We start from the raw sequence: 72,089 nt of genomic DNA on the forward strand, positions 1-72,089 counted from the left end.
TGAAGAAAAAAAAATGTACAAATTTTAGTTAATTTGATTAAACGACTGAATTAATCAAAATTAATTTGATTTACTTAATAAATTTTAAAAAAAAATTCAGTTCGATTAAAAGTTAAAAGTTTCAAAATTTTGATTGATTCAATTAATGGTAGTTCAATTCAGATATTAACTAAACTGACTATTTGAACATCTTTAATTAAAATATGCTCCAAGTTCTTGTACTTTTTGTATATTTATTTAGTCCTGCTTTTATTTCTTACTAGTCTCTCCACTTTTCATATTTCAAAATTTATGTCTAATTGTTAATACCATTAAAATTCATGTGTTAAATTCACTAGTGTGAGACTTTAAATAAAAATACACACAGTTGATAGTCATGTAATAAAAAAAATTAATATTGTAATGAATCTAAATTTAACAGAAAAATTTTAATAAGGTTAACAATTGTACTTGCATTTTAAATCCTAACTTGCTATACTATTTGTAAATTTGAAATTTAGTCCCTCTACTTTTATTTTTAGGAATTTAGTTCTAGTTTGCAACTTTTAAAATTTAGATTTAATTATTAACATCGTTAAAATTCTTTTGTTAAATTTGTCAGTGCGACATTTTGAAATAAAAAATACTCACTCCATTGCCATTTAACAAAATCAAATGATATTGTAATGAACTTGAATTTGACGAAAGGACTTTAACGATGTTTACAACTTTTTCATTTTTATTTCTAATACTAACATTAGCAAGTGAAGAAAGTGAGATTTTTATAGTTGAAATAAAATGAGTTGTACTTTTAGTTGTTTTATTAATTCTTTCTTGATTTGCTTCATTAATAAATTTCTTAATATTTTTTTATTAATTCAAGAAAAAGTTGGGTATTAGTTTTTAGAATATTAATGATATATAGAAGAATATCTATGTATATATTTTAAATGGAAAATTTTATTAAAGGAAAAAGAATTTCCGGATTAATTGAATATTTCTTTTTCTTTTTTTTTTTTACTATTTGTCAATTTTTTTTGATGATTCTAATATTACATTTTTTAAATTAAAAAAAAATAGAGGATTGAAATCGTAGAATGATTAAAATTGAAATGTAAACTTGGAATCATATTTTAACTTTTATTCTACTATTACATGTTTTCAATCCATTTCGTATGCATATCATTGGTATCGAATTGATGTTTTCCATCTATACGCTAATGAAAAGCATGCAATCGCTTTATTCTTGCATGTGCATCATTTCATGCCCTGAAAAGTGATTTAAAGCACATTTCACAGTTAAGGCACAGGCAGTAGAATACTTGAGAAAGAGAGCGAGTGAGGAATGCAACTCACAGCCTCCAAGTTGTAAGCCAGCACCTTGTGCTGCCAGCACTCTGTACAGAGATGGCATTAAAAAGCGCAATGACCGGAAACTGAACGCAAGTCGAAGGACGGTATCGAGTTCAAGTCAACTGTGAATTAAAGGCTTCTATACCCGATTTCCCTGCACCAGCTACAATGAGTAAGCATTGAAGGTCCCTTTCTTTTTTATGCTGTGTCATTTTACTCTTTTACATTCACATGATAGGAGTTTTATGAAAAATAATTTGATAACTAGCATATCTCCTAAAGCCCAGTTTTGAGAATGTCTTTCACACACTCATTCTCTCCAGCTGAAAACCAGTCTATTGCCTTTCATTTTTAAGCGGCCTAGAAATTATAGATTTTATACATTTAAGCTAGAAAGATTCAGAAACAATATCCATATAGGTCCTTGCCCTGGGCTTTAGCTAACCAAAAGGTTGGACTTTAGCTAACCCATTTTGCCAGTGCATTACATATTGGTTGCTAATTATACTCCTAGTTGTTATATTTCTTTTTACTCATAAGCCATAAAAGTAACATATTTTTAATTCCATTATTGATACGTTTTTGGATGATTAATTATGTAAATTAGTGAATTTGATGTTCTTAATCCTTTAAATTCATGTTTTTATACTTAGAACAGCATTTGGGAGCAAAAGGAGCGAAAAATGAGCCAAAATCGGACAAATAGAGTTGTTTTCAGGATCCATAAGGCCTATGCATTTCCACAAAGGCTAGTCACACGCCCATGTGCTAGTTCGTGTTGATATTGCACCCTACTTCCCAGATACGCAGAAAAACCCAATTTTTAGGCTTCCTGAACGTTCTAAAGTCTATAAAATATACCAATTAGAAGAAGACCTAAGGGGGCACTCAGAGAAGGTTGAAGAGAACACTCGAAGAACGTCATCGGAATCAACTCGGAAGCGGATCTCCTTCAAGATCGAATTTCTCCATTTGATTTCCTTCGAAGTTTTATTGAGTTTCTTTATGCCTTATTGTTATCCTAATTTTGAGATATTTCTATTCAGGATTATGAACTAAATTCCCTAGATATCTAAGGAAGATGAAACCTATGATGAATCTTATTATTTGATTTCTGATTTACGCGATAAACACTTGATTCTTTTTCTCAATTATTTATGCTTATTTCTTGTTCTTATTATTTGATTTTTGATTTACGCGATAAATACTTGATTCTTGTTCTCAAGTATGTATGCTTATTTCTTGTTTTAATATTTTTGAGATATTAATTCAAATTTAATGTGCTTATTTCAGTGGAGCAAAAGTCCCTATTTAAGAGTAGATTTAGCATAATTTAGTGGAGTTGCATGCAATCCTACACTACACCAGAACAGGCTTTTAGCGGCATATTTTGTGGCGTTTTGATAACAAACGCCGCTAAAAATCGACCATTAGCGGCGCAAAGAAAAAAACGCCACTAAAGATTTAGCATTAGCGGCGATTCTAACAAAACGCCGCTAAATAACATAATTAGCGGCGTTTACCACGCAGCGCCGCAAAATATCAAGACCAACACGCAGCGTTCTGGTCTTGATGTATATTGGCATTAGTGGCGCTTATGAACAAACGCCGGTAATGTATAGTATTAGCGGCGCTTAGCGGAAGCGCCGCAAAAGATGTTAACCAAAACGCAGAGTTTGGTCTTGATGTATATTGCAATTAGTGGCGCTTATAAAGAAAACGCCGCTAATGTATAGTATTAGCGGCGTATAGCGTTAAACGCCGCAAGATATCTTAATCAAAACGCACCGTTTTGGTCTTGATGTATACTATAATTAGTGGCGTTTAAGGAAAACGCCAGTAAAGGATAGTTATAGAAGCGTTTGGTGGTAAGCGCCTCCAAATATCTTAACCAAAACGCAGAGTTTGGTCTTGAGGAGTATTAGAATTAGTGGCGCTTGATGAAAAACGCCGCTAAAGTATATCATTAGTGGCGTTTGTGTAACGCGCCGCAAAGTATCTTAACCAAAACACAGCGTTTAGTTCTTGATGTATACTGGAATTAGTGGCGCACATGGGAAAACGCCGCTGAAGCATAATATTAGCGGCGCTTTTACCGAAACGCCACAAAAAACCAAAGCCAGACAGCATCGTTTCGGAACTTTTTAGTGCTTTAGCGGCGTTTTTCCTTAAAGCGCCACAAAATTATTTTATATGTTTTTTATATTTAATTTGTTTATTTATATTAATTAAAATTCAATTTATTTTTAATTGAATATGTGTTAAAAATGGAAATATTGAAATAGTATTATTTAAAATAATTTTAAAAAATTTTAGGTACATGACTGATTGATTTGTAATTTATATATATATTAAATAATTTCATATATAATTATAAAAGATACGATAGTATTAATTTTAAAATATTTAATTATTTATCATTATAGTTTAGGGTTTAATATATATGCAGTTTAGGGTATACGGTTAATTTAGGATTTAAGGTCGGTTTAAGAGTTACAAATTTAACGTTTATATAGATTATGGAATTATGGATTCTGGTTAATTTAAGGGTTGTAATTTAAGGGTTATAGATTAAGAAGTTAGGGATTAAGGTTTATGGATTCGGTGTCAGGTTAGGCTTTAAGGTTTAGATTAATTAGTGTGTTTTAATTTTTATAAAATATGGTTTAAGGATTAGGGGTTAGGGATTTGGGTTACGATTTAGGGTTTTGATTAATTAATATTTTTTAATTTATGTATTAAACAAGGTTTAGGGTTAGTACAAGTTAGGGTTAGGGTTTAGGGTTTAAGGGTTAGAAGATAAGAGTTAGTGATTTAGGGTTTAAAAATTCGGGGTCAGGTTAGGCCTATTGGGTTTGCGTTATAGAATATATGATTTAATGTCCATGGTTTAGAGTTTTAGGGATTACAGTTTACTGTTTATTATTTTGGGTTAATAGTTTATGTGTTAGAGTTTGTATTTAGGGTTTAAGGATACTGTTTAAAAATTGAAGAACATTTAGATTTTACTAAAGATTCATGCAGTTTAATTTATGAATATGGTTTAGGAAAATTACGGTTTGGGACTTTTGGTTTTGACTTTTACTGTTTGGAGTTTTGGGGTTTAAGGTTTATGGTTTAGGGTTTGAGGGTTGGGGTTTGGGGTTTGATTTTTGAGGTTTAAGGATTACAAATTATAATTTAAGCAGGTTTAAAACGCGAATTTTTTTTAAATGTATTACTCTCTCATTTTTTATTATTAATTTTTCCATTTTATAACTTTGGTTTTAATTTTGGATCAATTTAACTTCAATCTTGGATGACACTATTTTGACAACTCACGTGCTAGTATATTTGTATTCTATTCTTAGGGTATATATAATTTAAAATAAATTATAAATATTTTTAAATTTTGTAGAAATTTTAAATTTTTTTTTGCAATGAAAGCCGTTAGAGGCGTTTATCTCAAAACGCCGGAAAGAGTATTTAACGTTAAGTAAAACTGCGTCGTTTCCTGTCACTGGGAAGGGGAACAGCGCCGTTTTGTTCATCTGTATTAGCGGCGCTTTGAAAAACGCCGGCAAGTTGGATTAGGAGTTACTGAAACTGCGTCGTTTTACGTTGCTATTAGTGGCGCTTTCAATGAAACGCCGCAAAATTATAATTATGTTTATTGAAATGTTGTCGTTTTTGTCTATTGTATTAGTGGCGTTTGTCGGAAACGCCACAACATTGGCTAAACTATTGGGGAAACGGGTTCGTTTTGAGTTATAGTTAGTGGCGCTTTACTTAAAACGCCGCAAAATTGTTCAAACATTTGCTGAAACGTTGCCGTTTTGTTAATGTTATTAGTGGCGTTTTATCGAAAACGCCACAGGTTTAAGGTAAGTATTGATGAAGCGACCGCGTTTTGAGTTATAGTTAATGGCGCTTAGTTTAAAACGCCGCAAATTTTTGACCTATATTTTATGGCGCTTTGCTTAAAACGCCGTAAAAATGTATTTCAATGTTTGATACGATGCCGTTTATCTATATTATTAGTGGCGTTTATTGGGAAACGCCACATGTTTCACCTGTTTGTTGATAAAACGACCGCATTTCAATTAAATTTAGTGGAGCTTTGCTGTAAACGCCGCAAATGGATATGTTTTTAGATGAGAACGGCGTCGTATTTTTTCCATCAGTCTGACCAAATATTACACCCAAAATTTGGTAAATATTTTGCCCCCAAATACTCATTCTCCCCCAAATCCCTAAAATTTCCCCTAATCCCTAACAGCCCCCCAAACCCGACCACATGCTACTCTGCCGTCTCCTGTGCTGCATCACTCCGTCCGTCCGTTTCCGGCGCCGCAACCATCGGTAAGTTCGAGTACTTACCCTTCCTACGTTAATGTCTTTCTGTTGCTTCTTCTCTGTGCCTCAACCGTCTTTTTCTTCATGCGTTAATGTCTCTCTGTTGCTTCTTCATTGCTGTTGTTTTGACTCCTTCCTCGTAGCAACCCACGCTTTCAATCTTCCAACTTCCCCAGAAGCTCAAAGGCTGAAACCGAGGAGAAGTCGCCGCAATTAGTAATTTCGAATTCCATCTGCAGTTTTGGGCAATACCCTTTCCAAGGTATAAAGCTCTCGGTATTAATTTATTTTTTTAAAATTAGTGGCTTTAGGTCCTTAGTTCTGATATGGTTACTTTTATTGGACTCCTTGATGCTCAAAAATCGGTCCTTTATACACGAAATTGGTCGATGCTTTTGATTAGTTCGATAGTGGGTTTAGGGTACGACGTGTTTCTTTTATGTGAAATGCCTTTAGTCTGCTACTTAGAGAGTTATGGCGTGGAAAAGTTATTGGCATTTTACGTTTTATCTAATGAATTTGTTTTAAAAACTTTTCAATGGGAAACTTTTTTGTTAAAGAAAAACCATTCTTCTGTTTGATTATATTGAATATATATAGGCTTCCTTTTATCTTTTCTGATTTGGTTTGATTTTGTTGTAACATGTTATAACCAAACTGAAATCCGAATTGAATTGCTATAGGTGCCTAACTGTTATTTTGCAGTAATGGATTTAGATTTAAAGTGTTTTATTTTTTTCCTGTTTATTTGGGTGTAATTTACATATGTTTTCCTTCTTTTTTTTGCAGTATTTACTCCTAATTTAAAATTATTTTCCATGCATTCCAATTTTAGATGAAGTGGTTGTATGTTTGATATCGAAGTCAATATTTACTTTCATATTTCTTTCATGCCATTCCCATAAATCATTTCAGCACTAGGCATGAATTCAAAAATTTTCAGGTATCCTGCAAATGGCATTGTTAATAAGGATGCAAAATTTGTTTTCTGATGTTAATATAGCCTTGATTTTTCTCATATATAGTTGTTAGTTGTTATGGGTAAATTTTAAATAATTTTATTTAATTTTATAATTATTCGAATATATATTCATAATTATATTGTATTTATAATTATCGATTTGCAATTTTATCGATTGACAATTTATCCGGTTAATTAATAAATGTTTAATAATCTAAGATGATTCAATAAATTGATCGATTAATTGATTGAATGTCAATGAATTATCAATTTTGGTTATCTAATTGATTGAATGTTTTATAAATTCATTATATAATGAATGTCAATGAATTATCAATTTTGGTTAGTTAATTGATTGAATGTTTAATAAATTCATTATATAATGAATTCTCAACAAATTATTACTTGATTGCATGTTTAATATAAATAACTTATTAATATATATATTTTAAAGTTAATATATAATTTCAATATTTATTATATTTTTAAATATATTTTTACAATTTAATTTGACTTATTAATATATATATTTTAAAATTGATATCTTACATTACTTAAATATATATTTTTAAGTATATTTTACATGACTTATTAATATATATATATATTTTAAAATTGATATCTTACATTACTTAAATATATATTTTTAAGTATATTTTACATGACTTACATTACTTACTAAAACATATTTTTTACTAAAATTAACTTGAATATATTACTTAAATAATTTACTTAAATACATTACTTACTAAAATGTGTTTAAATTTTAAATACATTACTAAAATATATATTACTTACTAAAATTTAAGTATATATTACATTACTTACATAACTTGTTAAAATATATTATAATTTCAATATTTATTATAAATAAGATACATAAAAGTGACTAACTATTAATATTTACTTACATAATCAAATTTTGTATTTACAAGAACTTACATAACTTATTAATATTCAATAAACTTATATAACTATCACACATACACTTATAAAACTTACATAATACATAACTTACATGTTAACTTACATAATACATGACTTATATAAAATTCTCAAATAAACTTACATAATACATTAGTTACATAATAACTTATATAAGCTTACATAATACACATTACTTACATAGCATACATAACTTACACAACTTAAATAATACAAAACTTACATAACTTACATAACCTACATAATACATAATAACTTACAACTTACATAACATACATTACTTTGATAACTTACATAACTTACATACTACACAACTTAAATAGCTTACTTAATACATAACTTATACGCGTACATAACTTACATAATTGACTTAATACATAAATATATATCATATGATATATATTTAAAAAAACTCATTTGTAGTTACCACTAAACAACTTACCATTGTAGTTTCTGGTGCAAATCAGACATCAAGAAATAAGAAATGGACTGGTCTTGGATGAATTTGTCAAGGGTAAGCGACGGTTATCGAAATGGAGTTCAGACTTTTCTAAATTTTGCATTTCAATATGCAAGCCAGGAGAACATGATTCTTTGCTCGTGTAAGAAGTGTGTCAACATAAACTGGCATTATCGTGAAGTTATATACGAGCATCTAATTGTTGATGGGTTTGTTCGGGGTTATAAACAATGGCTTTTTCATGGAGAATGCCCGCCTAGTACTTCCTCTTCAAGGATGGATGTATCTTATGACAGTACTACTTACCAGTAGTTTGATAGAGGGGATGACATGGAAGGTATGTTGTGGGATGCATTTAATATGCACAATCATGGTGTCCAGTCGTTCCCAGCGAACTTTGTGGCTTCTAATGATTGTAATATTGGGAGAAATGCTTTTACCGAACCGGGAAGTAGTGTACGTCATGAAGAGCCGAACGAAGAAGTGGCGAAGTTCTACGCGCTACTTAATGACATGAACGACGAACTGTATGAGGGATCAAAATATTCAAAAATGTCTTTCTGTGTTCGTCTTTTTCAATTAAAATTTTTGGGAGGGTGGACCGGAAACTCTTTGACAATGCTGTTAGAGTTCTTGAGAGAAATGTTTCCTTTTGTAAAAATCCCTCAGTCATGCAAAGATATGAAGAAATTGATAAAAGATTTAGGCCTTGGGTACAACAAAATCCATAGGTGCCCAAATGACTGCATGTTGTATTGGGGCGATCGGAGAAATCAACATTGCTGTCATGTATGCGGCCACTCCCGTTGGATAAGTAAAAACGCAGAAGGTGGGAACTACGATGAAAATGATGCACAGTCAAGAAAGAAGCCAGTCAAGATTTTATGGTATTTTTCGCTGATACCGAGGTTTCAAAGGCTTTTCATGTCGTCGAAGACAGTGGAGTCTATGACGTGGCACCATGATGGACGAACGGATAATGGATTATTAAGGCATCCGGCAGATTCTTTAGCTTGGAAATCATTTGACAATAAATTTCCAGGCTTTGCAAGCGATCCTAGGAGTGTGAGCCTTGGGCTAGCATCTGATGGATTTAATCCTTTCAAGATCATGAGCACTGCGTACAGTACTTGGCCAGTAGTGTTTGTTCCTTACAATCTACCTCCGTGGATTTGCATGAAGTAATCTTCCCTTATCTTATCTATGATTATCCCTGGAGAGAAAGGGCCTGGGAATGATATCGACATTTATTTACAGCTACTTATTGAAGAGTTAAAACAATTGTGGGCTGGTGTCGAGACATACGATGTGCTGAGAAAGGAGAACTTTAATCTACGTGCAGCTTTGATGTGGACAGTTAATGACTTTCCCGCTTATGCCAATTTATCCGGTTGGAGTACCAAGGGTCGTTATGCGTGTCCTTGTTGTGCTGCACAAACATGTTCGCAATGGTTGTACAATGGGAAGAAGTTTTCTTACATGGGGCATCGTCGGTGGTTACCGAAAAATCATAGATTTAGATTTCAGAGTTCTGTATTTGATGGTACTGAAGAGTTTAGAGAAGCTCCTTCGCAGACCAGTGGCTCTGAAATCTTGGGCATGTCGGAAGATATGAATTTTATTTATGGGAAGATGAACCAAACGCCAAACACGCAAAGAAATAGAAGATCAAATGATGAAGCTGATGATGACTCTGATGAAGAGGACGATCCTAATGAGGCGGACTTGTGGAAAAAAATAAGTATTTTTTTCGAGTTGCCTTATTGGGAGCATCATATTTTACGACACAATCTTGATGTTATGCACATTGAGAAAAATGTCTGTGAGAACATTGTGGGTACAATTTTGAATGTCGACGGAAAATCAAAAGACAATCTTCAGAGTCAACTTGATTTAGTCCAAATGGGAATCCGACCTGATCTTCATCCCAATCCACTCCCGAATAGGAAATATCGGTTGCCGCCTTCTATTTTTTCAATGTCCAAGACGGAGAAAGAAGTGTTCTGCACGGTGTTGAAGGATATGAAGGTTCTAGATGCGTATGCATCAAATATATCGCGATGTGTTAGTGTTAAAGATCGAAGATTATATTCGCTAAAATCACATGACTATCACATCTTGATGCAAGATTTACTACCAGTGGCTCTACGATGTTGTATGTCCAAGAAGGTGACGTCTTGTATAATTGAACTATCCAACATAATGAAAGTCATTTGTGGCAAAGTTTTGGATGTTCAAGAACTTCAGAAGGTACAGGATCGAGCCACTTTGACTTTATGCAACATGGAGAAAATCTTCCCACCTTCCTTCTTCACCATTATGGTTCACTTGATAATCCATCTCCCGCACGAAGCAATTCTTGGCAGACCCGTTTTCCATCGATGGATGTATCCCATAGAAAGGTGTTAATTAAAATTTTTAAAATTTTCCTTCATTCACCTCTATGCCTTTAGTTTCAATAATTAAGAAATGTTGTATATTGTGTTTAGGTTCCTATCCAAATTAAAGTCTTACTGCCGCAACAAGCGATATCCAGAAGGATCGATTGCTGAAGGCTACTTGGCAGAGGAATGTATGACCTTCTGCTCAAGATATTTAGAAGATGTTGAAACAAGGTTAAACAGACCAAATAGGCATGTTGGACTCACGGACCATAACTTAGCCGATACTTATTTGTTCCAAAGTTTTGGAGAACCAATCGGCAAAGTTGAAATTGCAGAATTAGATCATTTATCGTGGGTACAAGCACATCGATATGTTCTGTTTCACCACGAATCATTGGAACCTTTACGGAAGTAAGTTCTACAACTTTGGTAAATATTTATCAAACTAATAACTATTTATCTTCTAACAAGGTGAACATTTTTTGAAAATAGTGAGTACAAACAAATATTGAGATCTCGTTCGCACTCCTGAAGAACACATCGAGATATCAATAAGATGTTTACAGGATCTTTTTATGAATGGTTAAGCCAAACGGTATGCAGTTGGAGCTTCCGCTTACAAATAATAATGTTTTCCCATAACATTTTTAATTACTCAGTTTACTTTCCGTTCAATAGGTTTGGAGTGGGAAGAACGTAAACGACGAAGTTAAATGGCTCTCCCAAGGTCCAAATTGAGTGGTTAAAAGATATAATGCGTTCCTCATCAACGGATTCAGATTTCATACAAAATATCGCGAGAGGTTGAGAAGAACGCAAAATTGTGGAATAGTTGTCAATTCTGCAATTACAAGTTATGCTAGTGCTAGGGACAATAATCTTGTCGAGGGAAATGTGGAATATTTCAGACATTTTACTAACATAATTGAGTTGGATTACTACGGCAAATGGAAAGTTGTCTTATTTCGAGGTGATTGGGTCGATGTTAATATAGCTCGTGGAATTAAGCAAGATCAATTTGGTTTTACAATGGTGAATTTTGACCGATTGATTCACACAGGACAACAACTATTAGATGAGCCGTATGTATTCTCATCTCAAGTCAAACAAGTTTTTTACTCAAAAGATCCAACTGATGAGGGTTGGTACGTTGTACTCCGTAACATCCCTAGAGACTTGTTTGACATGGGCAGTGGAAGTAGAGATAACATCGACGACAGATCAGAAACTTTGCCCTTTCCAGAACAAAACTTAAAGGACAATATCCCTAGTACTAGTACATACTTTCAATGGGTTCGTCAGGATACCGATGAAGATATTTACGAATAATGATGTAGTAAGATTTTACGATTGTTTATTTATATGTAATATATTATAATTTAAATCTTGGTCTTATTATATATTTCAACTGTTTTATATGTGCTGATATTGTTGTAATTAGTTATTAAGTTGTCAACTATTTTATGTGTATTGCAGATAAAATGTCTAGAAGAAAAATTCTAAGGGGAAGCATTACGAGGAATGAGCCTAACTCGACAGAGACAAATAGTACTGAACAGCAGACAGCAATTGGATCTTCGAATGTTCCGATTACATCTGAGGATCCTACAGAAGTTCAAAGTAATTTTACGTTTAATTTACATGCGTGTTTCTGTTATAGTTGATTTATTTTTCAAATTCTTATATTATAATATACCATTTGTAGCTGAAAATGGTGGGACATGCAGAGGTCGAGGACGTACGCTACTTAGAGAGTTGTACGAGTTAGATCCAGTCGAGCGTGTCAAAGTTGGACGAAACAGTTTTGGTCAGCCTGTTGGATCAGAAGCTCGACTTTTAGCAGGATACATGGGCATTTTAGCATGAAATTCGAATATGTTGCCTATCAACTACGAGTCATGGCGTAAAATGCCCGATAGCAACAAAAACCAAGCTCTCGATAATATTAAGGTAACAAAATGTTAATGCCATCTGTAGTTCTTGGGAAATTGTTTCATTTATATTTACTTTATTAACTTGTGTTTTTTTTTTTGTAGGCGAGGTTTGCTTTAGAGGTCTCCGATGCTTACGTAAAGAAGGCATTGGGAAAAAGATGGAGAGACAATAAAAGTACTTTGAAGAAAAATTATTATAAAACAAAAATAACCCTCGATGAGAAATTGCAAAATGTCCCGCCGGGTATGTTGAGGTACCAATGGGAAGATGCGGTTAGATTTTGGCATTCGAAGAAAGGCAAGGTATGACGTACTTCCAAACTATTGTAATTATTTTGGTTTATAGTATTTTCTATTTACTTACTAAAAATTTCATAACGTAGGATCGTGAACAAGTTGGAAAAACCAGCAGGCAGAAACAAAAATTCACCCACACAGCCGGGTCGAGAAGTTTTGCATGTGTAGCTGAGGCGGAGGTATTTTTAATTTTTTTAATATTGTCGAATATGTATAACTTTCTGTTAAATAATATTTATACTACCATATTGTAGGAACTGTCGTCCGGTCAAAAAGTTGGACGCCTACAACTTTTTGAAATTACACATAGGAAGAAAGATGGATCTCCCATGACTCCTGAAGCTGGTGAAATAATGGTACGTTTACTTAATACGATTTGACTTATTTTAGTTATATTTAGTGTTTATTTTATAATGGTTTAATTCATTACTTGTAATGAGACTATTGTTATGTTGCATATGTTTTTTAATATATAATATTGCGTTCCTAACTATGTGATTTATTTATTAGGAAAAACTAAAGGATAAAAAGGCGGAGTACGAAGCGATTGCTTCTAGTGATAGTTCTGTTCATCTTGAAGACATTGATAACCGGATTATTATTGAAGTTTTGGGTCCTGAAAGGTATGGTTGGGTTCGATTTCAAGGATCTTTTGTTAGCCCAACCCAATATTTTGGGTCCAGCTCCTACCAATACATGGCTTCGGGGAGTCAGGCTCAAGCTGAAGTTCAGAGGTTGAAAGACCAGATGGCTGAGATGCAAGCGACCACAGTTGAGGTTCAAAGGAAATATGAAGAACTCCAGCTACAACTTAAAGCAGAGGCGGCAGCGAGGGAAGCAGAAGCTGCAGCGAGAGAAGTAGAGCAGACCAAAAAGTACGACGAACTTCAGCAACAGCTTCAGGCTGTGATGAAGATGTTTCAGTCGCAACTTCCGCTTTCATAGTGTATGACATAAATATTTTTATCATTTTAACATTTAATATTTTTGCAAAAATACTATGAATTCACTTTTATTTATTGATATTAATATTATTTTTTTCGTTTAATTTGAAATATTATATAAATTTATTGTTTTTGGCTGGTTTAAATCTGGTTGCTTTTGATTTGTTGCTACAGGAAGGCTGAAAAAATGATAAATTTAATATAAAAATACCAAAAATAGTGGCGTTTTTGTATAAAAGCGCCGCTAAAGAACATGTTCTTTAGCGGCGCTTAAGAATAAACGCCGCTGAAGAACATTCTCTTTAGCGGCGTTTTTTTCTAAGCGCGGCTAAAGAATTCTTCTAAGCACCGCTAAAGAACATGGTCTTTAGCGGCATTTTTTTTCTAAGCGTTGCTAAAGAACATGTTCTTTAGAGGCGTTTCTTTCTAAGAGCCGCTAAAGACCTAAGCGCCGCTAAAGAACATGGTCTTTAGCGGCGTTTTTTTCCTAAGCGCCGCTAAAGAACATGGTTTTTAGCGGCGTTTTTGTTTGAAAACACTACAAACGTTTGCGACGTTTTCGTTAGCGGCCTTTTTTGCGGCACTTCTGAAAGCGCCGCAAATACCTTTAGTGGCGTTAAAAAGCGTCGCTAAAGGCCTTAAAAAACGCCGCTAAAGACCTGTTTTGGTGTAGTGCTAGAAATAGGACGACATAAATCTACCAGATTAGAGTCAAATCTAATAGGGAAATCCATAGTTCGAGTTAATGCAACGATAGGGGTTTTAATTAGAAAGGGATTTCAATTAATCAACCTAGAGCCAGTTGTTCTTACTCTCGAAAGAGATATTAACATAATTTAGGGATTTCTACGGATCAAGACACAAGTGAATAAATCGTTTAATTCAGACTCATAATAATAGGTGAAGTCTAGATGGATTTTTCCCTGGGTATTGTCTTTCTCATTGGTTATTTTTGATTATTTTCCTATTTCATTCTCTGTTGCGTTCTTAGATAAATTAATTTAATAAATTTAGATTAAAAACAATCACTCCAATTTATCGGCTTAATAATAGAAAAACAGTAATTACTAGTACTTTTAGTCCTCGTGAATACGATATTCCCTACTCACCATAGCTATACTATTGTTCGATAGGTGCGCTTACCTTTGCCGTAATTATAGTTAGTTCAGTGACCATCATTTACATTTAAAATGTAGTTTCTCTACTTTTCCAGATTTAAAAATATTAATTTAATTGTTAACATGGTTAAAATTTTTATCGTAAATTTAAGTTTATTACATGATTATCAAGTGATATATATATATATATTAAAATATTATGAAAATTTTAATGATGTTAGGATCTAAGCTTTTAAATTATAATGATTCAAATCGTTTTCTTACTTAAAAGAACACAGTTATTTCCCAAATGAGAATGCGTAATTGTATAGAGTTGCTTAAGGACACTTATTCTAATTCGTTGGTTGGACTTTGGACAATATTACTTTTGTAGGCATCAATACTCAACAGTCAACGCTACTACCAAGGTTAGAACGGAACATGTTTGAGGAATTATTGACATTAGTTTTCCTTTTTTAAGTTTTCTCATGAAGTAGGTTAAAAGAAATGGGTGGTATTTTTGTTGGTTTTGACTTTCGACCTTTAATTTGGAAGAAAACGCCAATTGCTTCTGCAATATTTTAAAAGTCATTATTGCTAAAGAAATTAAGGGATGGCTATCTTAGAAAACATGTATTCTGAGCCTTAATGCTTTAGCTTCCTCTGAAACAAGCTCCTAACCTTTAATTTCATACTACTCTGATTATAATTACATTTCTTATCTACGATTACATCTGTACATGTAGTCCTAAACTCTACCATTTCAAAGGTAAAGACCAGACTTAGCACTGCAGCAAAGAATCCAAATTGCGTGCTCATTCATGTGCGTAATTACTGCTTATTAATTCCATGGCATCGAGTTTGATTATTACACTCTTATTAATTACTATGCACACTTCATTTTGAATGGGTCAGATGTATGTATCTGTGCTCGCCTTGGAAATCCAACACCACACACTGTTCAAGCAATTGAAAAATTTGCAGGTCAGTTGCGCTTTGAGATGTTCCCATTCTTAAAAAAGATTGCTTCTAATCCCCACCGTTTTCTAGAATATTGAAAAATCATGCATAATACAAGAACCGAATCTTCCAAATCACCATCTTCATTTCATGTCCCGCATCGGAGCTTGCATGTTTTATAGGCCTCTAAAATTGTGAAAAAAGATGTCTGTTTCTCCTTTTTATGTTTTCCTTCATAAAATACTACAGTAAAAGATGTTTTTACGAGTTTTTTTATATTTATCTCTTTTAAAGTTCAACCTATTTATTTTAATTTGATATAATTCGATATTTTGTTTTTATAATATCGTCAGTCAGTTCAATTTGTTAGAGTTAGTTTATGATTAAGGTTAAAAAGTATTTTTTTAAAGTCTAACAGTATTTACTATTGCTGTTAAAAAGTGTTGTGTATAACGAAGAGATAAAAAGATAACTTTATTGAAAAAAAAATTTAATTCAAGTTAAAATCCTGATATAAAATCAAATTTATTTTACTAAATTATTTATTTGAAATCAAAATTTAAGTTGAAAATTGGTTTTAAAATCAATTCATTGTGGTGACGTGATATTTATTTTTGGAAAGGATGAATTTAGAACTAAAATAGCATTTCTAAAAGTAGTAGGGGTTTGGAACTTGGAAGGAAGGCAGGCAAGAGCCGAATGCAGTGAATACGCGCTTCGAGGTGCTGCAAATAAAAAGGAATTTGTTGAAACAAAAGACATAGACTTTGTTTATAAGAAAAGGTTCATACGGTATGACAACTAGGGAAGTAGGAGAACATTAAAAAGGAGCTTGGTATCATGTGCAACACATTTAATGCAACATTAATCGTAGATAGGTTTTAGGGTTTCTCCTACAAATCTCTTTTCACTTTTAATTGTTCTTCAATCTTAGCTTCATGTCAGATCTCATTCATTGCTTCTAGGTGTTGTGGCTGCTATTCATAATTATATATTCCCTTTTTTCCCCTTGAACTTGAATTTTCATTAGGAAAATAATGCATCAATCATCACAACGACACATTCATATATAAATATATATATATAACATGTTAAGTAGTGTAAAGCAAGACAAGTTATAATTTTCTACAACAAGAAAAAGAAAACCTAAAAGATAAGGTATGTACTATATGGTCCCATTAGCATCAATTGTTTTCTTTTTTAAATCTTGTTATTAGTCATCAATCTTGAATGAAAAATTAAGTGCAGTCAAATTCACACGATTCGTTAAAAGTGTTACAGGAGTCTAAATATTAAGAGTTATATTGCATTCTGTCTCTTTGATTTAAAAAATGAGTAAATTAGTCCTTATGTTTTCTGTTCAAAATTCCATCTACTTCTATCCTTAAAAATTGACTTGGCTGTCAGAATAATAAAATAGTGATGTGTGGCGTGCTACATGTACTTTATGTTGACATACATGAGTCAATTTTTAATAGTAGAAATTAATAAAAATTTTAACATAAGGACTAGTTTGCTCTTTAATCTAATATATAGAGACTAATTTACTTAGTTTTTGATTAGAGGGGTAAAATGTTATCTGACTCCTAATAGATAAGTCCACATGATACTTTTTTTTATTAGTTTTCTTATAATAAATATACTTTTTTGTCTTAATTTTAAATGTCACAAAGAGGTGGTTATTATATGCTTACAACCACCTTTATATTTAAATCTTTTAAAATTTCAAATTAAAAAAGCTATAATATGGGAGGAAAATATTTGACTCTACAAGCAGGGTTAACAGGTTGACAAGTGTTCTATAAAGGTATTGTAAAACATTAAAAATAAATATTTAAGAAAAAAGAGAGAGATACATGTCAATTTTTTAATGATGCTTGTCGAATTAAAAAAATACACTGCTGGTGTACCAAATACTAACCCTAATATTAATAACATTATTAATTAGTGAGACTTTAATTATATCTTCAATGAAATTTATGAATATAATTTCATTGATTAAAAATTAGCTTTATTTAATAAAAAGTTAGTCACTGTTCTTATATATAAAAAGTTGTTATAAAAGGTAAAGATAAAATATAAAAAAATTAATTTTACAAGAAAAATGATTGTTATAATGAATTATTGTTATAGAGGGGGTAATTGTATAATCTTTAGAGTTGTTTGACGAGCACAATATCAACAATTATGAGCTCGACATAATTTATATATAATCTTTAGAGTTGTTTTAAATATAAAAAATTATTGTATAAGCAATAGTTATAATGAAGTGAGGTCAAAAACGGGCCGGGCCTTGGACACCACTTTTTTGGCCCAGCCCGGCTCGAATATAATAAATATTTTTTTATTTTTTTATTTTAAAATACTTTTAAAATATTTTTATATTTATTTTTTTATTTTTAAAATAAATTTTTAATGTTTATTAAAAATGGGCCGGGCCGGGCCGGGCTCGGACTTATGATATTTTTCTAGGGCCGGGTCTGGACAAAATTTCAGGCCTATATTTTTAGCCGGACCGAAAATTTTTTCTAGGCCCGGCCCGCCCGGCCAAAGGATAGGTCTACTAGAGGCTACCCGAAGAGAGAACTTTCCACACAAAATCAAAAAACAATACCTCAACCGGAGACAACACTGACCTATTAATTAACCCTTAAAATACTTCTTAAAAAAAAAAGAAATCAAACTAGATAGTAAACTCACCTAAACTCTAAAACTCTTAATTCAAATAAGATAAATAATATAATATGTTGGAATTGAATATTAAGTATAGGGGTGAGGTGCTAAACGCTCATTAATGGCAGCCAACATCGAGATTCGCAGGGTGAATGAAACGATGAGGGTGTGCGTATGAGAGAGAAGGAGAAATGCTGTGTATGTTTCCATGCATGTGAATGTACGCCAACAAACATTCATATGTAGCCCATTTCTCATAGCCTCGATCCGGTTTAAGATTTATATATTATTTTTAATTTGTTTTTAAGTTTAGAATTAAAAGTGATAATGTCAAATTCTTCTTCATTCTTTTTTAAAATATTATTATTATTTTTCAATTCCCAGTCTACACTAAAATTGCCCAAAACCAGGCACTCTTAAGAATGATTCTCTTCAACTCCATCATTATAATTATTTATAATTATATTTCCGTATCTGTTAATCTATATTTCTCCTTGGGCATAATTTATTTCTATAAATTTTGCTGTCTTACTGGTTCGAGTATAAAATTGTAGAAGAGTCAAACATCAAGAACGTGGGAACTACACAACTGCACCTGCATGGATGACAACCTATCACGCGCCAAGGCGGTGGTCAACTCACACCCGTTTGTTCCCCCCATAAGACCTCACTACCCTTGTTAATATCATGAATATTTGTGCTATACAGGGACATGAGTGTAAATACAACACAGATATCTAGTGTTTTTTTTTTCTTCACTTATATTAAAACTAGCCTCCCTTTCATCAAATTCGATCCCAAGACTTCAAAAATATTTTTAAAACCATTAAACATGTGGATTCATATTGCACATTAGGTGTGCAGTGATGGTGAAAGCACCCCCCATTCAACCATTATAAATAACCCCCCATTTTATTCTCCTGTCTCTTCAAAACTAAGCTTTTGAAGTTTCAAGTTTCTTCCTTCTTCATCAAAAGAAACCCTTTTTTTGGGGGGGGGGATTTTGGTTTTTGGTTTTGGAGTATAAGAAAATAATAAAAAAAAACAGAAAATGGGGAGTGGTTCATCACCATGTGCGTCCTGCAAACTGCTAAGGCGGCGATGCGCAAAAGACTGCATCTTTGCGCCTTACTTCCCTTCGGATGATCCTCACAAGTTCGCCATTGTTCACAAAGTCTTCGGTGCCAGCAATGTTAGCAAAATGTTGCAGGTTTCTTTAACCTTCTCTTCCTTTCCCTCTTTCTTATGCATGCATGTTGTTGGAAGTTTTGCTTGTTGTTTATTTCCAATGTTTTAGGTCGTATTAGTCATGAAAACCTGATTTGATTAACCTAATTTAAAACTGAATCAATCACAAAATTAGATAGTTTTATCTCTTTTAATTCAAGATTTCAACTCAAAATAATTTAGGTTAACCTAAATGAATGAAAAACAGTACAATGAAATCAAGGGCAAGAGAGATCTTGACCTCAAAATTTCTTTTAAAAAAAAGTCCCTTTAGAAAATGAAAAAAATTCAATCAATACAATGATTTTAGCTTCTTAAAAAATTATAATTCAATTTTTTGACTTTCAAAAAAATAAAAAAAATTATAATTTCATATTTTGGAAATTAATTTTAAGTTAATATAATTTTAGAAAACTAAAAAAAATTATTACTTAAATTTGATCCCAAAATTTCAATTGAGATGAACAAAAATAACCTAATCTCGAAATAACCCATAGTCAAATTGACCTGAAGTTGATTAGCAGATGGAAAAGTTTTTTTTCTTTTTTTTCTTTTTAAGTTAATGTGTATCTTCATTGTAAATCTGATATAGGAGCTGCCGGTTCAGCAGAGAGCAGATGCGGTAAGTAGTTTAGTATACGAAGCAAATGCAAGAGTGAGGGACCCTGTATACGGATGCGTTGGGGCCATATCCTACCTTCAAAACCAAGTGTCGCAATTGCAGATGCAGCTGGCGGTGGCTCAGACCGAGATACTTTGCATTCAAATGCAGCACAACCAGGAGGACTCGGCCTTGGCCTTGCCCACTCAAATGCAACACCATGATGATGATGATTACAAGCCTTTCCTTTTACCCACTACTCATAACTTAGATAACATCTCCCAATACATCAATTTCGCTTCTTCTAGCAATGTAATTCAAGACCCTGCTGCAACTGTCAAGAGAGAGTCTCTTTGGACTTAAATAAATAAAGTTAGCTCCTTTTGCCTTTCTAAAATGAAACCTTAATCCACGTTTTTTTAATTTCTCTCCCATTTTTCTTTTTTGGTGGGAATATGTATGGTTTTTGTTTTGGGGCTTGCCCAAAATCATCCTCCAATCCCTGCTTAATTAAAAGCATTGAGTTGGTATTATCATTAAATTAGATACTAATTTAAATAGAAAATTATTAAAAATTCAATTCTCTTTAATCTTTATATATTATTTTGATTTTTAGAGTTTTTTTATATAAAAATAAATTTAAAATCTATTTATAAATATATGTTTTACATCGATAAAAGTTGGGACTAACAATAAGGTATATTATCCTTCTCTAAGGAGAGAATATAAGTTTGAACCTTGGAGTTGAAATGAACCGTTATAAATCTCGAAACTATTAATTAGTTCTTACAAAACCCTATTATCAAAAATATTTTTATTTTTACTATTTTATATAAAATCTTCAAAAAATACTCAAATTCATTGTTTGAAGTTTAATATTTCACCACAACTACATTTAATTTTTGATTTTTTATAAATTATTATATACATAATTTTCACCAACGATGTGGCATAACATAGATATATAATGTTATTGGGATGTGGAAAGGGGAGATTAATTATGATGGAAGGGGTCAAACTTGCATGTGAGGCAACGAGAATATTAGGGTTTTAATTAGACTTTAGAAAGCTTCTCTTTCGTCACAAACACGCCATTAACTTATAATGAATGGTTTGTAATTTTGTTTGGTCTAAACCTATGGTTAATCCTTTTTTACTTTGACATTCATCGAAAACTATTGTGTATATTTGATTCAATCGATGTTTCACTAAAAGGTAAGACCACAACCACTCATCGCTAATATATTTTTGTCATTCTATTACACTGAGTCCCATAATTAATCACAAGAACAATATTTATAAAACTGAAATTAATGTCACCCAAATCATGCAACCCTAACCTCAACAGGTTTGGATTTACTATCCCTTGCACAAAAGAGAAAATAGTAGTTTAGCTGTTTAAATATAACTATTAAGTTGGTTCATATATATATAAACATATTTCACTTTTGATATCTAATTAATGTGGGACTAAACTTTCTATTTTCCTCAACATTATTCACAAGTGGTTTACTTTGAGCATCAATTTCTCATTCATCGCTCAATCATTTTGAGCATATGATATACCGTTTTAAAGATCTCATGGAGAGAAATATGAGCATATGATATACCGTTTTAAAGATCTCATGGAGAGAAATACAAAACCATAGTTTTACGATTCAAATCTTCATTTTTACTAATCAAGAATATGCCTCAAAACTTCCAACATATACATTTTTGAGACACTTGTATCAATATTGACCATTAAATATACTTGTTAAGTCCCATAATGATTTGCTTTTGAATGACTAACTTCAATCAAATATAGAGATTTAACTACATGTTTTAACCATCTTCTCTCCTGATGGGTTCTTTAAATAAAACTAACCAAGTTGGGTCAATTATAATTATTGTTTAATAAAATTCAAATTAGATTAAGATCAGTGATCTATATTAGAATCAAGAAATGGATTAGTATGTTTGGAGGAACACAGCTAGTGGAATCCAAACTCAAGCTAAAATTTTATATTAGAGTTCGAGGAAAAATTTTAATTGTAATTTTTGAGAAAAATTAAATTACTTATTTTTTTAAAAAAATTATTATAGTTTTAATAGAATCAATAATTCCAAGCATTAAACTGGATATTTAAGTCAAAAATTAATTTAATTGAAATTGACTAATAATTAGAACAAATATATAGAAGAATTCACATGTTTATACAGGTGGTATTCAGAGTTACTGTTTTATGTAATACTTTCACACTATATATGTATATGTATGTACTTTTTTATATACAATATATATGGTAAGAGATGGGGCCACACGGTTTGAATCCGTCGTAAACGAGTGTCTAACAAGAGTTTTAATCATCACTTCATTCAAGTGCATATGTATATACTTTGGCACCATATATATATATATATGCTAAAACTTTCATTAACCTACTGTTACTGACATGGGGAGATATAATTATGAAGTACTCTCTTTATAAAGAAAGCTTAGATATATTTAATACTATTTGATATATAAATATTTGAGTATATGCTTAACTGTTTGCTAGTGCATTGGATTAGGATTTACCTGATATCGACTCATCAACCTTATTGCAAAATAGATTTTTGGACGTGTGGATAACATAACATGCATGAGGCTGTTGGGAAATGTGCTTATATTGCAGTAAACATGTAATTATTTTCTATGTATTTGAGCGATGAATAAATAAATAAAGTTAATTTTCTCATTTCACTATTATATCTTTTGTGTTTCTATCTTTCATGTTTTGCATACATAGTGAAATTGTGACAAGTAAATATTAGTTCATTGATTGTCTGAGTTCAAACTGATGATAAGTGGCATTGAAAGAATGTTTACATTGCGAGAAAGACAACTTATTTCAGTAGATAATATAAACGAGTCCATAATCCCATAAAAGAATCAAAGTGAGCATTTGATTCAAATACTCGGAAAGCTTTTATGCCATCTACAATTCCAATTAGGGAGATGACTAGTCTTGTGTAACATCCCAAAAATTTTTGGAGTCTTGAACAGTGATAAATATACAATAAATTTGTCAAAATTTTGAGAAAAGTCAGAAATTGGAAATTTAAAGAGCTATGAGACATAAAAGATAGCTGCCTAAGATATTTGGAAAAGTATAAATATTGATATAAATTTATTTGGGGAAACGATTAAATTAATGGAAAGTATTGGGACAAGGTAAGAAAATTGGGTGTTGAAGGATTAAATTAAATTGATGAAAAATGAAGAGAGACTAGAGGTGAAAATATACCAAAGGAAATAGGACACATGGGTGTTATTATAGACAAAGTGAAAGGGTAAAATGATAAAAGAATTAAAAAGATAATTATGAAAAAGTAATGATTTAATTGTAATTAAGTGGAAAGGGCAAGATAGTAAATAATATAAAAAGATATTTTTGTATAGATAAATTGATGGAAGAAACTAGAGAAATTGAGAAAAGAAAGGATGAAATGATTATAAAAGGCCATTAGCCATGGTACTTCATGTTTGCCACCATTTTCCCACCATTTCAACTTTTATTTTTCTTTTAATTTAGTCCCTTTCACCAAATACAAATCAATTAAGCTGGTTTCTTCTAAATTTCTTCAAGATTAGTGAGTAAAATTAGTAGAGCAGTGTAGTAATTACCCAATTGTTAAAAGAAATGCATCCATACTTGTCTCGGAGGAGAGAGAAAATAACAATTAGTGTTGAATACAAGTGATTAAGAAAAAGTGAAGGGAAGTGAGAAACAAGTAGAGAAAAAAGGCAAATGAGGAGCTAAAGGAGGAAGAAGAGGAAGAAAGCTTGATTCCATATTTTGAGTTGTAAGTACAACTAGATTCTTACTTGTTCTGAATATGAAGTTAATTGTTAGAATGAATATAATTTTAATATGGTATTTAATTACAAATTTATAAGTTGAATAAGTGAAGAATAAGGCTTGATAATGATTAAATATAATAAAAAATGAATTGATTGTATTTATTAAGTAATATATGATAAAAAAATTGAAAGAGATGTGAGAAAAGATTTAGAGTGCAGAAAAAAAAACTAAATTATAGAGGATGTAAAAGTTGATGGAACTATATATTTATGTAAGTAAATGTGAAGAGAAATATCTGAAATAATGATATGTGAAATAATGTACAGATATTTGATAAAAAAAAATTGAAAGACAAGGATTAGTGTGTTAAAAGCGTAAAATAACATGAAAAAGAAAGAATTAATAAAGATTAGTGATGAATTATGGAAATTATATTAATTGGTGAAACATGTTACATGTATTAAAAGAATTATGAATTCTATTTGTGGATTTGATGCCTCAAGGACAAAATTTAGAAGAAAAAAAAATGAAATTGACATGTGAATGTGATAAGAAATTATGGTGGAATATGGAAGTTAAATAGATAAATGAAATATGTTATATACGAAATTGAAAGAAAAAGATATTGTTACATGAAATGTCATGATGAGGTATAAATTGTAAAATAAGTAAAAGTGATAGGTGAAATGTATAATAAGAATTATTAGTGGAATTATGGAAGATTATTCAATATCGAGACAAGTTACATGTGTTAATGAAAAAGGAATATATAATTATACGAAGTATTGTTATAATGATTAAATGGTAAAAAGTGTAAAAGTGACATGTGCATATTATGACTTGCCCAAGTAGACTATATAAGAACTATTGGGATATTAGTGGCATGCCATTAAGGAACCTTAGCGCGCTCTCTGATTATTAGCACAATAGTGTTCATCGATAATTAGCACATTTGAGTTCTCTGTTCATCCGTTTCAGCAATGTTCTATTATGTTCTGTATATCCTGTGTGTTCTATTAAGTCTATTGGGCATCTGAAAAAGGTACAAAACGATTTAGCGATTACTGAATTATATAGATTATATGTGTTGAAAAGTTTTGAAATTGAGAAAAAAATGATTGAAATAAGTAAAGTAAATTATTAGAAATTTTAGCTTAATGGAGTAAATGAGAATTTAAAGCAAATCATGTGATTCTAGTATTATATAGATGTTAATTAAATCAATATGTTTAGTTGGTGTTTAATGAGTAAATAATAAATGTGGACCTAATTGTAAGAATAAGTGAATTGGTATGTATGATGAATACAAACAAGTCATTTAAATGTTTCTATGTAGTAAAAATAAATAAGTTATAAGTTATAATATAGATTATGATTTAAATATTAGTTGTACTTGCTAAGCTAACAATAGCTTAACCCGTGCTCATACGGTTAGGTTAAAAGTAGAGGAAAATGATTTTTGAAGATTGAAGACACCTCATCTCATCACATCAGTGGATCCGAGAAAGGGCAAATTATCCCTTGAATTTCAAAATTAAACATGATTATTGAAATCCACACAGTCACGTTCCCTATTTTTCACAATGGCCCTTCTTTCACTTTAGTATATTGTTTTAAATGTAAGAATGGTAAAAAAATTTATTTCGGCTTATCTCGAACATCAATAATTAATATATTAGAACAACGAAACTAATATGTACAAATTATAATGTTATTTTTATTTAGAAATTATTATTAGAGTTTCTGAAAACCAATGTAGCACTTCTATACTTGATCCGGTAATCAGGTTGGGTTTAGGGGTGTTACATCTTGGCTATCAGAGCAGTTGGCTCCACGAGTAGGGGTGTGCAAAATTCGAGTAAAATCAAAAAAATTAATAAATAAAATTATAATATATAAATAGGCCCACTATTCACCTAAACCCAATCCAAACCCAAGTATCCAACTCAATCATAAAAATTACAAATAATTTAATAAATAAAAATAATTTAATTTCAAGACTTATGTAATGTTAGTGATTCAAAGACTTATGTAATGTTTTTAATTATGTAGTGATTCAATTCGGTTAATTCGGTTAATTTTTAACCAAAAATAAAAAAACATATAATTTTCGGTTAATTCGGTTAACGGACCAAATTAACCGAAAAAATTTCGGTTCGATTAACGGTTAAAAATTTTGAAAGTTCGGTTAATGTTATTTCGGGTCGTTTAACCAATTGAACACCCCTATCCACGAGTAGAGACATAGATGTACTCATTGGAAGAAGATATATTGGATTGGACCCAAGTTGAATTAATTTTGAATCTGTTTGTGAATTGATTCACTTGTGACGTTCATGGTGTGACTTACCTAAATCCTGAGTTAGCTACTAACCATGCGTATATAACTCATGTGCTTTGATATAAGTGGAGACTTATGCTTGAGTTGATAGTCAGTATGTTGGGTACATGACTTGTGTATGGCATGACTTTATTAGCAACAATGAAATTCAAACTTCAAAATCGAAAAATTCAAACTTAAAACAATTCAGAATTCAACTTAGTGGCTTAATTAAGTCCCAGTTTAAGAATACTTTTCAAAAATACTTTTAGAAAAAGAAGTTACTTTTGAAACAAAAATATTTCTAAACAAACTATTTTTTTTTAGAGAAAAGTGCTAACATCAAACCAAAAATTAACCTAAAAACACCTTTTGTGATCCTAAAAAATACCCTTTTTTCCAAAAGCATTTTTAAGAAGTATTCTTAAACTAGCTAACAACAAAAAGAAGCAAAGGGAGGGACATCCTCAAACCTCGTGTCTCTGCCCAATGAATTTTCTGGTCAAAGTTATTACACGATGGATCTAAAATGTTTTGGTCAAAATTAACTGCTAAATTATCAATTTTATCTTGTTTTACTTTAAAAAAATTTGAGGTCCAATAAAAAGGTATGAAGTGTTATGTTTTCATTAGAAACTATCCTGTTTTGAGAAAAAATTGAAAATTTTCCCAATTTTGACTTAGAAAAAAGAAAAGAAAAAAGAAGAGGACTAATTGAGAAAAAGGATGTAATTAGAGGACTAATTTTGGATTTAAGCCAAAACAAAATCAAATCTTTTATTCAAATCGCTCTGCTTTGACAAAAACGTTAAAATTGAAAAGGAACCCCAAATTCTTGGAACCCTAAGGCGACTTGTCCAACTTCATCTCTGACTTTTAGAGCTTCAAATTATCCCCCAGTAATAATAAGGACCTTTAAAAACAAAGCCCTTTTTCTATCTTTTCTTTCTATTCCCCCATCTCTTAGAATTATTCCATTAAGTCTTAATCTTTCAATTTAGAAGAATAAATCTTTGAATGATTCCTTCATTCCAATAAAAAAAAACCCAAATCTTTGTTTTTGATGTCAACAGAAGCTGCCACAACAAATTTCCAAAGTTCAGATTTCCAGCCGGTGGCACAGCCGCCGGATTTCCGGCCGGAGGTGACTGTCAGTCCCCATGACGGGCTCCGCTTTTGGCAGTTCATGATTGCTGGCTCCATAGCCGGCTGCGTTGAGCATATGGCTATGTTCCCAGTTGACACCGTTAAAACCCATATGCAAGCTCTCGGGTCTTGCCCCATAAAATCAGTGGGTGTACATCACGCGCTCCGTTCCATCCTCAAATCGGAAGGCCTACCGGGGTTATACCGGGGAATAGGGGCAATGGGTCTCGGGGCGGGTCCGGCCCATGCCGTTTATTTCTCCGTGTACGAAGTTTGCAAGAAGTATTTCTCGGGTGGGGACCCGAATAACTCCGCTGCTCATGCGGTTTCCGGCGTTTTCGCGACTGTCGCGAGCGACGCCGTTTTCACCCCTATGGATATGGTGAAGCAACGATTACAGTTGGGCAACAGTGCTACTTACAGAGGGGTTTTGGATTGCGTTAGGAGAGTGTTGAAAGAGGAAGGTTTTGGGGCGTTTTATGCTTCCTACAGGACGACGGTGGTCATGAATGCGCCGTTCACGGCGGTTCATTTCGCCACTTACGAGGCGGCGAAAAGGGGTTTGATTGAGATTTCACCGGAGAGTGCGAGTGACGAGCGGGTCATTGTGCATGCTACGGCTGGTGCCCTTGCCGGAGCTTCAGCTGCCGTTGTCACTACGCCGCTTGATGTAGTTAAAACTCAGCTGCAATGTCAGGTAAGTCAAGGCCCATTTTTCTTACTTGCTGGATTTTTGCTAAAGCTTTAATCTGTTTATGCAATGCTTTTAGGTTTAAAACTTTTTGAGGATTCAATTAGAAGGATTTAAAGTTTGGGATCAATTTAAAGCATGGTTCTTAGTTTGAGGACATTTTCTGTAATTAACCCATTTGAAGATTGTTAATGCTTTTGTTATCTTGATTTAAACCTTACAAATCCTTCATTTTTAATCCCTCTAAATTTAGAAACATGCATTTCAATCCCGATGCCAACTTTTTTACATTAATTCTGTTGTATAAGATGTGATGATGTGGCATATAGACATTTGCAATTTTCTTCTGAAAAAAGAATTACATGAAACTGGGATTACCCTTCGTCCCTATCTCTCTCTAATAGTAGAATGACAATCAAGAGGAAAAATGTTATTTGTCGTTCTCTTGTTAGAAAGGGATGAAGATACCTGAAATCACAGTTTATTTCACATTTTAGAAAGATAGAAAAGTATAACATTTGTCAAACTATACCTTTCGAAAAGTATACGATGAAATTAGAATAGAGGATTCAAATCGGCCTATAGGGACCTTGTATGCAATTTTAAGTATCTAGCGTTGCTTCTATACAATTTACTAAAGCATGCTTTTCCTTGTATACAATACATGTACATTTAAGTGCTTGCTCCATCTTGTTTCACGTTAACATCCATGAATGTGTATTGTTGATTCAATTATGCAAAATGTATTACGGCAGGGTGTATGCGGATGCGATCGGTTCAAGAGTAGTTCTATCAGCGACGTGATTAAAACGATAGTGAAAAAGGACGGATACAAAGGCCTCATGAGAGGATGGATTCCTCGAATGTTTTTCCACGCACCTGCCGCCGCGATCTGCTGGTCTACATACGAGGCCGCTAAAACGTTCTTCCAAGAACTCAATGCTAGCAGAGAGAGTGGCAGTGTCACCTGAAATACCTTACGACTTTATGGCCAATGTATTATGCAGTTGCGTGACCGGCATCGTAAGGTACGGCGGAAAGGTGTCGGGTTCACACAGTGGTGGTGGAGGCCTGGAGAGGTGAGGAGGCATTGTCAATGGTGGCACCCAAAGGGTGTATACTCTGCAATTTATTGTAATTAATTGAATGATAATAAAGGTTTGGAGTCATTTCCTAGCCAGTTATTTTTGTTAAATCATCATCTGAGATCTTGTTTTTTCTTTTGTTTTTGGTTTCATGAAATGCAAGGCTTTGATTTTTATACCCAAAAGATTAAAAACATTATGATGTTTTTGCTTTTAGTTTTACATATGTGGTTTTTTATTTTAGTATTTCTTGTCTATTTTTGTAAAGTAAAAATTATAAATTAAATCTAAATTTTACATCTTAAGTATTTAATATAAGTTATTTATAAAACCATGTTATCGTAATTTATAGAATCTAAATTCATATATCAAAAGAGATTTAGTAATCAAATTTAAGGAATAAAAATAATTAGTGCAGATTTTGTAGCAACTAATTTTTAGCAACACATACGTTGCATGTGATTTTACATAATCAATTTTTAAATAAATATTTTTTAATTCGGCTATATGTACACTCCATGAGAATTGATTTCCTCCATTATCCACCATCAAAGTAATCGACTTTTCATCCCGTTTTAAATGGGGTGAATTGATCAACACCGTCATAAATTTCACCTTATTCAAGCTTTACATCAAAAGATGTAAAGGCACCATTTTAAATATCTTAATGGAACAAAACTTTCTCAAACTATTTTTTCCTTATTTACAAATTTCAGGAGGCGTTAAAAGTGTTACATATACTATTGCTCTAATTTATTTTGGATTTAGAACAATTTCAATTAGGTCGTTTTGTAATTTAAAATTAATCTAGTAATGGCTAATCAAACATCTTAAACAAGCAGCACCAGTGGTCTAGTGGTAGAATAGTACCCTGCCACGGTACAGACCCGGGTTCGATTCCCGGCTGGTGCAACCTTTTATGGTTTCCTTTAAATCCAATGTTTACTGCATTTATTTGACGAATCCTTTTTATTCAGAGGGCCTGTCTTTCTGGTTCCGGATCTCTCTGCATTTGCTTCCCAGCCTACAATGAACGCCATCTCCACCTCTCCTGTCGATTTCATTCAAGGTATTATTTATTTTAAGTTTTTTTTTTTACAATTTTAAAAAATTTTGTCTAAATTTCCCCATTTTCAAAACTGTTGCTTGCCTATGCACGCGAAAATTTTTGTGCAGAGAGTAACAATGGCAATGGCAGCGACTCCGATACCAGTCACGATGACGCGCCTGAATACTACCAGCCGATCTCAGCCGTGGATGGTGATGATGACGACGACGACGATGAGGATCGAGAAAGTTTCGATGATCAAGTCAATTCAGATGAAGAACACCACCATCGTAACCTAACGAGTGGTTACGTCAATCGAGTGGAGAACGGGATCTCGTTTCTTCACGTAGGCAGCGTCGCTACGGAGCAAGAAGAAGAGGAAGAGAGGAGGAGAGAGGCGTCTGATACGGCGATAAGGAGGGCGTTTAGGGAAGATGAGAGGCGGAGAAACGCGCCGTTAACGGCGGAGAATGCTATGAGAGTGAGGGAAGCGATGCGTGGGGTTGCGTTCGCTGGATTGACTCCTGATTGGGCCAATCAAATTCCCGAGGACCGGTGGATCGATCAGCTTCGGCGGTTGAGGCAACCGCAACGCCCTTCCAGTACGGTTTAAAACCATCTTTCCTAGATTTTGGGTCAATTTCAATGCTTTTTTTTCTTTTTGAAATTTGGACAAATCTCTGGCAAGTTATAGATCTTTATCTGTCCTTTTGGCAAAACATCAGCGTTAAAGAACAATTGCTCAGTTGGATCAATTCTGTTCTAAAAGAAATTTCAAAAATCGATTGCATGATCAGTTCAAACTTTAACCTACTAAACCATTAAGTTAGGTCTTAAATCAATCTAATTAAACCGTCCATTAAATATGTTGAATTGAAATTTTTTTCCCCTTTTTTTCTCTTGTTTATTCGGCTTGTGATTAAAATTTTATATTATATATTTAAAAAGAACAATTATTATGTCTATTATTGTTTCAAAATTTTACCATCAAGTATCTTTAAATAAGGGTGTAAATGAGATGATGCCTGTAAGCTATTTTAATCAAGTTTATTCAGACTGATAGCGCGGAGGTTGTCCAAGTTATTTAGGTCATCTAATTCAGTACTTATGAGACGAATTCAATAAATATTGTCGACAATGGTGTTATGGGAAATAATATATACGGCTCAAAAAAAGAGTTTAGAAGTTGATTGCATTGCTAAATTGACTTTTAACAAGAGTGTTAATTGTTGATAGTTTAATATAACTGTTGTTATTATTTATCCTTTTCACCAAAAAATAAACAAAAAAATTTATAATTATTGAGTTGAGTTTAAGCAACTCATGCCATCAATTAAGTCATATTCGATTCACACAATTTACATGTCTAATCAATTGTTTCATTTTAATATATTTTTACTTTATTATATAAAAAAGAGTTTAAGTAAAAATGATTTAAATTTGAGTACAAAAATTAATAAATAAATTTAAGTAGTTTGATTAAGAGTTGAGCAAAGCTTAAATTTTGAAATTGTTTGGATCAAACTCGAGTTTTTCACCATTCAGATTTAGCTTTGCTCAATTACACTCGTATCTTTAAATTACATTAAAAATAAAAATTAATAAATAAAATTAGACTCGTTTGTTTTAGGGTATAACAGATCCAGTTAAACTATTTTAACAGTCATAATTAACCATTCTAACCAACTTAACCGACAACTATAAGTTGAACCATTTTGTTCACTCCTCGAAAAACATAATATCCCCCAAAAATTATATTTATACAGTGAATGAGTCGTGGCTTAAGAGATGGATTGGGAAATTGAATAGTAGAATGTAGGCACTGCAGTTGAAACGATGAATGACACCGGAGTGTTGTTTACTTGGCCTATTTCTTTCTAATGAAACAATGCTGACAAAAACACACACATAGAGACAACTGACACCATCATTACAAGCTAGATTTGCAATATGTCTGGCCATAAAACCTCAAAACTTCCAAGTTGCATTAACACATCATTCAATATGAATGGTGGAGTAGCCACAACTAATAAAAAAACACTCCTCAAGCACCAATGTTCTCAATCTCAGCACTTTTATCCATTCTCTTCACAATGCCAGCTATGACCTGATACATGACCCCAAAACAAAACTCAGACCAATGAGAATGAATGCCTCGAGAGAGAGAAGAAGAAGCTTGTACTAAAGCAGTCTATAAGATTTTTTTTTTTTTACCTTTCCAGGCCCCAATTCATAACTCTTTTTCAGCCCTTTGGTCAGCAAAGTTTTCACTGTGGTTTCCCACTGAACAGGAGAAGTCACCTGCAATTCCAACCATAAGCTTAAATAGCTATTCCTAGCCCATGTGATGCAGGAACATATTATGGACTGCTAAAATTATAAGATATATTTACGATTTAAATTTAGGGCTAGATTTATCAGGTTTTCTTTTTGCAAGAAAGCCTGGGTTTTTAATAGAGAGAAACTATAGGTCTTGCACAATCCTACGGATTAGTAGAGTTCCAACTTCTTTCTATTCATTTTCAGGCCAACAACATTAGCATTTTTTTTTTCAATTGATAGAGAGAAACTATAGGTTTTTCACAACCCTACAATTTCTAGAGTTCCAACTTCTTTCTACTTATTTTCAGCTTTAATTCTATTGTTTCACGGCTTTTTTTCTCCCTAAACACACCACCAAGGAGGAGTAGAAAAAAATGGGTATGAAGCAAGCTTACTTGACGTGCTAGTATTTTCTTTATAGTCTCAGGATCTGCATGAGGCTGAACATCGACATTTGATATGACAGGTATTCTTGGAGTTCTAATCTGGGTTGCTGCCAATGCAGCCTCCAATCTTGAGACTGCTGGGTCCATGAAACTAGTGTGAAAAGCACCAGCAACAGCTAAACGAACCTACAAAAGGGGAGAACTATGTTATCACTAGCAGTCAGATTGTAGCTTAGATGTCCACATTAGCACAAAAAGGAAATGTATCAATTTACAATCAATCAAGGTAAATGCTGAAGGACCACATTTTTAGATAGAAAATGACAAAGAGAACTACCGTCAGCCGAGCCTTGAATGACTTTGCTTTAGCTTCCACTGCTTGCACTCCTTTGAGACCCCCAGATACTGCATAATTTCCCTGCCAAAGAAAACACATTTTCAGTACCAAAGTCAACGCATATCTGGTCTCCTAATTAGCATTATACCAAGCACGACACAGTTCATTTGATCAATGAGACATAAATGAATCTTATATCCTTACAGGACACAAGTAATTCGCAATCTGCACTTTATCAGCTACATCAACTTCTTGGTTGGCAGCATCACACAATTGCTGAACCTTCTCCGAATCAAGTCCTATGATACTGACCATAGCACTTTTAGCAGCATCTGCGGCTTCCTAAAATTAGAAAGAATGATGATTACCAGCAGGAATCATAAAATCATCCACACTACAAAGCACTATTAAACAGAAACAGATCATTACCTGCATCGCTTCTCCTCTTAGTTTGACAAGCTTGAGTCCATCCTCAAAGCTTTATACATGAAATCAAATTCACAGGGAAAAGAGCATCAATCATATGTTTCTTCTAGTTTTACATACTAACTAAAAAATTAGCAGACAGGTGATGGTAACTTCTATATGCTTTAAACATGGAAATACAATTTTGGACATTGACTTAGTCATTACAGTATACATAAACACTCACCTAAAAGCCCCAGCAAAAGCTAGTGCAGTATATTCACCCAAGCTGAGACCACAAGTGACATCAACAGAATCAATAATCTGCGGGCCTCCATCACGGGCACGAAGCAGCTCCACAGCAGCTAGACTTGTGACATAAATAGCAGGCTGCAAATATGAAGATAACACTAATTTATTACTCTCTCTTGACAGAGTAAATTGTAGTAATACAACATTGGTAACAGAACATTTATAAGGGCGGATGGCAACCAAATGAGAATGCAAGGTACCTGGCTTATGACAGTTGAATCTAACTTTTCCTTGGGACCATTGATGCAAAGATCTAGAAGATCAAAACTGCATGCAGATGGAACATGGTTAAACTATAAAGACGATTTTAAAATAAGGGGATAGCAAATTAAGGATTAAATTTTGGTCTTTTCATCCCTATTCCATAAACAATTTTAAAATTCACTCTCTGTACTTTTAACTTGGCATAATTTTATCTCCTACTATTATTAATGTTTTGCTTTAGTCCAAATCACTAATTCCCTTAAATATACCATTAGTAGGCTAATATGAAATTTTAAAAAAATTTGAAAATTGAAAATCGAAATTTGTAAAATTATAGTCATCAGAATAGTTATTTTCTACTAATTTATCATTTAAAAAAGAAAAATCAATCTCAACCTCATAATTTGATTCCTTTTTTTCGATTTCACATCAATCAATAGATTTTAGTGATTTGGACGGGAGCATGACATTAGTAATAAGTAAGAGAACCAAATTATTCCAAGTTAAAATATAGGGACTAAATCTCCAAAATTGAGTATAGTACAAGGACGAAAACCATAAATTGACCACTAAATTTCTGTGTACCCTAATATATTATTTGCCTTCTTATACAATTCTGCAGCAGCAGGCACAGCCTGAGCTTCTTTTCCCATTCCAACGGCTTGAGCGCCCTGAAATTCTCATGGTGTACATCGGAACTAATAAGAAGGCAACGAAACAGATTCATCCAGGTAAAATCCAAAAAAAAAATGGAAAGTAAAAGCCTTTAACATGCGAATGAATAAATTTAGCTTAGCTGAGCCTGCACAGTCCAAAATTGATGGAATAAGGAACTAACCTGACCGGGAAAGAGGAAGGCGGAGGTGGGCTTGTAATCAGCGAACAAGGCATCATTGACGACAGTTTGGGATTCAACGGAGACACTCATGAAAACCCTAGATCTTGAGGGGTTGTTGAGGCGGAGGAAGCATCTAGAAGGAAGAGGTCCATTGGAGCGAAACGAAGAAAGGGGAGAAGGGAGAGCGAGGGAAGCGGAGGCGGCGGACATTGTGAAGAGCGACTGGGAATGAGCGGAAGAAGCAAGGCGGAGACTGTGCATGCCAATTGTTTGATATTTTTTCTATGTTAAATAAATACGTTTTGTGTTAATGTTGGCGGAGATAACGAAGGTAGACGTTGGAGATTGGCTTAAAAATCAAAGAAACCACCCATCTGCCACTGCGTACTCACCAACATAATTACTACCCAAGTAGAAATATCTATTAATAAATTTTAACAAATAACTTCAAAATGGACTCATGTTTTAGATGTCGAGCTTGCTAGATTGTTATAAAGGGAATTATTAGGAAGGACCTTGGGCAATCAAGGCAGATTAAGCAAAATAATTATTGAGTATTTTTCCGTATGTCCTTCAGATGGTGTGATCTGTCTATTTATATGATAGGATATTGTTTATCGATAAGACAAATTAGGAAGACTCTATGCATGTAAGCACGTTCCTTGCTCTAGTTTAGACACATGTCTTCATAGTTCTAAGTTCATGCAACCTCGCAATACAATGACCAAGTTTGATTCGTCAACTTGCGAACTTACCCTGTGAGCTTAACACTTAGGTCAAGCTTACGAGCTCCTTAAGGTCCAGCCAAGGCCCAAACCTACTCCGTGAGCTTAGTGCTTGGATCAAGCCTGCGAACTCCGATCCAAGCCCAAACTTAAGACAAATTTGGGCCAATAATAATAATCATCCTAACAACAACAAATTAGTATAGTCAGATAGGTAATCAATGGTCATGTACCAAGTAGCCCTTTCAACAATCTAAACATTGAATATAAATACTTAGGTACAATTTCATCCCTAGCAACTAGATTCTTTATCCTCTCACCTCTTGAAACTAGTAGATTTAAGCATCGAATCACACCCTATAATATAAACTCTGATACTCTCAAACCTTGCATCAGTATTGTAAGAATTTGTTACCATTCAAATTCGATATGATATCCTCCACAATAGACTCTCGAGCCTAATTCATCACACATACAAATAATAATAATAATAATAAAATCAACAATCCATTTTATCTTATAAGATTTTAGTTTAATGATGAAGTTGATGTTTTAAAAATTTTGTGATTTTATGTTTGTGTGGTTTTCCTTCAAATATATTTTAATTACAATTAGTTAAACTTTAATTGTCGAATTAAATATATTTTAATTACAATTAGCTATATTTAACTGTAGAATTAATTTTTTAGATAAATGCTTGTAATGATATAATTCTTGGACAAAATTAATTCAATATTCAAGAAGTGGACGAATATTTTATTTGCCTTGCTCGGAAAGCTCTCACGGTTAATTATGCCATTATTGGGTTACAATGTAGGCACCCCATGTGGATGCGTGTTGAAAATTCAACCAACCCAAATTTGCACCCATTGGGCAAGCTTTTTGAGAAGCCCTTCCAAGATTGCGCCCATGGCTGTTCAACTTGCCCATCACTTCATCACCATTCATCAAAAATCCATTCTCCACCATGAAAGTTGAAGAGACAGAGAAAAAAAAATCATTTTGGTTTTTCTTTCCTTTTAGATAGAAACCACATGCCAGTGCCTCCCACCCAAATCAATTTCATAATTGGATCAGTAATTTGTGACTAACCACCTACCTTTTGTTGCTGTATCCAATACGAAAATTTTAGAATATACATATAAAATAATATTATTTAAATAAAAAGTTAAATTAAAATATGCTTATGATTCCTATAATTGTATTTTTAGGAATTTAATTTCTTAATTATTTAAATTTTAAAATTTAGGTCTAATTGTTAATATTGTTATTTTTATTTGTTAAATTTAAATAATTAATAATATTTAGCCTAGAGAGTTGAGATGGTAAGGGACAAGAAAGAGAGCCCCCAAATAAGAGAGAGAGCTGAGAGAGAGTCTATTGGCCATGCAAGGGCAATGGTTTATATATCCCGGGTTAGGATTCCGAGATATCATGTGTCACCATGCTATAGGAGACTAAGGGTGGATAAGTCAATCAATTTTGCCACTGCAGACTTAAGTAGAGTGATCGAGGTGGCAATTGGACAGATTGTTAACCATTTCAAATGGGATGTGACAATTGGTGTCATAAATAGCGGTTACATAAGACCCTTGTACAATCTAAGATTCAATGATTTCTCCTGGGAAGAGTTTCCTCGAGAAGTTATGCTAAGAGGTTGACATTGAAGAGCGATTCTTGGGTTTGGTCATGAGTAGAGGCTCGAGGAGTCTTCTCAAGGTGTAGGGGTATAACAAGACACGTTATTTATCAATAGACATCCAAGGAAGAGTATTATGAATATTTATTGTAACTTAGATGTTCGTTGAAATAAGAAGTTTGATATACTTTTAAGACTCTAATGTCCATTAGAAGTAGAATTCTTTATCATTTATATTTTTAGACTTATAAATATGGAGTTTAGGGACTTATTGTATATATCCTATTGACTTTATTTTCTTATTTTTCTTTGTTTTATAACATGATTTTTTTATAAGTTTATTGAGTGTTAATGTGTTAATTTGAGCGAAATAAATTATTGAATCAATTAGATCAACGACTTTCAATTCAATCAACTATTGATTTAATTATAATTAAATAAATTATAAAAATTAAAAAAGTATTCAACCGTCAATTTTTATCCTTATTTTTTTATTAATTTTGAATGATTCATTTAAAGATCGATTTAACTTTTATGTTCAATTTAATATAATGACCGATTCGATTTAGTTCAAATAATAACATATTTAAAAATCCAACTTAACTTAGAAAAGTTAAGTCTTTTTGGATGGACGCTATCTTAAATATGGTGTGTTTAATTGTTTTTATTTTACACTATAATATTATTATAATTTATTATCATTAATTTTACATTAACTATAAATAAATACACTGTTCATCCAAAAAGAGTTAGGAAACTTCTAGAAGTTCCTCAACATTCCATAAAAAGTGAGGCTGACACTAACCACGACAAGAATCTATCTTGTATTATATGTAGAATAATTTTTATTTAATAAAAGAAAGGCATAGGTATAGGCTCAATTAACAATGACTTAAAGTTGAAGCGAAAGTGTTGAAAATAGGCTAGAGTAATTGTACTGAGAGCGCTTAACAGAGGCTGCAATGCTATCATGTCAAGGCCCAGAAAGAGATGTACTGCAAGTCTTCAATACATTATATTTTTATTTAAGGGTATAAAAGATTTTCATATATCTTTTAAAAAATTAATTAAGTTGTTATTTTTTTTACTTAATTTGGTATTTAAATTGTTAAAATGCATCAAAAAGATAATTTGATTGCTATCTTTAATTATTTTCAATTAAAACCACCACGTATCATAATCACGGCGTGATATGTGATAAAAAAAATAAAAATCAATAAAAGTTATAAAAATCGTTAAATTTTAATAAAAATATAAGAAATTGTAAAATTTTATGTTAAAAATTATAAATATATATAGAAAGAAATATAAATTATACAATAATATAATTAGAGGTGAGTATTTGATCGAGTCGAGTCGAATCGAATAAAAAAATTTTGAGTTAGTCCAGTGGACAAATCCTATTTTAGCAACGAAACTCAATTTGAATTTTTTTCGAATCGAATCGAATCGAGTCAAAAAATTTCAAGTCAAGTAAAGTCGAGTCGAGTTAACGAATAATATTATTTATACTTAATGTTACGTTTACATGGACCGATTATTTAACTAGTAGACAAAGCACACGATTATTTGCCTTTTAACTTAATGGATAAACATTTATCAAGACGACATGATTTTGCCTATTAAATTAATGGTTTTGACTTTTAACTTTTAAAAAAGTAAGCATTTATCAAAACGACTCAGTTTTACTTTTTCTTATTCAGATTTTCGGATAATTCGAATTGTATAGTTCATATTCGAGTTCAAAACTTAATTTTTTATTCGAGTTTATCCGAATAACTTGATTAACTTAAATAACTCGAACTATTTAATTCAAATTTTAAATTTTTTTTGTTGAATTTTTTGAATCGAATCGAATCGAATTTTGATCGCCCCTAAATATAATATAACATTTCGGATATAAAAATGATAATTACAATTAAATATTTTATAGTCGATCGAATATCAAATTTTAAGTTTGAATTCGAATTCGATTAAATTTGTTAGTCATATTTGTACGTTATTTAAACAAAAAATTTAATTAAGTTTGTAAATTATTTAAATCTATCGATTCAAATTCGAATTTATTTTAAATTAAACATGAATAAATTGTAAATATCAGTACTCCAAATGCACCAAACCTTGAAGGCTTATCACTGGGCCTACTTTTAACTTGCCCATTGGGCTTTGCTCTTCTCCTACCCTGCACCCGTACCTACTCCATTATAAAATATAAAAGAATTATTATATTATAATATATTTAAATATTGTACCAAAAATATATTTGCAGTGTATTTTTTATTCCACAAGTTTAATTAAGGTTTGACAAATATTTTACAAGAGTACTAAAGGATAAACTATACCCATCGTCGTCACTTTTATTTATCTTAGGTTACCTTTTATACACTTATGTCTAAAATATTATGTTTTAGTCATTTACGTTATCGTGTCATAAAATTTTAGTCACTGAGCCGTTAACGGTGTAACAGTAAGCTGATCTGTTAAATAATCATTTCAAACAAAAATTTTAGTTTAAATTATATAATTGGTCCCCATATATTTTTCGTTTTGAGTAATTTAATTTTTTCTTTTATGTTCTTTAAACTTTTTTTTTCTTTTTTTCATTCTCTTCTGCTTCTCCTTCTATTTTTCCACATTCTCCATTTCTTTTAACACATCAAAAAGTTGAATTGACAATGAAAAAAGAAGCAATAAGTAGAAAGCCATAATTGCCTATAACCAAAACCCATAAACCCATACCATTTGCTAACTATCAAAACCCTCCACCACCACTCATCATTTTCATTTCATCCACTAACACCTTCACCGCTATCTAGAACTCCTTTCAAAAATATCTAAAAAAATCCTTAACTTTTGGACTACCCAAGACGGAATCTCCGTCACTGACCATTAGGATCAACTCTATTTTTTCATATGTGCTCCTCTTTCACCGGACATTATCTAATCTTTGGCTCGTTGTGATTTTTTAGGGCTTATTAATTGTTTTTTACTTGGATTCTTAATTGATTTGAACGTGGGTTTATTTAGTAAGGGGATGATATTGTTGGGTTTGTCATGAATGAGGTCATGGCATTGGTGAGGGTGTTAGTGGATGAAATGAAGATGATGGGTGGTAGTGGAGGATTTTGATAGTTAGCAGATGGTATGAGTTTATGGGTTTTGATGGTTTTGACTTCTTGTTTCCTTTTTCATTGTCGATTTGACTTATTGATACGTTAAAAGAAATGGAGAATATAGGAAAACAAAGTGAGAAGCAGAAGAGGATGAAAAATATAAAAAAGAAGAAGTTAAAATATCATAAAAGAAAAAAATTAAATTCCTTAAACGAAAAAATATGGGGACTCATTATATAATTTAAACTAAATTTTATTTAGTCACTTAATTAAAAAAATACAATTTAGTTATTGAATTATTCAAATGTTTTCATTTAAGTTATTGGACTATTAGAATTGATGCTATATGATTTTCTCTGTACGCACTTTCTGCACCAATCGAACGTTCTCTTTCCTCTTTCCTTCTATAGCTCATTTTTTTTATAAAACAGTTTTGGATGTTGTGAGTATGTAAACCAAAATTCAAACAGTTTTTTTCCCAATCTCCAACATAGGCCATTAGATCGACTTAGATCTAAGGTATGTTATTCTACTTGTCGATGGGTACTAATCCACTGTATTGGTCGTTGAATCGCCGCTTGGAGCTCTCTGGTGAAATTTAAAAACAATAGAACTTAACAATCCAATGACTTAAATAAAAACTTTTAAATAGTTCAGTGACTTAAATGAAAATTTTTGAATATTTCAATAACCAATTTATAACTTTTTAGTTAAACGACCAAAATAAAAACTTACCCATAATTTAACGACTAATAATATAGTTTACCTTAAATTTCCTTTTTAAGTACACAAAGCAAAATCTTAACTCGCAAAGGGTTTTTTTTATTTCACTTATGTATAAGATAATAATTTTAAAATTTTGTAAAATAAAAAATAATTTAATATAAAATTTTAGATTGATCTAAAAAAATTTATCTAATTTGATTTTGAATTTAACTGAAAATTACTGTAATATGTGATTGGAGAGGTTTTTTTTTAAATAAAAGGAACCCATATGAAAGGTAGATTTCTCCTTTTCGTCAGATTCAGATTTCAGACTGAGGGAGGAAGGAAGAAGGAGAACACAAGTCTAAGCAAAGGAATAAATTAAAAGGAGAAGAAGCTTTGACCAGAAAATGGCCTGAAATTTGAAAAATTACCCTGATTTTTTTTTTCATTTTTTCTAAAACCAAAAAACAATATACAGTAGATAAGTGATGGAGAGAAGTGGAATTATGAGGTATTAATGGAGTTGTCCACAAAGGCAATGGGGGCAAAGTCCAATGGAACCCTCCCCCCTTTCCTTACCTCGAAATTGCAAAGGGGTGGGAGCTGAACCTAAGGGACCGGAGACTCTGTCACGTCATCTGCGCACAAAAGAAAAAGAGAAAATTAACAGAGGGGCATTAAATGAGTAGGGGGTCTACAAATACTGAAACTCTGAGCTATATGCAAATCTAGTGTTAAAAGAAAGAAAGAAGAGGGTGTTGTAGGAGGACTGATTATTTCAACAGGGTGCAAGTGCCGAGGTATCCCCTTCATCTGAGTCAGGGTCAGACCCCCCCCATGGCCCCATGGCTCCAATTTCCGTTCCTTTACCACTTTCTTTTTTAGATAAATTTTCTTATCAGTCGTTCTACATATAGATCACTCTTATTTTAGTCCCCAAAATTTTTTATTAATTTAATCACCTCAAAATAAAAATTATTAAATTGTTCCCTTCACCGTTAAACGAAAGCAGAATATTATCAGTGTATTTCTACATTAATCACTTTAAAATTAGGTAAATCACCTTCAACCACTCTAAATAGAGTTCATTTCTAATTTAATCACTCTCGAAAATTGTAAGAAATATTTTATTAGTATATGACATTATAATTTTTATACCAGATAAATCTTAAAATTATACATAAATTTTGATTTTGTGCAATTTTATACATGAAATTTTGAGTTGATTTAATTCTCACAAATTATTAACACAATTATTAATATAGTCTCATTTTATGTTTATATACTGCATACACAAATAATTATATTTATTCAATACAAAAATAAATTGATGTATTTATTTCTTTAAACGTATATGATTGAATCAAATTAAAGTTTCATGTATACATTTGAACCGTAATCAAAGTTTATGTGTATAATTACAACAAATCAAAGTTCACGCATCAAATTACATGTTGAATCAAAATTCATGTATAATTTTAAGATTTTGCCATAATTTATTGTCAATTGAGCATGCTATTCTTTTTATTAATAATTACAATTAAAACAAATGATTACAATTATTAAATTAGTAAAATTTTCAAAAAATTTATTGCCTTCCAGCAAAAGCCTCATCGGCCATTTTTTATAAAAAGAAATCAATTTGAATCAACCATTTTAAGTACAGAACTGAATAACTAACTTATTTAACTAATTATAATTAGAATAAATTTAAAAAAAAAATCCATGTATTTACATGAAGTGAGACTTGTACCTAAATGTAATAAAACAAAATTTAAAATCTCAACTTCATCATTAAACCGATGCTTTATTTACACTTAAGTATGCTTGTAATACTGTAAACAAAGAAGAAACATGCAAATTTGATTTTGCTCTTTTTAAGTCAACAATGTTTAAAGTAAAAACTTGTTTAGGATTAAAATATAGGACCTAAAGGTAAGGAAAATGAAAATGGAATGAAATTATCAATACTGTTTGTTGCTCTTTTTAGTGCATCATGTGGTTCATAGTCATACCAGATCCTTACTTTCTGCAATTTCTAGATTGATTAGCTTAAATTCAAATGCACATTATCATGAACCATAAGAAAAATGTTACATGTTTGGGGACATTCTTGACAACTGGTTTAAATATTAATTAAAAAACATTTTTCTTTAATAAATTTATAAACTAGTAGGAAATTTATCACACGTGTATATGTGTGGAAACCATATATTTAGAACACAAATATATTTTAAGATAATATAAATTAAAAATATATAATATAATTTATTTTAAATATGAAAAGACATCAAAGTAATTTTTCTAACCGATTTGGTGTCCGATTGACTTATTCCACTAATTTAGCTAGGGGCTTAAATAATAGTATAGATACAATTGATGGAGGTGGTAAAATTAAGATTTTATTAATGTAATTAGCATGGGTTCAAATCTCATTGTGATATCATGTGTGTCACTTTTTAGGTTTTTTAAAGAAAAAGATTAAAGTGTCATCGAACAATATAATTTATTTTAAATACAAAAGGACATCGAAATAATTTTTCTAATCGAGTTAATGTTCTGTTAATTCGTCACATCAACTTAGGACTTAAATAATAATAATATAAATAATTATAATTATTGAATTAGATTAAAATAAAAATTAATCACATAGTCAACACATAATTACAAGAATTTCAACGTGAAATTTGAATTTAAGACGTGAAAATTAATGGTCTTTTGAAAATGAAGGATGGGACGGTGGTTCACATTTGCCGACTGCTATTGGGATTATTTTTGTTGGAAGGACAAAAAGGAACGTAAAATTTATCATTAATCAAATGGTTAAAAAGATTTATATTAAATATTTTATTATTTAAATGGGTCCCTTCGGATGGGCGGTGGTGCGTTCAGTGTTTACGTACAGTTAGTATAAAAATAGCTGTAGCAATGAGATTATATATTGTAGTGACACTGTGGTGTTAGACAAAAAGAAAGTTAAATATACCACACTGAAAGCAAACGCTTCTCTAAAAGGGCCCTTAGTCAAGAAATGAAGCAATGTTATAAATACCGGACAAGTAATTGAATTGGTCAAGTAATCGATTTTTCGTTAAATTAATTAAATCGTTGCAAAATAAAATTTTATTAAAATTATAAAATTATAAAAAAAATAAAAAATAGGATTATAAAAAGAAAAGACAAGAAATCAATAAATACAAATAAGTAATAATAAAAATATAAAAAAATTTCTATAAATTCAAATAAAATTTTAACCAACTGTTTTACCTGATCTGAATTTTTAAAAAATGAGTTACAGTGTACGTAGCTTGATTCTGCTGCAATTTTCTATAAATTAGTTTTAAATAAAAGTAACAATACTTTCATTTTTTTAGACTAATTGATATTTTGTACTAAATTAACAAATAACATAGTTACTGGTTGATAAATCGAAAAATCAAAAAATCGAAAAATGTGTTAAAATTTAAATATTATGGTAAGTTTTCATGTTGGTCAGTTAACTAAAAAAGTTACAGTTTGGTCATTGAACTATTTGAAAATTTTTGTTTAAGTCACTGGGTAGTTAAGTTTTTTTTTAATAAAAAAGTTCCGTTAAGATTCGAGAGGCGATTCGACGATCAGTATGGTGAATCAGTATACCCATCAACGAGTAGAAGAACATTTCTTAGATCCAAGTTGATTTGACAGTCAGTGTCAGAGATCAAATAAAAAAATTGTTTGAATTTTGGCTCACAATGCTTGACGTCAAAGCCTTTTCATAAAAAAAAATTGAACTATAAAAGAGAATGGAAAGAGAGCTTTCGATTGGTGCATCGAAAGCTATATATTATCAATTTTAACAGTCCAATGACTTAAATGAAAACTTTTGAATAATTCAGTGATCAAAATAAAAACTTGCCCATATTTTAGTAACTAACGGTATAATTTACCCTAAAAATTTAAGTATTGGATTTAAGTTATAAAAATTATTTGATATATGTTACTTAAAATTAAATACAAAATTTAATTAAATTGTTTTATAAGTATAAATTTTAAATTATAAAAAATCCTATATTTTATTCTTAATATTTAAATATTTCACGTTATTGATCATGTTTTAAACATAAAGGCTTTGTAGGAAAATATAATGTTAAAATAAAACTGAATTAATTGAAAATACCTCTATTAAGTAATAAATAACTCTTATTTTCTTATATTTTCACTCTGTAAAAATAAATCAAAACTTATTACTTAAATAAAATGTACTAATTTAAGAAAATTTCTAATTTTTCTTTTAAAATTTACATCTTATAACTATATATAAATCGTTATCATCGAAATAAATCATTACAAGTATAAAATTGAATAACTAATTCAACTCATCTAAAACACCCTTTAAATATGTTAATTGAGTCTTAACTCGATTGGCATGAATATTGTTATCAATGCAGGAGGACGTGAGTTCAAATACGTTGAAGAAGCGCATTATTTTTATATTTATAAGTTGGGAGGAACTATAGATATTAAGACATAGGATCCTCAGTGAAGGTAACTTTTACCTTATCTTTTACCCCCATTTAATCTTCTCTATTATTGAAAAATCAACTTATGTATTCATATTTTTACTATTACTACGTTTGCATTCAAAAACATATATTTTATTATAAATTTTAATTTTACTTTTATATTAAGTAGTTTTAATCTTAACATCCATCTAAATAAATATTATAATTTACCTACACATAAACATAAATTATCCCGTGTTGGCTTGATGGCTAGAGTGCATATCGCATCAAATGTGACCTAAATTCGAATTGTGCTAACGTTGCGGTTAGGACTTTACCTTCGTCTTATAATTCACCAAAAATAAAATATAAAATTTCTAAATTTTCAAAGTTTGAACACCTCGTCAAATATATAATATGGTTTTGAAATTTTGATAAATCCAAATTCCAATAAAAAGTTGGAAGAGTCCGTAGGGGGAATGGCGTGGGGGTTTCCCTATGGTAACTTTCCTCCATAAAAAAAATAGAGAAATTAGGGTTTGCCCCCTAGTGAAGGTGCAATAGTGGTAGAAAATCGTGTTTAATTTAATTTAATTAGTCATTGGTTCATCTAGTCGACAACCTAATGGGTAATGCTGTAATGCATACGCATAACGTAGTCGGCGAGCGTATAAGCTAAGTAAAAATATTAATTAAATTATATTCATGGTGTTGAAAGAAAATATGTGTAAAAACCGTCCCTCCACCACCACACACACGACCCCCCTTCATTTTTACTCAGTCTTAATTAAAGATTATTAAATTTCATGCTCCAATAGAATGTGAGTGATGCCCCACGTCCCTCACCCTCTTATAAATACTGCCAAACCCACTTCTTTTCTTCTTCACACCATGCGAGCTGTGAGACATGTTTGCAGGTTTTTTTCATGGAGGTTGCGGGGGATTTTCTTTTTCCTTTGTAATAAAACCTCAAGTATGGGATAACCTGTAAAGCTCAGGAGGGATAGCGCCATCTCAAATAAAAACCTATATATGGCGCTATCTATCCTGAGTTTCATGGGTTCTTCCTGCTATATACTTCAAGAATGAGGCAACTTTGGTACACCCCATCTGCTAATTTTGGTGAGTTTCTTTAATTAAGCTTTTCCCTTTTAAGTTTATTTTGGTTCTTTTTTTTTGTTTTTTAATGTAAGCTGCAGGTTTTTACTTGGAATCTTCTGCAGAAGTTAAAAGCTGATGATGATGATTTTACACCAAAAAGAAAGAGAAAGAAAAAGGGTTGATCTTGGATTTTCTTATTGTAATATATATTTTCTCATCTCACTTAAAAAATTCTCGGATGGGGTTTAATTTAGCATCTTTTTCTGCAGATTCTTGTATCATATAGCTATATGTATTGTCTTTCTAGGTTACAGCCATGTCTATGGAGTCTTTTTAAAGACAAAAATCCAGTATTTTTCCCAATGGTCCGGTTGCCTTATTTGTCAGTATTTTATTGTAATTAATGCATTATATGATCCAAGTACTTGATAACGTTTAAAGGTTCTTGACAAGAAAACAAACAAACCCAGATTAGGTAATTCCTAGAGTTAATCTCTTTTAATGAAGAGAATGGGGTAGAGATTGTTGAATGATGGAATAAGAAACTGCTGTAATTTAACCTCTGATCCATATGGTTTTACAATTACTGCTGCTGCGATTCATCTTCATCCTCCTTCAAAGCTTAAACCAGTACTGTGAGGTAAGCTAGGGTTTTTTTTTTTATATTTTGACTTGAAAAACAAATGGTTTGCAGGCTTTTTTGACTCCTTTATGGCGTCGTTTCAAGTCACATCGTTACCTCCTTTTCAGTTATTTCTTCATCAGAATCATTTTCTGTCTAACAAAAGCAAAAAAATGTGATTCAATTAAGTAAACCAAATTCTAATTGTTTTCCATGCAAATGAAACATTAATAATTAATTAAATTTATTTTATTTTTTGCAATTCAGGTAGATGATGATGCTGAGGTTGACTAAAAAAAATGTAAATGTAGCTCTCTTTGGGTTCCCTGTTGAGAAGCTATAAAAATCATGTGGTTGGCCATTAATGAGCAAGTGTAGGGTTGGGATGGATTAAATTTGGGGTTGAGTGGGTGTGTTAAAAGATAATTGATCCAACTTTAGGGTACATGATATGAGAAACCAAAGGGAGCAAATCATATGTTATGATCCTCAACTATGTATATATTATTCACCTATCTTATTATATATAAATAAATAATGATCATCTTCGTGGAGAATGTGCTTCAACAGAAACCCCCACCTCTTCTACAGTTTATGGGGTTTAATCACTCGTTTCATTTCATTATTTTGTGTGTGTATATATATATTAGACACAATCATCATTACATTACTTATAATTCTATTTTCCTCCACTATTTTCTTTGAAAATCTACAAAATTCGATTCGGTTGGGATATTTTGAAGGTTTAATTGCACATGTCTTCACATGCTTGTTGATATTCTTAAATTGATTTGATTTCTTTTTGAGTTTTCATAACTACAAAGACAGATTTGAATAATGTTGAGGTAAGATATCAACGAAAGTAGAGAAAAAGAGAGATGGGAAGAAGTAAAGAAGAAGATAATCCAGTGATCTGTCTGGAGTCCCCCACCCCAGACACTCCACTAAGGGGACTCCAAACAGATCACTGGATTGTCTTCTTCTTCTCTACTTCTTCACTATCCCCTGCCTTCTTCACTTCCATTGATACCGTGTATGATAAGACTTGAACTTAGTATATTACCAACAATGTTGAAGTCCCATTGGCAAATTTTAAAATATTAGTATCAATCAAGTCATTTTGTATCCACTTGGGGGACTCCAGAGGCAAACAATCAAGTCAGCCAACGGGTGAATCCCTTTCCTTACACAAGAGACTACCATTGAGAAAAAGACAGTAATTTGGTTTCAGTTAGTCGGTGTAAAAAAACAGTTAGTCGGATAAGATTTAGAAGTAAACGAAAGAATAACTGAATTATCTTCTTCTTCTCTGCTTCTTCACTACCCTCTACCTTCTCCACTTCCGTTGATACCGTGTATGATAAGACTTGAACTTAGTATGTTACCAACAATGTTGAAGTCCCATTGACAAGTTTTAAAATATTAGTATCAATCAAGTCATTTTGTAAATTGCGGATTTTGGATATCACGTTTTAGAAACGCTTTTTAATTTTTAAAGATACTATCTATTAACACATAAAATTTAAGTTGTTTAAGTAAATATTTTTTAAAAAATATTTTGTGTCTAATCCAAACTAAGGTCTTATTTGATAATCCATTGAAAAAATTAAATGAACTGGAAATTAATATCTTTAGTAATTTAATTTTTAAAAATAAAATCCTACAACTTTCAAACGAATAAACATTTATCAGTCTGATTATATTTTAGATTTAATTTTATAAATTAAATACTTAATTTTTTAATGCACCAAATACCACCTACCATTTAATGATTAAATTGATCGAAACTAATAAAGGTACAACCACTATCTCCTGCATTGGAAATTGATTAGCATTGAGTTGTTGTTTAAGCCTAAGATTTTTTATTTCCTAGATGGAAGGTTGCATCACCAATTCATCACTGTAAAATGGTGGATTGGTAGGCAATTTTAAAAGAGCAAAAGGATCCATTATCCCCTTACCTATTTGTCATTGTTGGATGAAGCTGCTGCAAATAAATTGCTCTGTTATCATCCAAAGACAAAGAAGATTAGGCTATCTGGTATGAAGGGATTTGAGTTGCAGGAAGTATGGGAGAAAACTGGGTTTGCTATAGGAAAGCTGGTAGGCAGATATTTGGGGTTCCCATTAGTAGTAAAGAGGTTAACAGAGAAGGATTGAGGTTACAAAGAAAGTTAATGGATGGGTAGTAAAGCTTTTAACTAATCCAAACTGTGTTATTTCATATCCAAATTTATATGAATTGCCCATGTTAATTGAATCAAGTTGGACAAGGATGAAAATGAATAGAAGATTTTTTTGGCAAATTGAAGCTTGAAGAATTGCTACCAATGGTCTTGAATCAATTGAATTGAAAGAACTTTTGAAAAATAGCGAGGAACGGAACTTGCGAAACAAAGAAACTCCAAAGAGTGCTTTATTGAATGAAACTCGTAATGGCTTAAAAACTCTTAAAGATCATTGACAAAGAAGTTTAATTTCTTGATGAAATCAACTTTTTCGATGAACAAAAAGTTAAAAATATTCTAAAATTTAAAATAAATAACTAAAATATAAGCCTAACAAATACACTATTGGGTTTATATATATTATGATCAAAATTAAGCCTTAGAATTGAACCTAATATGATTTAAAAGCTTATTCAAAGTTAAAAGTCGTCATTCATATTTTAATCTCGTCCAAAAAATTCTATTCTCGTAGTCTGCTCTAAAATGATCATATCTTGAGCTTTGAACAAAATAAGATAATTCAAAATGAGTTTTGAAGTTAAGAGACAACGCTTCGAACCGTATGAAGAGATCTCAACCTAAAAATATTTGGATCCCATCAAAAAACGCATATCAAGTCGACTGATATTCCAAACTTGAAAATTGATAGCTTTAACGAACTTAATTGAATGAATTTCATTCCATCCATGCATGTATCGATTTGGAAACATCTTTATACTTCCAAAAGTGGTCATCAAGAAGGTGAATCAACATTGTATGAGATTCTTTTGGAAGGGTTGGAATGAAATGGTTAAAGGAGTAGCGGTAAACTAGGATATAGTTTGTAAACCCAAAGAAGATGGTGGAGTTGGCTTGAAAGACTTAAATAGTTAGAATCAGGCTCATGTATTGCAGCCAATTAATGATGCCACTAGGTTCTTGCTTGGCTAAATGCCTATGTACTTAAAAAGGGAGGTCTTTCAAGGAGCTGCCAGCATCCTACCGACATAGCTGGAGCTAAAAGAAAATAATGAAGTTAAGAGACATTGTAGAGAAAATTTTTTGATATATGGGGATTGGCCTTTGCTAAGATAGAAGTATTTGGAGAACAAGGAAAGTGGCATGGTCCATAATCATTTGGTTTCCATTTTACATACATAAGCCTCTATAATAACATGGTTGGCTATCTTAAATAGGTTTGCAACTAAGGACTGGCTTAGGGACTTGGGAATGAAGAATGGATGCAATTTGGTTCTGATTATATTCGCTCTTTTTGACACAATATCTAGAACTATTCATAGTCTCTTCCCAACCCATAAATAGAAAGATAATGCGCTTCAGCGCATTCGAACCCACTCCATCCTGTATTGACAATAATACCTATGCCAATTGAGATAAAAACTCAATCGACTTAGGGTGATTTTGGATGGGCGGTGTTGTGCGTTTAACTTACTCTTTGTCTCACGCTATAATATTGCTATATATCTAATATCATCACTATCGTTGTTTTTACATTAACCCATCCAAACACACCCTTAATTTTCAACTTTTAAATACAAAGAAGAAAAATAGAGGAAACATATGGACTTTAGTTGAGCCCATTAAAATAGAAAAATGGCCCATTATTCTTCACTATGCTTTGGTAATGCCAGAGCTAGAATTATTATTTTACAGAATTTGCCACCACCCGCCAATCTCCCTTTCACGGCCGCCGATTTCTTCTGTCCTCTTCTCGTTCCCTTGTCGGCCACCACTTCCCCTCCGGTATATTTGTCACTCTCCCTTACTATATAAATTTGAATTCTTAAATGAAATTGCTTGCCTTTTGATTACTTCTTTTTGCAGCTATGGATGACGACAATTCGAACGCGTTGCGGAGAATGTCGACCCGTACTCGTAAAGTTGCTCCTAAAATGGCTGCAGCACTCGGCAGTTCTGATAATCGATCCCAGGTTTCCTTTCTTTTTTTTTTTGCCTACTAAATTTAGATATCTACTGGTGTTTACATTTTTGCTGTGAAATTTGGAAATTAATTGGTGGGGTTTTAATGTTGTGGGGGAAAAAAAGGCAGCTTTGGCCCGTCTTGAAGCATTGGAGAACGATAACGCTGGGATTGAAGCAGTTGAAATGAACGATGATGATGAAGCTTCTCTTGATGAAGATGATCAAGGTTTTCTTCTTTTCTTTATGCAGAATTTCATGGAAATTTTCTGTTCTAATCATAAATTTTGTGTCTCTACTTTGCTAACACTGAGAAGTTGGTCCCTCAGAAGAAGTTAGTCCAATTTGGTATCATTGTTATACTTTGCTGTTAAATTGCTGACATGAAGGGAACAATGCATGAAAATCAACCGTTGAACAATTTATATGCAACAAAATTAACAAAAATCAGCAGGACTAACTTAGAGAGATTAACTTCTCGGTTTTCATAAAGTAGAGCGATGAGCTTCCTAATTAGACTGAATTTTCTTTATTAGGACAAAAGGGTAGTCATCCTTTGAAATGGGTTATTTCTTTAGTAGGGGAAAAAGAAGGGTATTAATCAGTTGAATTAAGATGCTATTTCTGTTTGGGTATGGTCTCACCCAGTGATATAGCAAATTACAAACCTGTCTTTACTCTTTTGTTAGTTGAAATTTTGATTGGTGAGAGCAAGCAATAATAATTTGGAAGAAATTTGTTTCGTCCATCAAAATACCTACCCGAGAAAGTGACAATGTGAACTTTTTTCATCTTAGTACTGTATTAGAGTTTGATTTATGTTGTTACTGTTAACATTCCTACCCTCTGCATTTGTTTCAGAAATTGGTTTTATTCAGAGCCTTATGGATATTGAAGCTCATACTCATAGATATACTAGCACTGGTTAAGTGGGTGTTTTTACCTGAAGTTCTACCATGACTTCTCTTCATTTTACAAGGATGTTGCATCCATTTTTTTTTTAATGACGAATAAGATCTGTATTTATAAAAAGTAGGCTAGCCTAGTACAAAGTGAACTGCATAGCAGTTTTACAAGTTTAATAACCCATAATGACAATGTCAGCAAAAATAAACCGACTTGCTAAATGGACATGTCATCTTCTAATCCCCAATTCTATGCAATCTTCCCATTTAATCTGTGTCCCCCGCAATCTTTCCAACTCCAAAAAGTCTTACATCTAACCTGTTCCTTGATCATATTAATATCTGTCGCCGTGAAGTCCACTATATCTCTCAATCTAGATAAAGTTAGGCACTCTAGGCTAGTGGAAGAATTACTGCAAGTAGAGCCTTCTTGATGAACCTATTGAGTTCAGCAATAGATATTAATGGGAAGATATTTCTTTAGTAGGACAAAAAGGGAACAATTCTAAAAAGATCTCCTTAATATGATCTTCTCATAAGCTCCAATGATACATAAAATATCACAAAAGTTGTAATTGTTTGTGTAATTGGATAATGTTTTGTGTAATTCGTGTTACACAACATTACAAGAGTTGTAATAATTTGTATAATTGGGTAATGTTTTGTAAACATTACAAATATTGTAATAATTTTTTGTTATTGGGTAATATTTTGTGTAATTACACAACATTACAAAAAATTGTAAATAATTTATATAATTGAGTAATGTTTTTTGTAATTGGGTAATATCTTGTGTAATTATTTAAAAAGTTGTGATAATTTATGTTATTGGATAACGTTTGTTACTTGATGAAAAACTTATTTTAGAAAGTTAGCCCTAGAACTCCTCATAGAAGGGTATTGACCATTCGGATTAAGATGTTGGTTCTGTTTTGATATTTCCTTGCACAGTGAAATAGCAAGTAAAGACATGAGATGTTTCTTTAGCAGGACAAAAGGGTACTAATCATTTGAATTAAGATGTTATTTCTACTTTGATATCATCTCACCCAGTGAAATAGGTAACAAAAAACCTGTCTTTTGGTAGTTGAAATTTTGATTGGTGAGAGTAAGTAGTAATAATTAGGAAGAACTTTGTTTCAACCATCAGAATACCTACCAGAAATGATGAAAATGAAAATATAAACTCTTTTTGTCTTAGTACCGCTTAAGAGTATGATTAATGTTGTTGGTGTTAACATTCCTAGCCTATGCATCTGTTTTCAGAGATTAGTTTTCTTCAGAGCCTTATAGATATTGAAGCTCATACTCGTAGATATACTAGGTCTGGTTAATGTTTCACTAGAAGGTATACCATGACTAGTCTTTATCTTAAAGGGTGTTTCACCGGACTAATCTTCTTGACTTCAATATTTTTTTATGATAAATCAGATTTATTTATACAATTTTTAGGCACTCTATGTTAATGGAAGAATCACTGCAAGCGGAGCGTTCTTGTTGAACCGGTTTGAGTTCAGCAATCCAATCTGCACTCGGCCTCTTAATACTTGTTGCCAAACCAGCTTGGTAACATTAGTATCATCCTGTCTTCGATTTTTTCCTGTCATGGTTTTGTTGATGGACTTTTTCTGTATACGTATTCCTTTTTCTACTCATTTCATGATTCTTTCCAGTGAGTTTGGACTATTAAAAAGCTTACTATTAAACATTTGTTGCTTCAAATTAGTTGGGTACTAATATGTTTCCTACCTTCAAGACCTGCTTTATTCAACTAACCGATTATTTGAAGTTGATAAGGAAATGTAACTATCTTTGAAATTTGTCTTCTAATGTTAGTTTCGCGAAGCTGTTTTATTATTTTCAAATCATCAGGGTTATCTTGCTTTTCTTGTTTTGAACTTTTCATTCTTTTCTTTTTTTTGAACTTTATTTTCAGCATACATGCAAAAGAGATCGAAGGGCACAAAACGTAAAACCCGACAGGCAAAAGCACTTGAAAATGCTAGGAAGGCTCCCAGATCATTTCTTGAGCTCTTACATGAGGTAAAAGGATAGTGTTGTTTCTAATCATCCTGATTTTATCTCGATTTCCTGAACTAACTAATTCCTATTTTTTGAAGGCAAACTTAGAGTCCTTACCTCCTCATGTTCCATCCTATTTGAGGGCAGCAGTGGGACCTCCAAGTTCTACCTCCCGCCGGCATTTTTGCAGCGTTTGCGGCTTTAGTGCAAAGTATACATGTGTGACATGTGGGATGCGCTTTTGTTCGTGCCGATGCCAAAATATACATAACGATACTCGATGCATGAAATTTGTTGCATGAGTGGTAATATTAGGAACCCAAAAGGATTTTGTTGACATTAGCAGACATTCATCAAATGCCAAAAATATTCTGTGGATATTGTTGTAAACAAAACTTTCAAATGTAGTGTTAGTAAAACTAAGACTTTCTGTGATATTGTTTCTTGGTAGAAATTGTAAATCAAGCTTTCTTTTAAGGCTTAGCTAGCTCAGTGCATCATTCTGATTTATGGCCAAAACAGATAGATGATTGTATGGTCACAAGACTTTCATGGAGATGCCTCGGCAGGTTGGATTGGTTTTAGATTAGGTCAAATCGGGTTTTAAAATTTTCTATGTCATTTTGGTTTCGGCCATTTGGGTTGGGTGATTATGATTTATTAATTCAGATCCCATCTTAGGCTTTTGGTCAATTGGGTTAAGGGTGTAATCGAGTCGAATTTAAATACTAAAAAGCTTAAAACTCAACTTAAAATTTGGAGTTCGAGTTTGAGCTCGATCAAATTTCTATTTTTAAGTTTGAGCTCGAATTTGATTAACTTTGTTTATTAATTTTGTATTGTTTAATTAAGTTCATACTTATTGAAACTCAAGCTTGATCTTGACTTGTAAATTAAGTTTAGATTTGATAATATATTAAGAGAAATAATATAATTTAATAATGGAAAAATGATGAAAAGATATATTAAAAATGAAAAATTCGATAAGGCTTGCAAACTGGTCGAGTCGTGAGCTTTATCGAGTCGAGTATTACTCAACTCAAATTCAGCTCGATTGAAAGCTCAAAAAAACTCGATAATTATCAAATCGAGTTCGAGTGAGTAGTTAGCAAGAACTAATGTCTTATGTATACCTCTAGTTTGGATAATTTTGAGTCCACGTTGTTTTAGAAATAGATTAATAGTTTGGGAATCATAGTTACAAAGGGAAGTCTTGAGAATTTATCATCTCTTATTTTAATAAATAGTAAATTCTGTAACACTAACAATAGAAAAAGATAAAATTTGGGCTATTACAGACATAACCTGAAATCCTCGTCTTTGTTCTTACAACCACTACATTGATAATGCCAAATAAGTTCCCTAGCAATACTTCAACTCAAGACATACAACATTTATGCAAACAAAGCGATTAAATCCTTGAATCCAAATCCGGGTAATACAGTTCTACGGACTCGAGTAAACAGCTATGACGGAGCGTGTAATATCCGTTGTTTAGCACTGAGGCAGATCGAGTGGTGGAGGCTGCACTGTCTGCAATTCCCCAACCCCATTCTCAACTAGGAAAGCCATGGCCAAGCCCCAAGGGAGATGAGTGTCTATGTGACAATGGAGCAGCCAGATTCCTGTTTTTGGACCAGTTTGAGTAAATGACGAGAGTCAACATATTGAAGCTGTTTAATTTTGAATTAGAGGAATGTTTTAAGTATGGCATGTTACCTGGATTGTCGGCCTCGAACCGGATGGCTACCCATCCACCAGGAGGTGTTCCGATGGTGTTTCTCCTGGGCGGATCGATAAGGTTGAATTTGGCCGGATCAGTTCCGGGATTGAAGTTACCAAAACCACTTCCGATAACGTAGAACTCGTAGCCGTGAAGATGCATAGGATGATTTTCAACTGTGACAATACTTGTACCCTGGAACACTATTTGTACCTTGGAACGATACCTTAGTTTAAAGAGCTTTGTTGCTTTTACCGGTTGCCAGAGACCTCGGCTCACGTTACCTGTATAATCGAATTGAATGGGAGGAACAGGCGGAAAGTCCGTGGTGAAGATACCGGGTTGGCCTTGGTAGTATGCCTGCATTAAGGAGTTTCTTCTTGGAAATACAAAGGAGACATTGTTAATGCTGGCTGCAAAGCGAGTTCCGTTGGGGCCTTGGCATCGTGGGCTGTTCGGGTTTGTGCAGTTGATTAGTCCTAATCCCACAGTGAAAAGCAAGCTCTCATCGATCTTCATGGGAACTTCAGCCTTGTAAGGACTCCTTAGCTGGGCAGTGAATGCAGTTGCAGTGGCAGTGTCATTGAACCCTGGTAGCTGAGGGAAGATTGGTTTCAAAGGCTGCCCTTTCTTGGCGCCGCAAGGAGCAGATTTATATTCTAGGATTGCTGTTGTGGTGGTATTGTCAAAGGGCGCATTCGCAGAGTTGTAGGCATGCGCGGCCATGTAGTAACGAGCCGGTTGCTGATCAGCGGTAATCAGGACATCAGTTGTTTGGCCAGGAGCTATCATTATGACATTTGTTGTGAAAGGCTTAGTGTAGGAAGCATCAACAGCAACAACAGTTAGTTTGTGGTTGGCAACTCCATAGAAAAGTTCTTGATTCAATGCAGAATTGATGATCCTCAGAAGAATCGTCTCGCCCGCTTCCACTGGAAATACAGCAGTTTCTGCATTTGCAATTTGATCAGTTACTACATCATCTTGACTTTCGAGTTAAATGGTGAGAGCATACCTTTGCTAGAGCATCTATATAGATCCCCTGGTTGACCATTAATTGTAAATGCATCTGATACATTTGGAGCAGCTCCAGTGAAAAGTGCTTGCCTTAGCACATCCATTGGATTCCTATCCCACCATTCTCCTGTTTATCATCATCATCATAGTCCATATCAGTTATGCTACATACATACATACATACATACATACATACAAAGATTGATGACATGGGGTTACCAAGAAGAATAGGAATTTCTTTCTTAGGCATAAGGAAAGGGTACGGACGACCCATCTTAGGATATATGATGATAGCTCCATAAACTGTGGCTCTAAGCCATCTGCTATGAGCATGCCACCACAAAGTTCCCTCCTGGTTTTGGATGGTGAACCGGTATGTGTAAGACCTCCCCGGTTGGATAGGACACTGCGTCACGTACTCGGGTCCATCGGCCCACGGATTTCGCAACTGTCGCAGTCCGTGCCTGATCAACGGAAGTCAATACAATGATACCAAAGTAAATATAGTGTGTATCAAATATAGTTTGCATAAAGATTACCAGTGGAGAGTGGCATTGTATCTGGCTCTATTTATAGCAGTGATCACCAGAGTATCGCCATCTCGAACTTCCAATGTCGGCCCCGGGAATTGGCCGTTCACCGTAATTGTACTATGAGTTCTGCACAGCCTCTTCACTGGTTTTGCTTCAATCTGTTTCAACAAAAATAGAGGAAAAAATTCAACAAAAAAGTAGTGTAATAGTGTTATAGTACTTGATTGAAATTTATGTTAAGATGAAGGCATACAACAAATTGATGGAAATGAATTGCAGCATCTGCAAATGATGCTATGAAAACAAAGACTAAAAGAATGGCAAAGAATAAGTGAGAGCTGCATGGCTTATCACCGAGTTTGTGATACTCCATTTGAGGGGCTGATATGTGAGCTTGGTGTTCATAGGGAGCAGCTATTTATGGTGTGGAAAATTGGGAAAAGTAACAATAATTTAACAGTTTTTTTTTTAAGAAAAAAAAAATTGTTTTGGCAAAATTAGGTTTCAAGTCAACTAGAGAACTTGAAAAAGTTTTAGTATAAAATGTAGTCTAAACCATAAAGAGGATTTGGTGCACCCACTGTTGGACTAAAACTCATGAACAAAAGCACTCTCAATCCTCAAATGTAATACTTCTAATCTTTTCCTTTCCATGATCCTTATTGACTTAAATCTTTCAATCTTGCATGGAGAACGATGGAATCTGTGAATTTATTTATCTAAGGTCCCTAAACCATTGTGCAAATTTTAAATTGGTCTCTATTAGAGATGGCAACGGAAAGGGGAAAAGCACCGCTCCCAACATAATCCGACCTAACCTAAAATTAAATATCAATTTATCTACTCCGATCTCGACTAAAAAAAAGTTATACTTAATTTCGACCTGATCTAATATGCCATATTTGTAAAAAAATAATTTATTTATCAAAATAGCATAATATTGTTCATTTTTCTTGTTTTGTAATGACACTATTAATTGTTTTCTAGGTATAATTATGATTGAGCAAATATTAATATAAAATTTATTGTCATATATTTTAAATTAGTATTATATATAAAAGGGTATTTTGGTAATTATCCTGGGACGAGCGGGTTTTCCTAAACTCAATCCTGACTTGACCCGACTTATTGAAAAAGTAGACCTGACCCAAAATTTAATCCGATCAAATCGAGTCGAAACACATGAACCCGAGTGTTTTTTTTTTGCCACCCCTAGTCTCTAATATTCCAAATGTTCTTATTTAGTCTTCAAAGTATCAATATTGTATCCATAAGATCCTTTCAATTGATTAGGCATTAAATGTTTGTTTAGATCTAATGTGGAACTTTTTAAAACATGTGGATCAAATGTAAATATGTATGTACTTATTGTATAAATAGTTTGGATTTGACATGTTAAAAAATATAGAGCGTCGTTAAAATTTAGGATAGTTGTTCTTTTTGGACCGGTTTTATCTAAACAATTCATACAATAAATACATACGTATTTACCATTTGATTTACTTATTTTAAATATGCTTTACTTTTGTGTTACCACCTAAAGTCTTTAATTTCTTGAACTGTCAAAGTTGAATGGAAGTGCCTGACTATAGTGGCCACTATGGCTTGGCACTACGAAATCCATGTGAACAAAATAACAAAGAACAGAAAGGTTTGTTTACGAAGTTCAGTTTTTCTACTTCTAATAAGTCTACCTCAGTGAATAATTTCGTTATCTTTAATCCACAATACAACAAGTGAGTTATACTCTATCACTCTCCAAGTATAAAAATCTCACTTTTCTACATAAAAACTAGAACACTCGGCCCTAAATTCTCCTCCTGAGAATTTAGGCTATAAACTCTAATGGTTTTCAATTCAATTGCACTTTCTCAACACAATTCCACAATGAACAAAACAAAGTGCTCTCAATGAAGCTCTCTTTTAAACTTAGACAAGCCTCAAACCATATATAGGTTTCGACTTGCTAACATAGAAATTAAATGAATACAAAACAACCCCTTAAAAAGCAATTACATAATATACTAATAAAAGCATAATTTGATGAAAATATGGTCTCTTAAAAATAGTAGCGCAATCTCTATCAAATCTTCACATAACATAGGTTGAATTGATTCACTCGAATCCAATCCAATTTTCAATAGCCACAAATTGTTTTCCATCTTCAACATGTCAACACATTAACTAGTTCAAAGATTTTGCTTCATTAAATTGCCAACTCAATTATGACAAGTAATATCACTGCCTCAGTGGCAGTTTGTAGTGGGCACTATCGAGTGCCACTCAGCTCATTTAGCACAACCTACTTCAACAGTCAAACCTCTATCAAGGTTGGTCTAGCCTTCCATATTAAAAGCATACATCCATTTTCACAAGGTAAGCTTCAATTCATCTTGATTTGCCCAATTCGTATCAAATTGAATATCCTTAATATAAGGCCACAAAAGATCATAAAATCAACACATATCTTCTTCGATAATATATCTCAGCATGCAAAGTAAGTAGATCACCTAAGAATCCTTGAAAAGTAATATTGCTAGATTCAATCTCTTCTCTAATGATAAACATGAAATTGGCTATACAAAATTTTTAAAAAGAGACAAGCAAATCATCAGAATATTTTGGTCAAACATGTCAACGAATAAGACAAGTTTCATATCTAGCGCAGTGATTGACTGAAGTGAACACTTCTATTAGCCACTTCCAAAGCTTGCTTCAACATCTTGATTTTGTTAAAAATAATTAAACGATATTAAATACCCTTAAATTATTTTTACGTGAAACAAACATTATAAATAAAGTAACATGTAAATTTAACTAAAAGCTTAATAGAATTTTAATTTTAACAATTTGACCCCTGAACTATATCACTTCTCCATTTAATGCTTTAAACCAAAGCTATAAAAAAATTGATTTCAAAGTCAATCATCGTGTCACACTCTACCATCAACTATCACTTATCCACGATTGTTTGAGTCCAAATTTCATTATCTCTTAGTTTTCGATCTTCTCTTTTCATTTTCTCAAAAAAAGACTAGATTTTCCTAGATCTACAAATCAATTTCAAAATTTCAACATCAAATCTAGGTACTTCCCACCTTTGGGTCACTTTCAAATTTCAATATGTTGTTACCCTCTTTACAGGATTCTCTTTCATCATTAAGATGAATTGAACAATACCTACAACATTTTAAATAATGTTTTGGCGTAAATTGATGTAAAAGCCCAATTTTCAGTGATGTCAAAAATAGTGGTTCGAGACCATCAAATTCGAAAAATAAGCTAGTAAATTTTTATTATTTAATATTTATGAGCCAAATGTGGTTTTTAAAATATTTTTGAATTAGTAATTTATGTTTTATAAGGCTTTATTAGGTTAAGTGATTTAGAAAAGAGGTATCGAGATCTCAGTCCTATAAACCAAGCCGTAAATATTTTTATAAACATTTAAAAGGTGTCATTAAGGTAGTATTAAAGTTTCGTTAGAAAATTTTAACGTTTTGATAGTTAATTAATTAAAAAGAACTAAATTGAAAAAGGTGCAAAACTTGCTAATTAAAGAAATAGTGATTAAATAGCCTAAATAGTAAATCAAGGAGGACTACAAGGGAAATTGGACCCACATAGGATGGCTGAGGCGGCATAACCATAGAAAAATCAAGGAATTGATGTGAAATAAGGGCAAAATTATAAATTTTGCCAAATTTAAGTGAAATAAAAGGGAAATTGAAATTCCAAGCATTTTCATCATCATTTTTCAGTTCTAAAATAGTCATTGAAGAGGGTTTAAGTTGGGTTTTCAATATTCTTCATGTAAGTTTAATTTTCGCTCTTTCCTTGAAATTTTTTATGTTTTGAGACTTTTACAATTAGGTCCAACTAACCATTTCATTAGTTTTTTATTTTGTTGAAAATTTTGGAAGATACCATTGATAAGTTTATATGATTTTAGTTATTAGATGATGAAATTGAGATGTTGATGAATATTTAAAGGTATTTTATTAAAGGATTTTGGATGAAATCATTATTTAGGGATTAAATTGAAAAGTTGTTGAATTCATGGAAAATTCTAAAATTTCATGGAATTCATGGGATGCTATTGATATATGTGAAAATATATAGGCTTGGGATAAGGATTTAAATTGCTTGAATTTTATTTTCCGAGCTTAGGGACGAAATCATCATTAATTAAAAGTATAGGGGCAAAATGATAATTTTGCCTAAGATGTGACTTGGATTGAATTGAATGTAAATTGTATTAAATTGATGTTAAATTTACTCGTATAGATCCAGATAAATCAAAAATGGAGTTAGATTGTGGAAAAGAAAAAGTATCGGATTAGTAGTTTACAAGTAACAACAATTGTCGAGGTAAGTTCATGTAATTTAATTGTGTATATTTATATACTCATATTAAGTGTTGAATATGTAAATTGTGTAAATTTCATATATGTGTATGTAATTGATCTCATAACTGAAAATCCTTGATAAATAAATAAGTCCCATTTGGATAATGAGATTCGATGGATACAGGGTTCTGTTTCCCGAAATGGTAGTGTTCCTGCATATGTTGCGGATGTACCGTAGCTCGAAAGAGCGTCCCGTTATAAGCCCTCTCAAGCTTCCCGTTATAGTGTTCTTGCGAGCTTCCTGTTAAATGCTCTTCGGAGCATCCCGATCCATTGTGACCCTACATGTGTTATGGGCATACTACAACTCTTATGAGCGTCCCTTACATGGCTCTTCGTAAGCTTCCCGATTAAAGGCTCTTTGTGAGCTTCCCGTTAGTGTTCGTTTGAAATTCCCATTATATAGCTATCCAGTACTGCTCGTTAATTGCTTTTCGTGAGCTTCCCGTTATAATGCCTGAGAGAGAGCTTTCTATTTAAGTGCTCATAAAAGTACTCCCGGATATGAATTGACAAATTTATAGTATTCTACACTTCAGGTGTACTACCCAAGTATCCATCGAGATTTCAAATGATTCAACGGGTGAAATTTTGACATGAGAACTTGTGAAATCAAAATGAAACTATTATCTGTATATGCATGAAATACTTGGAAACTCAATACCTAATGAGCTAATCTTTGTTCTTGTTATTCACATGAAATACATGACTAACATGTTTGTTGATGTTATATGTGTTAGCTAATTGCCAAATTGCTTTGGATGTATTATGCATGTTTATTATATAAGTAAATGAATGGTAAGTTAATTTTCTGTTATACGAACTTACTCAGCATTAAGTGCTTACTCTGTCTTATTTCCTCTATTTTATAGCACTCGGAGACTTGTAAAGGTTGGAAGCTGGTCGGAGCTACATCACACTATCCATCTAACTTTTCAGTATATATATAAATAGTAAAGTAATTTTGGTAATAATGGCATGTATAGGTTAAATGTTACCATTGATGGCAATTTAATGTTGGTTGAAATTAGCCATTGGAATGACTATTAAATGATATGTTTTGATATGTAAATAATCTTAATATGCTTGATGAGTATGTTTAAAGGGTGAATGAGAAAAATCATATAAGTATATCGGAGATTAGTTTATAATAGTGTGTTTGGTAAAACATGTTTATAAGTATTAGGCTATCTTGGAAAGTTGGACATTTGATCATAGGTATTAATATATCATGCATAAGACTTGAATTTGGCTAGGTTTAAATGACTTGAATTGGCTCTTGAATGTGTTTAAATGTTTATATAGGTGGAAGGTGAAATTGGGTGAAGAACAAGGCTTAAAAATGGCCTTATTTTGTCCACACAGGCAGAGACACGGGCGTGTGTCTCAGCCATGTGTGACACACGGCCTAGTACATGGGCATGTGTTCTGGCTGTGTGTCCCCTGCATCTTAAAATTTTAAAACAGAATGGTCAAAATTGATCACACGGCCTGGCATACGGGGGTGTGGCTTGGCCGTGTGACCCCTGCACTTAGATGTATTGCAAACCAGAGAGTTACACAGGCTGGGGATATAGCCGTGTGCCCTTCTTCAAATACCACACAGCCTAAGACACAGGTGTGTCACTTGGCCATGTAAGCCACACTGCCTGACCACACAGGCATGTGTCCTCTACACCTTGGAAAATTTTGAAATTTCGTAAAAAATTCTCTGAGTTTCCAATTTAGTCCCGATTTGATTCTAAAGTGAAATTTGAGCCTCGAGGGATCTCATAAGGGACTTTATGAATAATATCTGACATGAATGTTAAATAATAATATGATATGTCTGTATTTAATCTGTTTATTTTGATAATACTCCATAACCCTGTTCCGGCGACGGATACGAGTTAGGGGTGTTACAATTGATATGACATAAATTGATATTATTTGGTGTACTGTGATGACGAGTATGATATAGATTGGATTAATATACCATTTGATACTTATATTTGGCTTCAATGTTAAATTGATATTTGAGGCTTTTTTGTTCCAATTTGGTATCTAAATTGGGTTTCAATGTTTAATTTGGTACTCAAACTAAAACATCATGTGGCACAATAAATATTTGACATGTATGCTCTAGTAAAAAAAGATATGTACTTAATTGGGACAAAAGAAAAACTTAGGTACCGAATTGAACATTAAAGTCAAACTTAGGTATTTCTATGAGACAAAAAAAACTCAGGTACCAATTTGAAAAAGCTTAGGTTCCAAACTAAACATTGAAGTCAAACTTAGGTACCAAATTTGGATAAAATAATCTCAAATACCAAATTGAATATCAAACTCAAATATAAGTATCAAATAGTATATTAACCCATAATTTTTTGTGTTGACGAAGAAGATGAGGAGGAGAGATACGATCATTAGATACAATTTTTATTTTATTTAACATATAATTGAAAATTAAAAGTTGAAAGATTTTCCTCCCCTAACATTGTTAATTCCAATGATAGAATTGATAAACCAATTTTACTTTACTACTAAAGTTTTAGATATCAAAACGAGAAAGTGATACAATTCAAGGGCCAAATCATTAATAAAATCTTTTTTTTTATGTGTATTTGTATTTTTATATTCTTAACAACTCACTTTAAATGGTTTATGTAATAGGCCAATTTAGCCAGGGTCCAAACAGAAACCAAACATATAAAAAATAAAAATTAAAGATAATAGAATCCATTACAACAGTCCGTTTACAGAAAACATCAAGCCCAAATTTACAAGCCCAAATGGCCCAAATAAATAAAAAAACCTAAAGGCTAGTGGCCCAATGACCTAAATTGTTTTTCGGAAAAGCCAGAAGTCCTAGGGTTTCTGCGCACTGCCGCCTCTACTTCACCATGTCAACACGAACGACACCTGAGGTGTAACAACCCGTTTTCAGTGAAATCGAGACAATGGTTTCAGGACCATAGATTTGAGGTCAAAATAAAATTTATTTTAATATTATTTTATGGTCTACAGTATCATAGAAATATCGTATGAAAATTTCGTTAAGAAATTTTACCGTTTACATGCCTAACTTGATAAAAAGGACTAAATTGCATAAAGTTTAAAAATTAAATTCTAGTAGTTAAAAGTATCAAATAGCTATGGAATTTAAAATTGGAAGTCCTTATATAGCAAATAGACCATTTAGAGTAGTTAGTAGATAAGAATGATTATTCATCATTGAAAATTTAATAAATTAGTAAGGTTAATTTTGAAAAGTTAATAAAATAATGATGATAAAAGAATTAAATAATTATTGTTATCATTCATTCTCATAATCTTTCATAAAAAATATGGAAACCCTAGCCATGGAAGCTTAAGTTCTAGCAAACTTATTTGGCTTAATTAGATTCGGATAGACCTAATACGGAGTTAGGTTGAGGCAAAGAAAAATTATCGGATTAATAACGTTCATATCTACATATACTTATCGAGGTAAGTTCATGTAACTAATTTGTATATTTAAATGCTTTAAATTGAATATTGTTGTGTGTGATTTGTACAAATTGCCATGTGTAATTATGATCACATATCGGATAATTATCGAGTCCCGTTTGAACCTTAAAAATTCGAAGGATACAAATGACATGTCATTAGGGTTCTCGATATGGTTGTAATCCTGCATGTGTTACGTATACATCATAGCTCACTTGAGCTTCCCAATACTTGGCTCTCATGACCTTCCCGATATTTGGCTTGTAAGAGCTTCCCAATATACAGCTTGTATGAGCTTTCCGTTACTTAGCTCACATGAGCCTCCCGTTATATGGCTTGGAAGAGCTTCCCATTTACATGCTTGTATAAGCATACAAGTACATGAATTGACGGATTGCAGATTTGTACACTTCGTGTGTACTACCCATGTATCCAACGATATTTTAAATGGTTCAACGGGAAAAGTTCTGATATGAAACAATATGAGTTCGAAATGAACAATTACTAGTATATACTAGAATTACATGGAAATAACATTACATGATATATTGAAATATAAGATGGATGATACATGTATGTGAGTCTTACCTAGTGATTATGTACATCCATGTTTATTGGTTATAAAAAGTGTTACATGGCTAACATGTTGAGGATATGTGTTTAGGCTTTTGACCAAATTTGTTTGGTTATATTAGCATGCTTACCTTAAATGTGATTAAATGGTAAGTTAATTTCCTTGTTATACAAACTTACTAAGTTTAAACCCTTACTCTGTGTTATTTTTCATGTTTTATAGTAATTTGGAAGCTCATTTTGGTTGGAAGTTGGTCAGAGCAACTTCACACTATCCATCAGCCTTTTCGGTACAATTAGTAAATTAGTTTTGGTTATAATGGCATGTATAGGTTAATTTGGCCAATGATGGCATATAAATGTTTTGTTGGAACTAGCCATTTAATGATTTGTGATGGATAAATTTTGATGTGTATGTAAGTGGTCTTACCATGTTTGATGTGTGTTTGAAATGGTTGAATGATGGAAATCTTATAGGTATAGTGATGGTTAGGTTGAATAGGTATATTTGGTAAATTATGCATATATGTATTTGGTCATGTAGGTAAAATTGGTTATTTGATTGATATGAGTTATGTTGTCATTTAAAGAGCCTAAGGGCATATTGTTGGTATATGATAGTATTACATGTTTAAGCATTGATTTTGGCTTGATTTGGATGCCTTATTATGGCTTGTTGATGTCCAAAATGTTGATTTAGGTTGATGACAAATTGGGTGAGAAATATGGCTAGGAAAATGGTCTATTTTTGTCCACACGGGCAGAGACACGGGCGTGTGTCTCAGCCGTGCATCCTTTGTATCTTTAATTTGCACAAAACAAAATGCTCTCATGGCCTAGCACATGGGCGTGTGGCTTGGTTGTGTGACCCAAGTCAGAGAGTTACACGGGTATGGACACGGGTTGGGACATGGTCGTGTGCCCCCATTTCGAATACCTATACGACCTAAGACACGAGCGTGTCTCTTAACCGTGTGAGCCACACGGGCATGTGTCCCCTGCACCTTTGAAAATTTCAAATATTTTCTGAAAAATTCTTTGAGTATCCGATTTAATCCCATTTTGTTTTGGGCCTCGAGGGCTCATATATAGAATAATATGTATGATTTTGATTGATTTCTGATATAAATATAATATGATGTGAAATTTTTATCTATTTGTTCTGTAAACTTCGGTAATACTCTGTAACCCTATTCCGGCGATAGATTCGGGTTAGGAGTGTTACACCAGGTCTGCCACCATTTCACCAAAGTAGCAAGGGAGCGCATCTCCCCACCGTTAACTCCACCACCACTTGTAAAAACAGAAAGAACGAAAGGACAAGAACATTAAAAGGAAACAACATCAAAGAACAGTAGAAATAGTAGAAAAATAGTAAAAAGAGAGTGTGTAATTCAGTTATAAAAGCCACGACTTTTATGTATTTCTTTTTTGGGACAAAAAAAAGCAATAAAAAAAGAGAACAAAATACAAAGAAATCTTAAAAGGTGATCCCTTTATTTTAAATCTATTTTTCCTTTTTTTTAAACAGCATAAAATAAAAAGAAAACCCATCTGACGTTTCGTCTTCAGCCATTGTGGGTGGGCGAGGACTCTGTCTCCAAGGAAAGACGATCCTCTCCGATGCGAAGGACCTTTGAATCCTTAAAGATTCGTTGGAGGCTTCGTCGAATAGAAGAAAACCGAAAGGTTTTCTCTCCTTTTCCAAAATTTTGGTTTTAGTTTTGGGAATTTCGACTCCGGATCGGAGTTTTACGTGAAAAGGGAAGTTACAAGTGGGGTTTTTTATTTTTTCGGTGATCGGTGGCCGCGGTGGACGAACGACGGCACTGATGGTCGGACTTGCGATGATTTCAGAGAAAAAAAGGATTCTCAAAATTATTATTTTTAAAACTGGGGTTGAAATAAATTTTTTTGAAAATTTTTAGTATATATAGGGCCATTACACAACGTCATTTGGGGCTGGCTTCAAAAACCCCAAAACGACGTCGTTTTGAAACAGAACCCGACAACTCGACCTGAACCGCACAGGATCCGCGTGTTTTTGGCATGGGGGTCTATTTGTGCCTTTGGTCCTTTTGATTTTGCAGCTTGTTTCAATTTAGTCCTATTCTTTTTTATTATTTTATTTTTCCCCTGTAATTTTGAATCGCTTACAAATTAATCCCTTGACTCAACGCCAACCTTCTGGGGATGACACGTGCCCTGAGGTTGGGAATATTTTCCCATTCTCCTTGTTCTTTTTAGCGCGTTACATTTTAGTCCTTCATTTAGGAATATTTCCCTATTCGATCCCTGTTCTTTCTCGCTTGTTACATTTTAGTCCTTATTAATCTATTTATTTGTTTTATTACGATTTATGCCCTTAATTTCATTTAAATTTTGATCTAGTCCTCTATTTTCAACCTTTTATTTATTTTTTGTTTATTTATTTATTCATTATTTCTTTACTCTTTCTTATATATTTAAAAATCGTTGTTTACATTTCATTCTATTTGTGTATTTTTTGGCTATTTATTATTATTGTCATCATTATTTTATTTTTATTATTATTTTTCATTCTTGTTATTATCGCTTTCGACACTTTCACATTATTTATACTTACCTTTTCAATTATGCATCTTTCATTTTTATTTTGAATTGCCTTATTTATTTTATTATCTAATTTGGTATTATTATTATCCTTATCATTATTGATCAATGTTATTATCATTATTAGTATAGTTATATTAGTCATGATACATTATTGCTATCGCTACTACTATTTCATTTCTTATAATATTATTTGAACTCGTATAGCATCATCATTTTTAATAAGCATTCCATTATATTTCTATTTTATTTAATTTTTGCTACAACCATGCCACTAACCGTGTTTAAATATATTTATTCGTTTTTATACTATGCCCGAATAAGTTAAATACACATTACTTTAAATGTTATATTTGTTTTTACTCGATGCATAAAAAAAGAAAAAAATTTAAAATCAAGGCAATGTTCTGTATTTGGAGATTTGAGAAGTTGCGCCCTAACTTAAGGGGCTCGACTTTCTCTTTGAACCTAGATAATCGAGCATCCCTTTTTAAACTAAAACGTGTGAGATTTAAATAGAGATTAAATAATGGGCAAGCTTATTTTTGAGGATTCGAGATGTCGTGTCCTATCTTACGGGATGTGATCTTTTCGTTTTAGCTACCTCGAGATAAGGAGACCTTTTACACATGTTTTAATTTACTTTAAGTGATTTTAATTAAAAATATCATTATGCAAGATGGGATCGTGTTTTAAATTCTTTTCAAATTTTCAATTCTCAATGCTAAGACATCAAGTAATCAATTAGGTACCAAATTTGGGCGTAACGAGGGTGCTAATCCTTCCTCGTGCGTAATCGACTCTCGAACCCATTTTCTGGATTTTGTAGATCGAAAAACATTGTTTAATAAATTAAACCTCTTATTAAAACGATCAAATTACGAGGTGATTTAATCACACCTCATGAAAGTGATTGGTGGCGACTCCATTTTAGTTTTTAAAAAAATAAAAAGTCGATTTCAAAAAGGTTTCGACAGTTTATATTTTAATAATTATTGAGCATAAGGACCTAATATAGAGCTTGTATATAGCACAATCATGTGTAAAAATACCATAGAGGTATTTGTATTAGGAGTTGGATTGCATTTTGCCCCCTCTACTCAGAAAATAGGCAAATTAGTCCTTATACATTAGATAAAAGAGTAAATTGGTCATTTTGTTAAAAAATTCATCCATTTCTACTATTAAAAATTGATACATGTATGTTAGCATGAGGTACACATGGCATATCACATGTAATTGTCTAGTTATTTTGTCAGTCGCACCAGTTTATAATAGTAGCAATTGATGAAATTTTTAATAGAACAGACCAGTTTGCTCTTTGATCTAATGTACACGGAATAATTTACTCATTTTTTGAATAAAGGTGGCAAAATGCAATTTAACTTCTAGTACAAAACTTTCATGATACTTCTTATCCACAACCATGACGATTTTTCATTAAAAAGCATATAACATTAATACTTATTTATGACAAACAAATTCATCTTGCATTCATAAATGAAGATCAAACTCAAAGAAACATTAATAAAATTAATAACACCGTAAAGTCTTTCATTAATGATGTTTGAATCAGATTGGATCAATTGATCAGGTCAATTAGATAAAAAATTGGTTGGGGTATCGGATCGATTGAATCGCAAATTGATATAGACTGATTGAATCAACAAAAAAATCGGTTAAACTAATAGTTAAATCGATTTTTATTTTTAATATATATTATTTTTATAAAATTTTAATAATTTTTTAATCGAATCGATCCAATCAACAAACCGATGATTTAATCAATTCAATCACCGATTCAATTCTAAAAACCATATGTTTTTGAAGAATCATGACTGATGTCTTCTAATTAAATATATAATTAAATACTTCTAAGTGTTATATGTGAACCATAATTAAAAAAGAAAGACTCGATTTGATTTCTGAAATATTTTCTGGTTTTTAAATATTAAAAAATAGATTTGGTAAATAAAATAAAAATTTGTTTTTATAATAAAAATATGAAAGATGCAATTTTCTCATAATAAAAACATGAGAAATAAAATAAACAATTACTACATTTACATAGATTTGAATAAGGGGAAAATAATTTTATTTTTTTTAAATTGTTAAAAGATAAATATTTTTACCTTTGAAAGAGGACCAATTAATTAATTAAATTTTAAAATTTTCATTTTTACAAAATAATTTTAATGAAAACAACGAAAATAACATTTTTATTATTTTATAATTTTTGCATAATTTTCTTTTCTTTTTTCATATTTTCATTTTCTTTTTTTCAAAAATTGTTTTTAAAATTCTCAATAAAACACGTTTTCCTTAAGATGTGTTTGGGAAATCACTTAGTAATAGAATTTTGGTATACTTATTTGTAATTACATATGTTGACATATTTGGACAACCATTGTAATTAATTAGTCTAACTGGATTGAGTATAATTAGAGCACCCCAATTACACTCTCCAGTTCTTTGGAGGAGAGTGAATTGGAATAATTACTTGAGTAGTTACAAACAATTAAACTCAAATCCAATTATCCTTCGACTTTCGAAGCATGCCCATATATTATTTAAGTTTTAAAAGTTATTTTTATACAAAAATAATAGTATTTTAATTTTAGTATACATATTAAATATAATTATATGTGATTTTACTGATTTAAATTTTTTATACAAGTTCATATACACTTTCACCTACTAAATAATTAACTAAGTTACATAATATCTATTATTATTATACTTGGTCAAAGACCAATTGTTGATAACAAAGAGTATATGTTGGATGCTGGAGAGAGAAAACTCAACAAATATGAAATGTCAGAGTAATTACATAAAATTGCATAGGATACTTATTTTTGTTGCTAATTTATTAGTAATCATGTTGATGAATACTTCTTGAACTTCCGTATTATATAAGATGGTTTGATTTTAGGTTTTGTTACTTGTTTAGAATTTTGCTCTAATATTATTGATAATTTATAATAATTCATATTTTTAGAATTTAAAATCATGTAGTTATGTAATTATAATTTATGTTACCAAACATGACGTAAGAAATTACAATATAGTTACACTCTATCAATCAAATATATCTAGGACATTAAATTTCTTGTAATTAGAAGAGGGTATAATTATTATTGTAATAATTACACTTTTATCTAATTATTTTGTGGCATCCAAATACACACTTTAACATTTTCCCTTTTCCAATAAAATGAAAATAAAATCCTTAT

At 32.1% G+C, this 72,089-nt stretch overlaps 7 protein-coding genes and 1 non-coding gene across 8 annotated transcripts in view; 6 read left to right on the forward strand and 2 right to left on the reverse strand.

Annotated features, from left to right (window-relative positions):
* Positions 1-1,460, forward strand: part of LOC107927063 (protein DOUBLE-STRAND BREAK FORMATION) — a 3,524-nt gene extending 2,064 nt beyond the window's left edge. The window contains exon 5 of the mRNA XM_041089909.1: positions 1,279-1,460. Within this exon, the coding sequence (XP_040945843.1) occupies positions 1,279-1,460 (182 nt within the window). The remainder of the gene's footprint in view (positions 1-1,278) is intronic.
* A 17,709-nt stretch (positions 1,461-19,169) lies between these two features.
* LOC107927055 (LOB domain-containing protein 12) lies at positions 19,170-20,547 on the forward strand. Its single transcript, XM_016858023.2, has 2 exons — positions 19,170-19,532; positions 20,142-20,547. The coding sequence occupies exons 1-2, from the start codon at positions 19,374-19,376 to the stop codon at positions 20,511-20,513; spliced, it is 531 nt and encodes a 176-aa protein (XP_016713512.2). The 5' UTR covers positions 19,170-19,373; the 3' UTR covers positions 20,514-20,547.
* A 6,553-nt stretch (positions 20,548-27,100) lies between these two features.
* On the forward strand, positions 27,101-29,397 carry LOC107927023 (mitoferrin). Its single transcript, XM_041090437.1, has 2 exons — positions 27,101-28,140; positions 28,890-29,397. The coding sequence occupies exons 1-2, from the start codon at positions 27,361-27,363 to the stop codon at positions 29,103-29,105; spliced, it is 996 nt and encodes a 331-aa protein (XP_040946371.1). The 5' UTR covers positions 27,101-27,360; the 3' UTR covers positions 29,106-29,397.
* Positions 29,398-30,060: 663 nt separating this feature from the next.
* TRNAG-GCC (transfer RNA glycine (anticodon GCC)) lies at positions 30,061-30,131 on the forward strand. The gene has a single exon. It is a non-coding gene; the product is annotated as a tRNA-Gly (tRNA).
* Positions 30,106-31,022, forward strand: LOC107927022 (serine/threonine-protein kinase rio2). Its single transcript, XM_016857989.2, has 2 exons — positions 30,106-30,288; positions 30,396-31,022. Exons 1-2 carry the CDS (start codon positions 30,249-30,251, stop codon positions 30,878-30,880), a joined length of 525 nt encoding a protein of 174 aa, XP_016713478.2. The 5' UTR covers positions 30,106-30,248; the 3' UTR covers positions 30,881-31,022.
* A 1,073-nt stretch (positions 31,023-32,095) lies between these two features.
* Positions 32,096-35,756, reverse strand: LOC107927148 (malonyl CoA-acyl carrier protein transacylase). The gene is made up of 10 exons (XM_016858158.2): positions 35,072-35,756; positions 34,819-34,904; positions 34,230-34,296; positions 33,965-34,107; positions 33,742-33,790; positions 33,517-33,654; positions 33,313-33,393; positions 32,985-33,161; positions 32,482-32,568; positions 32,096-32,374 (listed from the first exon to the last, which is right to left on the reverse strand). The coding sequence occupies exons 1-10, from the start codon at positions 35,330-35,332 to the stop codon at positions 32,312-32,314; spliced, it is 1,152 nt and encodes a 383-aa protein (XP_016713647.2). The 5' UTR covers positions 35,333-35,756; the 3' UTR covers positions 32,096-32,311.
* A 15,523-nt stretch (positions 35,757-51,279) lies between these two features.
* LOC107927163 (SWR1 complex subunit 6) lies at positions 51,280-54,973 on the forward strand. The gene is made up of 5 exons (XM_016858185.2): positions 51,280-51,434; positions 51,516-51,622; positions 51,738-51,840; positions 54,453-54,559; positions 54,637-54,973. The coding sequence occupies exons 2-5, from the start codon at positions 51,518-51,520 to the stop codon at positions 54,838-54,840; spliced, it is 519 nt and encodes a 172-aa protein (XP_016713674.1). The 5' UTR covers positions 51,280-51,434; positions 51,516-51,517; the 3' UTR covers positions 54,841-54,973.
* Positions 54,974-55,749: 776 nt separating this feature from the next.
* LOC107927043 (laccase-13) lies at positions 55,750-58,198 on the reverse strand. The gene is made up of 6 exons (XM_016858012.2): positions 58,065-58,198; positions 57,818-57,969; positions 57,498-57,742; positions 57,277-57,405; positions 56,258-57,211; positions 55,750-56,163 (listed from the first exon to the last, which is right to left on the reverse strand). The coding sequence occupies exons 1-6, from the start codon at positions 58,182-58,184 to the stop codon at positions 56,033-56,035; spliced, it is 1,731 nt and encodes a 576-aa protein (XP_016713501.2). The 5' UTR covers positions 58,185-58,198; the 3' UTR covers positions 55,750-56,032.
* Between the last annotated feature and the right edge of the window lie 13,891 nt (positions 58,199-72,089).

This window comes from Gossypium hirsutum, chromosome D03, assembly GCF_007990345.1.
Source record: "Gossypium hirsutum isolate 1008001.06 chromosome D03, Gossypium_hirsutum_v2.1, whole genome shotgun sequence".
NCBI classification, from domain to species: domain Eukaryota; kingdom Viridiplantae; phylum Streptophyta; class Magnoliopsida; order Malvales; family Malvaceae; genus Gossypium; species Gossypium hirsutum.

Excerpts from the sequence above, each read along its gene's own strand:
- LOC107927055 (XM_016858023.2), top strand. The coding sequence starts at position 19,374 with ATGGGGAGTGGTTCATCACCATGTGCGTCCTGCAAACTGCTAAGGCGG. Across the intron at positions 19,533-20,141 it reads ATGTTAGCAAAATGTTGCAG|GAGCTGCCGGTTCAGCAGAG; the intron begins GTTTCTTTAACC and ends AATCTGATATAG.
- LOC107927023 (XM_041090437.1), top strand. The coding sequence starts at position 27,361 with ATGTCAACAGAAGCTGCCACAACAAATTTCCAAAGTTCAGATTTCCAG. Across the intron at positions 28,141-28,889 it reads AAACTCAGCTGCAATGTCAG|GGTGTATGCGGATGCGATCG; the intron begins GTAAGTCAAGGC and ends GTATTACGGCAG.
- LOC107927022 (XM_016857989.2), top strand. The coding sequence starts at position 30,249 with ATGAACGCCATCTCCACCTCTCCTGTCGATTTCATTCAAG. Across the intron at positions 30,289-30,395 it reads TCCTGTCGATTTCATTCAAG|AGAGTAACAATGGCAATGGC; the intron begins GTATTATTTATT and ends ATTTTTGTGCAG.
- LOC107927148 (XM_016858158.2), bottom strand. The coding sequence starts at position 35,332 with ATGCACAGTCTCCGCCTTGCTTCTTCCGCTCATTCCCAGTCGCTCTTC. Across the intron at positions 34,297-34,818 it reads AAGGCAAATAATATATTAGG|TTTTGATCTTCTAGATCTTT; the intron begins GTACACAGAAAT and ends ATCTGCATGCAG. Across the intron at positions 33,791-33,964 it reads GCTTTTGCTGGGGCTTTTAG|CTTTGAGGATGGACTCAAGC; the intron begins GTGAGTGTTTAT and ends TCATGTATAAAG.
- LOC107927163 (XM_016858185.2), top strand. The coding sequence starts at position 51,518 with ATGGATGACGACAATTCGAACGCGTTGCGGAGAATGTCGACCCGTACT. Across the intron at positions 51,841-54,452 it reads TCTTGATGAAGATGATCAAG|CATACATGCAAAAGAGATCG; the intron begins GTTTTCTTCTTT and ends CTTTATTTTCAG. Across the intron at positions 54,560-54,636 it reads TTCTTGAGCTCTTACATGAG|GCAAACTTAGAGTCCTTACC; the intron begins GTAAAAGGATAG and ends TATTTTTTGAAG.
- LOC107927043 (XM_016858012.2), bottom strand. The coding sequence starts at position 58,184 with ATGGAGTATCACAAACTCGGTGATAAGCCATGCAGCTCTCACTTATTC. Across the intron at positions 57,743-57,817 it reads TACAATGCCACTCTCCACTG|GCACGGACTGCGACAGTTGC; the intron begins GTAATCTTTATG and ends TCCGTTGATCAG. Across the intron at positions 56,164-56,257 it reads GTTCGAGGCCGACAATCCAG|GAATCTGGCTGCTCCATTGT; the intron begins GTAACATGCCAT and ends GTCCAAAAACAG.